The following is a 72089-nucleotide window of genomic DNA, read 5'->3' as shown; positions in this document are numbered from 1 at the left end:
CTTTACATTGACATCTTGATTGTGCAAAGGTGTAAAATCCAGCACTAGTTGACATTGATTTGAATCATCTTGCATGGATAAATTGGGAGCAACTTGTTGCATGGATGAGCCACTAAACAACTCATGGAGGACAGCTTTGGGATCTTGCGTGACACACAATTTCTCATCTTCCAACATATAAGGTAGCAAACAATTGAAGTCCACTTCATGAGGGTTACTCAAACTAGCACAAGTTGAAGTTGACAAATAGAGTACTTGGCCACCAGCTTTTGGCTGTGTGAATAAGCATGAAGGATCACCACCTTTAGTTGGAATAAGCACGAAATCAGGTTGTAAGTCCTTAATCAAAACAGGAAAATTTTGGACAGCTTTACAACCTACAAAAACAAAATAACTTTTAACTTGAAACAAATTAGAAATTGGGTAAAGAAGTAATGGTACATCATCAATTAAATGGTAAGAAGGTATAGAGCAAGTTTTAAGTGTGAATACTCCCTTTGCCACTTCATTATTCCTTCCACCAATTGATTCAACTTGAGAAGGCATTGCTAGCCTTTTACACTTTCCTTCAAAATCTGCATAAGAAATACAAGTGTTAGGATGGAAATTATACTCAAAAGAAGGTAACGATGATGAATGAACCATAGGTAGTAAATGAGAGTCAAAGTTTGGAATTCTCCCTTCATGATTGGTTTGAATTGATTCCCCTTTGGTATGGACAGATTTGAATTGAAATTGTTCCATGAGGTGATCCCAAATAGATTTAAATCCTAAAAGACAAATTCCATGGAAACTAGTGAATTGTACAAGTGACTTTGGAATGGAGCATGGCATGACTAACTTCACTTGACTTTGCTTAATCTGCACAAATGAAGAAACACTAAATAAAGCAAAGGTAAGTTCGTTAGAAAAACAATAAGCCCTCACATTTTTGCTCAAAATCAGCTCACTTTCTCTTTTTTCTTCCTTTTTACCACTCATCTCATCAGATTTTTTCATCTCTTTATCTAGCTTAACGCTTTCGATTGTTTTCTCATTATCAACCTCCTCAACAAATGGTTCAATAGGATGAGATACTACTTTGTTGGGAATAGGGTCAGCTACCTCATTCTTAGAAAACTCACTTTAATAGCATCCATTTGACTCCATTTGTTTTTTATGTAGAAGACGTTGATATGTCTCCCAAAATGACTCCTCATGAGGTGATTCAATTCTAGGTTTAGGCCTAGAAAATGTTGAATGAACTTTCTTATCACCTCTTGCATAAACCAACTTTAAAGAGATAGATTGCATGGAACCCCTCCTCTTGAAAGATTCGTTCTCTCGTTGGAGCCGATTGTACAAGTCCGTAGTATAATGGAAGGGTACAAATCGTTTCCTCATCACTTGCTTCATTTCAGTCCAAGTGTCAATCGGTTGTTCCCTATTTCTCCTCCTTATGGCACATACTTGCTCCCACCAAATAGATGCATAATCTTGAAACTCAATAGCTGCAAGTTTCACCTTTTTCTCTTCAGAGTAATTGTGGACTTCAAACACTTGCTCGACTCGCCTAACCCAATCCAAGTAAGTTTCAGGATCATTTTTCCCATGAAAGGTAGGCATCTTGGTCTTGATGGAACCAAGATTGTCATCGGTTCTCCTAGGTCGGTCTCAACCTTCCCTCGCTTCTCTTTGGCTTTTCCTTGATCGAAAGGAGGTGTTAGAATGATATCCCTCATCATCCGCATCATGATCAGCACTTTGAACACTCGAAATCCTATTGTGTGTATCTCCGGTACCTCGCATCTCAATGGCAGCTAATCTGTCTAATAATTGTGTCATTACAACTTCATGTCTCTACGCTTGTTTTTGAAGAGTTTGGAGCACCAATTTGAGTGACACGTCGGTCTCAGATGGCTTAGGCATGTTCCCCTCTTGAGACATATTGTCCAACCTGCAAAACAAGTGTATTCTAGTCTACCTTGCAAGCACTCGTGTATCACTCAAGGAAACACACTCACTCTCAATTTTCCTCCTCGAAGTTCTTAAAACAACTCAAACTCTAAAAAATTTCAGAATTAATTACCCTATAAGCAAGTAATAAGACACAAAGCAGAATTTTGTAAACCCTAGAAAAACTCTACCCAAAGCTGGAACTTTTCTTTTCTTTTTTTTTTTAGCAGCTGTTTTGCTGAGTTTCTAGTTAGTATTTTGGAGGGTAAGTGGTGCTTTTGGGATGTTCAAATAACGCAAGAACCAGTCCTCAAATTTCAGTCAAATCAGTTAGCAAAAACTAATTTAACCGATTTTAGAAATTCAAGAATTCAAAGGCGATTTGGCTAAGGTGTTTGTGGTAGTTTAGGTTTGGCTTTGAAAACTGATTTGGGGTGCTTGAGGTCTGGTTAGGTAGTTTGGGGTCGTTGAAATTCAATTAAGATTGAAAACTCAAGAATTGGAAACTAATCAAGATTTGGAGACTCAAGTTTTTTTTGGGAAACCAATCAAAATTTGGAGACTAATCAAGAATTGGAGACCAATCAAGAATTGGAAACTCAAGATTTGGAAAACTTGATTTCCTTTGTGTGAGAGCCGATTCCTTCTCTTCTTCCTTTTTTTTTTTGTTCTCCTTTTTTTTTTTTTTTTTTTGCTTCGGCTCTTCAAGGAACACAAATTCAGGTCACACCAACAAGTTCAAGAAAAACGGATGAAAGGTTATGCAAATTTCAAGAAGGCCCTAGTTCTTGATTTATTGTTCAAGAACTTTCAAAACAAGACTTGGTGGTTCAAGAACTTCAAGAATTTTGTTCAAGGAGCTCAAGAACTTCCCCAAATTATGTTGTGGTGTCAAGAACCTGATGCTCTGACTACCAACTAATGAGCAACCCTAGGGGAAGACCCTCCTAGACTCTCCCAACCTTGTAATTATCAGAGTTGGATCTTTTCTCCCAATGGAAATTGAACTCGATTGTTCTCATGAACTCAAGACCTCTGATACACAAAGGTAGTCAACAACCTTAAGCAAATAAAGATGGATGAAGAGACACCACGATTAGGGAACAAACTAATCGATAAAGTCTGATTTGAATGCTAAGCTATGAACTCAAGAATTCAAGAGTAAGTTCGATTAAGAACTTGAAGAAAAATTTCTCATGATTTCTGGTTGTAATAATCTCCCTTTCACTCATACAATAGGTGCCTTTTATAGGCTAAAAACTAGGGCAAATTCCGGCCCAAATAAACCTGGAATAGGATTTCGGTCCGCATAAAGAGCCAACTCTTTAAGGCTTCCCGATAAGGCCCAATAAGTAAAAAAATACTCAACGACTAACAACTACTAAACTAGGCAGTCTTAAAACAACTATCAACTAAGCTAACAAGTATGAGATCATTCTTTCACTTCAAACGTACAAGTGAACAAGGTAACTTCATGGTCCATCAAATCTTCAAACTTAGCTTGCTCCTTGCTTGTATGGTGAATGATCAAGGCTCGTAAAGCTTCTTTCACCTTCTTGGATCTTGATCTTGTCATCGGACCACCAATGTTGATCAAAGAATCCTTGACCCAAGGCTGAAGTTATTTATTACACACCGGTATCCGCATCAGGACGTCCGATATTCCAACGGCTAGTTGACTGTTCAGCTACTTTCTATCCGTTGAAAGCATTAATGAAGTACTTTCTTAGTCTCCTATAAATAGAACATGGTCAAAATTTTCAAATAACTTTTACACACTGAAGATACAAAAGATCTAGAGTGATTTTAATGAGAAAATACTCTCCAAGGAAGATTTGTAGTTTTAGTGGAATGAGATTCAATTGTAAGTTTTTCATTTGTGAATGAATACTTCTTGAGTGTAGTTCTGTGAGGGTTGTCTTGAGGGATAATAAAACTGAGTAGAGTTCGGGGCAAGGAGGAGGTGAACCTTCCTTTGTACACAAGAGTGATTGTAATTCATCAATTTGAAGAAGTTCGTTTAAATTAATCTACAAACTCAAGAGGAGTTGGGTAGTTAATTGATTTGCAATTCTTTCCTTTTTATTTGCTTATTGTTACGTTTGTGATCTTTATATTGTTTATCTCTTCCACTTGGTTGTTTTCGATCCTTACAGTCCTGGCGAGAGTTAGACATGCGTCCTGTGGATACCCTCTGGTTCGCCTTAGGTAGAAGTGGGGGCGTCACAACACCGAATGGCAACTGCTAGCATTTGTGTGAAATACCAATGTTAACATATTTGTAAAACCATTTACTTTTAAAGGACAAAAATACCATCCATAAGTGGCCCTAAATTTACAAAATTGTCCACCTGGTAATAGTGTGTATAGGGGACAATAGAACTACTGTTTCTTGAGGAATTCCCCTTTTTAGATGTTAAGATTTAGGCCCTGTTTAATAAATTTATTCAACATTTAAACTTAACGAATTTAAATTTTAATATGTTCAAATATGTTTAATAATTAATTAAATATTTGAATTAATTAAGTAATATTAAATTTTTTAGACAAAATTTGTTTCAAAAAATAAGTGATAAGATATTCACTTAACCCTTAATATGATATGTAGTCAAATATATTAAATTTAGTACTTAATAATTCAATAATTTAATGAATTCAGATTTCTGTTTTATCAATGCACCCTTAATTTGTATCATGTAAGCTGATTGTGGTTTCTTCTAACTACTATTTCCTCTTATCGTTTGGGAAAAAAAAACCAAAAAATTACTATACAACACAAGCGTTGTAGCTTCACTTTGAGCCACGTGGCAGACCAGGGTGAAATTTCATGCTGGGAAATGGGAATGCAGCTTCTGTTATTGAAGATTTTTTTCTCACGGCCCGAACAATTGCTCACTATTTAGGGTTATTTGTGTCCTATGACCTTTAATTACCAATTTGTCCCTCATGTTTTAACAATGCGTAACTATTGAGGCCTGTTTTTGTAATTAACAATTATATTTTTTAGTCCACGGTTAGTGGTCTTCCCTTCGTTCGCTTGTAGTCAGGAGAGAAGAAACAAAGTGGCAAACGTCCTCTCCTCTTCTTCGGCTGACAAGTCCGCCCAATTCCTTGAATTTCCACTGATACCTTTATGGTAGGAACTTCCTACCATAGGCAGTTCCTCAAAGCATGACACGTGTAGTTATAAAATGAGGTGCTCATGGACCATTATGTTGCAGTGGTAACACGCGTGGAGATAAACCAAACAAGACATGTCCGGATGCAGTCTTTTTTCCCCTCCAATTCCTTCGTTCACTGTGCATTGTTTCCCCACTACTTTATTACATTTAAAAAATTGTGAAACTATAATTTTCTGCAGCTAATATACCAAACAATTTAACAAAATTAATAACAACATATCAACAATATATACCTATGATATAAATATACTAAGCAATTATAAAAATTATTAGGATTATATAGTTACTTTAGAAGTTGTTTACAAACACCGTGCAACTAAATTTTTCATTCAAACAACGATAGTACGAAAAAAAAGACTAATTAATGAAAATACGATCTCGAAAAAATTTTAATTCACAGTCACAATATTTGAATTCGTGATAAATACAAAAAGTATGGTACTTTGATCATATAATGAAGGAAAATCATAAAGAGCAGGCTATTTACGGGAAAAGTTTTCATTAATAAAAATACCAACTCTTCACAGATTTCTTACCAGTCCTCCAACGTATAAGCAAAGTGACAATAATTAAATAAGTAATTTTTTCGATTTATACATTTTTTTTTTTTGCATTTCCCCAGAAAACAAATAGAAATTTTTTATTAGAAACCACAAAAGTCAAAATGATTAGTCTAAAATGGAAAGAAATAGTAGATATGTACAGTACTTGTATTTCACGTTCGAAATGTTACGTGCTGTTTTTGAGAAACACCCCAAAAAACATCTAATCCAATCGGAACCAATCTTCGTTATTTAAAGGGAAAATCGTTCAAAACGTCTCTCACATTTTACAAGATGACTTTTTTTGTCCCTCACTTTTAAAAGTGTAATTTTACATCCCTTACAAATTTATATTAACCAAATTTTGTCCCTACCTAAGTTTCTAACTAGGTTTTGTTGGAATCCACCACGTGACTTGTATGTGATCAATTTTTAAGGGATAAATTGTCAAATCAAATTTTTACATAATTTGATTCATAATCCCTCACATTTCACAAAATGAATTTTTTCGTCCCTAACATTTTACAAAATGAGTTGCTTCGTTTATCACATTTCAAAAAAATGAATTTTTTCATCTCCCATATTTTTTAAAATGAATTTTTTCATCCCTCATTAATCATATATACGAATAGCTTTTTTCCTATAAACCCACGTATACGTCCATTTGATTTTACCTAAATAGTATGAATAACATGTAATTTATCTCTATTGAATTTCATCTAAACATGCTAATTGTAGTTTATAAGGATCGAAAACAACCAAGTGAAATACATAAACAATGTAAAAATTACAAATGTAACAGCAAATAAATAAAAAGGAAAGGATTGCAAACCAATTAACTACCCAACTCCTCTTGAGCGTGTAGATTAATTGAAACAAGTTACTTCAAGTTGATGAATTACAATCACTCTTGTGTACAAAGGAAGGTTCACCTCCTCCTTGCCCCGAACTCCACTCGATCAACCCAGGACGTTTTACTATCCCTCAGGACAACCCTCATAGAGCTACACTCATGAAATATTCACTCACAAATGAAAAGTTTACAAAGAATCTCACACTACTAAGACTACAAATCTTCTTTGAAGAGTATTTTCTCACTAAAATCTCTCTAGATCTTTTGTATTTTCAGTGTGCCAAAGTTGTTTGAAGTGTCTGACCAACCACTATTTATATAGGACCAAGAAAGTGCCCCATTAATGCTTCCAACGGATAGAAAGTAGCTGAACAGTCAACTAGCCGTTGGTAGTGTCGGACGTCCGATAGCCCTATTTTATGCGTCCGACAGCAGGCAGTGAGTTTGAGAAATTTTCTTCAATTCTTTTGGATATCTGGTAGGTTGATTTTCTGCTTCCGAAGGTATGATGTAAAACTGGAAAATTTTCTTCAATTCTTTCGGACGTCCGGTAGGCTGGTTTTCTTCGTCCGAAGTGACGCAACGATTATTGGACGTCCAATCCTGACTTCTTGAGCGTCAGACAGCTTCCGCATACTTTGTCCCCTTTCAATTGCACTTGTTCATTGAATCAAACAATTTCAAAACTGAAAGTATATCATGAAGAAATATTAGTATCATCCATTTGTTTTGTAAATATCAAAAAATAGGAACCAAGATCAACATTCTCCCCCTTTTTGATGATGACAAAACAATTGATGGAAAGAAACAAAAATAAGTATAAACTCCCCCTCAATCATCGCATCTAAAACTTATAATTTCAGAAAAACTCCCTCTTACACATAGCATCCATCTCTCCCCCTTTTTGTCATCATAAGATGAGAGTAAAAAATCAAATATCATAATCCAACAATAATAACAGAGTATAAAATTAGAAAAATGACAGCAATCACCAACATATCACAGAGAATTTGATATCAAAAAAGTATCAACATATGACAGAGAGTTTTGACAAAGCAAACCATCTTTAGATCAAAATTGTTCTTTTCTTTCCCTTTTGATATCATACAGATTCAGTAAAATTCAAAAACTCAGATCAAAATATCAGAAATATCAAAAAAAAATATTTTGAACAAGAATCACTGCAATGATTAACAAAATCTCCTACTTGTTAGAGTTAATATCATGTCTAACTATCCACATGCATTTCATGCCTTTTTTTTATATTCTTTCTCACATAGCAATCACTTTTCATGTGACCTTTTTGACAACAGAAATTACACATAATCAAAACGTTATTCACATGAATGGGTTTAATAAATCTGACTTGCATTTTTCTATGGATAGCAAATTCGTTGGAATTAGAATTCAACATATTCTTTTGAAAACAGACTTATTTTTTGTGTTTAAGCAACTCATTTAGACCATTCATTTTTCTTTTCAAATCACCTTGTTCCTTTTTGAACAATTCACAAAGTTTTGTTTTTCTATCAAGTTTAAAATGTAAAGCAGTCTCACTCTTTTTGAAGTAATCATTTTCAGCTTCAACTTTTTGTTTTGTTGAAAAAGATTTGCATTTTCTCGAAACAAAAAACTAATTTTCTGTTTTAACTCCTTGTTTCTAGCATAGGATTCTTTCAAACTATCATCCAATTTTATAATGAAATATTCAAGATCATCATCACTTTCATCATCACTTTCAAATTGAGAGTTAGAAGATGTTACCTCATCATCTCCAATGGCCATGAAAGCCAATTGAGCAGATTCTTCTTCCCCTTCAATTTCACCATCGAAGTTGCACTCATTTCATGTGAATTGAAATTTGTTGAATCTTGATTTCTTCCTTTATTCTTCTTCATCATTGGACACTCGCTTGCGTAATGTCCAGGTTGGCCGCATTCAAAGCACTGATCAATTTGCTTTTTGTTGAACTCTAGCTTCCCTTTGTTTCTCGAGTTGTTGAACTGATTTGGGAATGAATTGTTAGGTTCACCTTTTCTGAATCTCCTTTTGTTGAGTATTCGTTTGAAGTTTCTTGTGATGAGTGCGATATCATTGTCATCACCTTCTGCATCTTCTTCATTTGGGGAGGCAGAATCATCTTCATCTTGAGATGCCTTTAGAGCAATGCTCCTTCTTACTTTGGCATCCTCATCCTCTTGCATTTTGGACTTAAGTTTCAGCTCATAAGATGTTAGAGAATTAATAAGAGATTCAATAGGCATAGTATTCAAATCTTTAGCCTCCTCAATAGCAATCACTTTATTTTCCCAATCATTGGATAAGGCATTCAGGATTTTTCTATTTTTCTCACCTAGAGAATATTTTTTTTCCAACACCTCTAAATCTTTAATGAGGTCGTTGAATCTACAGTACATCTCATCAATGTTTTCATGAGATTGCATCTTGAACGATTCATACTTGGTAACCAGAATAGACTTCTTTTGTTCTCTCACATTCTCACTACATTCATGAATTTCTTTCAATTTGTCCCAAATTTCTTTAGCTGACTTGCAACCCTTGACTCTAATAGATTCATTTGAGTCTAAAGCACAAAATAACACATTCGTGGCTTTTGCATTTAAGGTGAGATGAGTTCTATCTATAACAGTCAGTTCACTTCTTATTTTTGGTCTAGATCTATGAGTATTTTCATCTATAAGAGAGACATCATATGGACCTTCACTAATAATAAACCACAATTCAATATCAATAGATTGCAAAAAGATAATCATTCTTTCTTTCCAACTCACATAATTTGACCCATTAAACATAGGTGGTCTAATCACAGAATGTCCTTAAAAAATCATAGCATTATTGGTTGTCATTTTTACTCCCAAGCCGATTGAGCTTAATCTCTAGGAGACCAAGCTCTGATACCAATTGTAAGAATCGAAAACAACCAAGTGAAATACATAAACAATGCAAAGATTACAAATGTAATAGTAAATAAATAAAAAGGAAAGGATTGCAAACCAATTAACTACCCAACTCCTCTTGAGCTTGTAGATTAATTGAAACAAGCTACTTCAAGTTGATAAATTACAATCACTCTTGTGTACAAAGGAAGGTTCACCTCCTCTTTGCCCCGAACTCCATTCGGTCAAGCCAGGAATTTTTACTATCCCTCAGGACAACCCTCACAGAGCTACACTCATGAAGTATTCACTCACAAATGAAAAGCTTACAAAGAACCTCACACCACTAAGACTACAAATATTCTTTGAAGGGTATTTTCTCACTAAAATCTCTCTAGATCTTTTGTATCTTCAGTGTGCCAAAATTGTTTGAAGTGTCTGACCAACCACTATTTATATAGGACCAATAAAGTGCCTCATTAATGCTTCCAACGGATAGAAAATAGCTGAATAGTCAACTAGCCGTTGGTAGTGTCGGACGTCCGATAGCCCTGTTTTATGCGTCCGACAGCAGGCAGTGAGTTTGAGAAATTTTCTTCAATTCTTTCGGACGTTCGGTAGGTTGGTTTTCTGCGTCCGAAGGTATGATGTAAAACTGGAAAATTTTCTTCAATTCTTTCGGACGTCCGGTAGGCTGGTTTTCTGCGTCCGAAGTGACGCAATAATTATCGGACGTCCGATCCTGACTTCTTGAGCGTCCGACAGCTTCAGCATACTTTGTCCCCTTTCAATTGCACTTGTTCATGGAATCAAATAATTTCAAAACTGAAAGCATATCTTGAAAAAATATTAATATTATCCATTTGTTTTATAAACATCAAAAGATAGGGATCAAGATCAACATAGTTATACACATGTTATTCAATAGATATATATAGGGGTTTTAAACTAATAATTTTGTTTGAAACTCATATATATATTTACATGATTTCACCATTTGAACCTATTCAATATTTGTGACATTTCTCTTTTGATAATAATTTATTTATTGAGTTGTATAATAAGGTTATCTAATTAATAGATCCTAACTCGAATTCTATAATTGTGCTAACAAATTTTAGTTTAAATGTGAAATTTCTATTCGACACTTTCAAGACCAATAGTTGAATTACTTACCTTGTGATTGTGTTAAAATTTGAAAGTGCCAATCACTTATTTCTTTTTGTCATACTTTTCTTTTATTTACTTTTTCTATCCAAATTTAATTCGATATAAAAACTCGATAATATTTAGAATTAAATGTCTTCTTTATTTTTAAATTTCGAATAAAAGAAAATGAATACAAGTGAAAAACTAACAATTTTTTTAAACCAATGTATATATCTATTTGATTTCACTTGAGCAATACGAATAGTGTGTAATATATCTCTATTTGATTTCACATGCTATTCGTACTATTTAGGTGAAATCAAATAAATATATACATGGATTTAAAAAAAATTATTCATGCATATGATTAATAATAGATGAAAAAATTCATTTTGAAAAATGTGAAAGACGAAAAAATTTATTTTATGAAATGTGAGGGATTATGAATCGAATTATATAAAATTTGATTTGACAAATTTGCCCTTAAAATATGATTACGTGCAAGGTACGTGGTGAATTCCGATAAAAAACTAGTCGAAAATTTAAATAGAAACCAAATTTAACCAATGTGAATTTGTAAGGGACGTAAACTTACATTTTTAAAAGCGAGGGACAAAAAAAATATTTTGCAAAATGTGAGAGATGTTTTGAACGATTTTCCCTCATTTAAAATATCAAATCTGTGAATGTGTTTTAATTGTTATCCATTGGTATCATAAAGTATCATTTTTTCATCAAATACCAGTTCTTTAACACTCATTTTTTCATAAACAAATTTATTTATCGGATAAAATAAAAATATATCCGTTTTTCAATAAATAGCTATTTTCAATAAATAGCTGGTATTTTATTGAAAAACGGATTTATTTTTATTTTATCCGACAAATAAATTGTTTATGGGAAATAGGTATTCTGTTCTTATAATAGAGGAAAGTCATAAAGAGTTGGTGTTTTATGATACCAAGTTACTTCAAGTTGATAAATTACAATCACTCTTGTGTACAAAGGAAGGTTCACCTCCTCTTTGCCCCGAACTCCACTCGGTCAAGCCAGGACATTTTACTATCCCTCAGGACAACCCTCACAGAGCTACACTCTTAAATTTATGGCTTTCCATGGTGGACTGGTAAGAAAGCCGTGAAGAGTTGGTATTTTTATTAATGAAAATTTTTCCCATAAATGGTCTGCTCTTTATGGCTTTCCTTCATTATATGATCAAAGTACCATACTTTTTTATATCTATCACAAATTCACATATTGTGACTGTGAAATAAAAATTTTTCGAGATCGTATTTTCATTAATTAGTCTTTTTTTTCGTACTATCGGTAGTTTGAATGAAAAATTTAGTTGTATGGTATTTGGGAGCAACTTCTAAAGTAACTATATAATCCTAATAATTTTTATAATTGCTTAGTATATTTATGTCATGGGTATATATTATTGTTATATTGTTATTAATTTTATTAAATTGTTTGGTATATTAGGTGCAGAAAATTATAATTTCACAATTTTTTAAATGTAATAAAGCGGTGGGGAAACAATGCACAGTGAACGGAAGAATTGGAGGGGAAAAAAAGCTGCATCCGGACATGTCTTGTTTGGTTTATCTCCACACGTGTTACCACTGCAACATAATGGTTCGTGAATTCTTCATTTTATAAATACACGTGTCATTCTCTGGGAGCTGCCTATGATAGGAATTTCCTATCATAAAGGTATCCGAATTTCCACTCCATGATTGCCTTTCTTGTCTGCTTATTGTACTTGGAAAGGATGCAAACAAGTGAATTTACTGTTGATTAGGCAGTCCTTGTTACCCTAAAAATCAGGGATTTTTGCCCAAAAAAGTGCTCCATTCTTTGATTCACCTCACTCATTGGGTTGTACTATTTCCTTCAGTCACAAAATCCTGTTTAGATGAGATGTTTGCTTTTGTCCCTAAAAAGTCTTTGACTTATTTTTCTGCCTTTAGATGTATTTTAATTGTACCCTCCGAATTTTATCACCATCTGATTGAAGCAAAAGTTTTCCAAATTTTCAGACGGGAGTTGTTAGGATTTTGGTGCTGAAATTCAGTGAATATATTGACCATTTTAGTGAAAAAAAAAAAGACGAGAAATAGCCCATTTCCTTTCATTCTCCCTCTTTATTTCTCACGTATATACACAAGAAAAAGGAGACACAGAGAGGCCAAGATGCAGACAACAAGGAATTGTTTCTATTTTTCTCTACCGAGTTGCCAAGAAGCAGACAACAAGGAATTGTTTCTATTAATTTCTACCGAGTGGTATGAATCTTTTTTCTACTTTTCCTTTGGTTTTTTTCCTTTTTAGTCTTGAAGTCATAGGTATTTTAATGCTGATGTTCTGTATTGTTGTTCTTAGCTATTATGTACAAAATTTATAATCAAGAATTATAAGCGAAGTTAACAATTACTCCATTCGGGTATGTTACAGACTGATCTAATACTTGCTTTTTAATGGTTCGATTATTGGTTTCTGACAGTGATCTTATGGTTGGTTTTGCCTGGTTTTCTTTTGGACGATGCTATGATGCTTTGCTGCTATGTGATATAGCTTTTTGCTAGATAATGCTTAGTTTGGATTGTGGAATATAATAAAGGGCTACTTTCCTGAGTATATTGTTGTGTTTTCTTCACTGTGTGTAGTTGGTAATGTATAATCATCTTTTTAGTTATCTGCTTTCTTTGTGAGAATGAAAATAGAAAGAAAATCAACTACAAGGGCTGATATGTTTGATGGCATGTTTAATGAGGCATGTACTAAAAGTCAATTTATTCAAAGCAAAAGAGCATGCATTGCTATGCCTATATAGTTTATGGAGATGAATCTTCACTCTTTAATGTCTCTAAACCATGCATAGGAATATTGAGCTCTAAAATGGAAAAGAAACATGTTAGTTACTCGTTTATGGAACCACAAATAACAAGTAACTGTGTTGGTAGTAATCCTCAATAAGCAAGAAGAAATTGTATGGAGGTAAATGGTGTTGCGGCAGCAGATAGCAGATTGAACTCTTTTGTGGGATTTACTTTAACAAATTCTCACTTAGTAAATTCCTTTAGTTGTGATTTTAATGTAGAGAATGAGATTCAACGTCTGCACATTGCTTCTAATCATGATAAAGAAACCAGAGTTTCTTGTCATAAGCAAGCTTCCAAGTAACTCAATGTGATCAAAAGGATATCTGTCTAAATGCACTACACTCGTATATGATGAGTTCTTGCAAATTTGTCCCACTCCATAGGTGAAGAGTCTCTTGGAAATTACTGGTGTGGCTCACTTTAATTTTGTCCTTTTCCAAGGATACCATCCCATTGAAGTTACTTATAATCTGTTGAAATCCAGTAATCATTATTATGTTGCTTATTCTGAGTTATTGAAAATTGAGGCTTTGCATAGAAAACTTTATAGAAGGGCAGCATTTTTTTCCAATATTCAGAATTTTTGTGTTTGATTACTGCAGTTGCTACTGCTAGGCAGCTAGCCACCTATAACTTGAGTGATACTATCAAATTTTATTTTGTTCTTTACCAGTGTTTGAATTATGTAGTTTTATATTGTATGGTTAAATGCCTGTTAATTGGTTGATACTTTTAACATTTGTATGTGACTCTTCCAATTTGACTAACTGATTGTCTTAGTGATTTTTTTTTTTTTTTTGTCAAAATCATATTGGTTTTCATTAACTTGATATCACAAGATTTGATACATCACAATTACTTCCTTTGTAATCATTTTGTGCACTCTCATGGAGCTACATCACAATTTCCTTCCCATTCAATATTCCTAACTAACTTGACAGCAAACTTTGCTAGCATATGCACACTTGTTCCCTACTATATGGACAACAGAGAAAGTACATTTGTCAAACAAGCATCTCATGTTGGCGTTGCCCTCTAGAATGATATCAACTCTAGATTCCTTCCCATTTTCCTTGTTGATCAGGTCCAGCACCTCCTTTCAATCAGACTGGAATTCCAGTTCCTTCCATTGAGCTTCTCGAGCCACCACCATTCCCATTCTAATTGCTGCCACTTCCTCCACCGGTGGCTCACTTGTTTTTATCTCAGCTCTGGCCCAAGCTTTCATCAGCTGTCCTTCTCCATTTCTAGCAATGGCTCCTATTCCACTTTTGTTCATATTCTTTGAGAAGGCAGCATCAGAGTTGATCTTTATCATCTCTCCTATTGGTGGTTTCCAGTTTTCCAGTCTGCTTGAGTTGGTTGTTTGTTCAATGAACTCTGGCCCTGTGCTGTTCTGAGCTTCTATATACTCATTCCACTCTACTTGAGCTTTTGCACTGTTTTCCCTGGATCTGCTTTTTCTTCAGCAAAAACTTTCCTGTTCCTTGCTTTCCAGATTTGCCACAAAATATTTACAGTGTTACGTGATCCTGTCCTTTTGTCTCTCATCCTAGCTCCTAAATATCCCTTTCCACCATCTTACAAAGTTGCTTCTCATGTCATTCAACCCGTCCCATTGCAGAGGTGCTAATTTCGAAGTGGTTTCAGCATTTTTGCAGAAAAACAGCATGTGTTTGACTGTTTCCACTACTTCCCCACAACATTCACACATCGGACTTCTTCTTCCTATCCTCTTGTTTATCTGCTCATTCACTGGTATACTATGGTGCAGGCATCTCTAGATGAAATGTTTGAGTTGTGTTTCATCTGCTGGGATCACACTCCTTTCCAGATGTTCGATATCTTTTGAGCATTTCTAGTGCTTTCTTTATTCTCTTCCCTCCTTGTCATCTGCTGTTGTAGATGTTCTTCCATTGCTACAGCATAGGCTGACTTTACAGTAAAGAGCCCAGACTTTGTGCATCTCCAATACATTCTGTCTTTGCAGCCTGTTATACTTATAGGGATAGCCATGATTTTCTGGATATCTTCTGCTATGAACCATCTTTTGAGTATCTCCTGGTTCCATTCTCTTTCTCTCATCAGCTCTGCTGTTGTCCTGATTGTGCATTCTGGATTCCTTCTAGTTTTGATCTTACCATCTGCACTACCTGGAATCCACTTGTCATGCCAGATGTCAATGGTTTCTCGATCTCCCACTTTTTTCCATAGTCATTTGTTCAACAGCTTCCTAGTTCCCATTAGACTCTTCCATATCCAAGAAGATGCTTTTGGAGGGTCTTTATCCCAATCTTGTGCTCTTCCTAGATACTTTGACCTCATCACCCTACTTACAAGTAGGTTTGGTTGTGTGAGCATCCTCCAAAGCTGCTTGGCTAAGAAGGCATCATTGAATTTCTCTATATCTCTAACTCCCAGTCCCCCTCTTCCTTTCACATGAGACATCTTTTCCCAGCTAGTCCAGTGCATCCTCCTTTTGCTTTCTCCATTGCCCCACCAGAACTTTGCTACCATTTTACCTACATCTTTGCACAGTACTTTTGGGAGTTTGAAACAAGACATGGTATAGGTAGGAAGTGCCATTGCCACAGATTTTATAAGTACCGCTTTTCTTGCTGGGCTCAGCAAATGCCTCTTCCATCCTTGCAGCTTGTCTTGTACCTTTGCTTTGATGTATCCAAAAACTTGTTGCTTGGATCTCCCTATCAGCATAGGTACTTAGGTAGTCCCAGGTACTTCCCGCTTGTAGCTTCCTTCATATTCCCCAACTAAGAACGTATTTCCTTTATCAGATTCCTGCACGTGTTTGCACTAAAGAAAACAGCAGATTTCTCATAGTTTATTACTTGCCTTGAAGCCTCATAGATAGCAAACATCTGTTTCATTTGCTGACCTTCCTGAATACTGGCTTTACGATTGTCTTAGTGATTTGCTTCTTCTTTCGAATTTCATTTTATGTTTTTGAGATCAAAGAGTAGCTTTTGTTTTAAAAACTTGAAAATGAGAAAAAAAAAAAAAAGAAAAAGAAAAAGAGGGATTTTACACTAAATTCCAATGTGTATGATCAACTACTTGATGATGTTTTGGATGCTAGAGCTTTTACATACTGCAATGACAATTCAGACAAATTAAAGTGAACTTCATATATTTAACATGAGGCCAGCTAATCTCAGGCTTCAGAATTCACGATAATTGTCTGAATTTAATGAATAGTTACATAGGTGAAAATCATATTTAACATTTTGCTATAATTATTGAACCCAATAAGAGTGAATCTGTTAGTAGTATGGTGGTATCATGAAAGAGGCTGAAAATATTCATGTGGTTTTTGGAGAATAGTCATTGGCTTTCGATTCTAACAGAATGAGTCAATAATGGATATTCCATTCAATCAGATAAAATAATTTTCCAAGGACTTACTTCGGTTATGATAGATTGTGACATAGGATACATTAATCTAATAAGGCAATTTTCTTTATCAAATTCGAGGTAAAATGTCACGACATAAAGTATTAAGTGCTTGATGCCAATAAAGGATGGGACAGTGTTGGTCCAAATTATTGCAAGAGGACACACTTAGCTAAGCTGTGGTAGTTTTACATTGTATGACTAAATGCCTGTTAATCGGTTAGTACTCTTTAACATTGACTAACTGATTGTCTTAGTGATTGGCTTCTTTGGAATTTCATTTTATGTTTTTTAGATCAAAAGTAGTTTCTATTTTAAAATGAACATTTAATGGTTCTTCATTACCCCCAAAGATGTCCATTGGCCTAAAATGGTTTTTAACCATTTGCATTATACACTCAAAGCAATTCAACAACCAAATCATCCTTTTTTGGGTAAGGATTAAAGTTTAAGTTGGCTACAGGAAGTAAATCATGTTCTGAATATCAAGCATATTTTTATGTAGCGGGCAGTTTCAGGTCATTATCCTCAAAGATGTCCATTAGCCCGAACTGGTTTTATCCATTCGCAGTTCTTCATTACCCCCAAAGATGTCCATTGGCCTGAAATAGTTTTTATCCATTTGCATTATACACTCAAAGCAATTCAACAAACAAATCATCCTTTTTGGGCAAGGATTAAAGTTTCAGTTGGCTATAGTACGTTACCGCCAGAAATAATGAAACATTATGTCTGAAAACTAAGATAGAATAAAATACAAACACAAAAACAGATTAGCCTTTTATTTCTGTTTTTAGGACTAAGGTAACAATTTGCAATCATGATTTCGTTCCCCACCAATATCAGTAAACTTCTGCATCTCAATTTTCTTTTAAATACTCAAAACATGCAATATATGTTATCCCTGCAACCAACTAACAAACAAAAAGAACACTCAGGCTGCTATTAGCATTGACCAACTAATCTCCACGTGCAGGTAGGGAGGTATGGCTAAAGGGCGCTTCACCAGTCATCGTGATTGTATTGGTTATGGTTGTATCTGTTTACATCTCCAGCTGCAAGGACACAAGAAATTGAGCAACGTTCATGGAAACGGGTATTATGTTTATTGCAACCATGTCCAAGACAAGACCTGGAGCATATAAAAGGATAATAGATGTCATTGCATCAGTACCCATTCAGAGTCAATCCAGGTACTTCATTCATGTGGAGGTAGGTATATATGTAGAGATTGTGGAAGTGTGGGTACATAAAACGAATATAGTTTTGACTGAGTATGGTAAAAATGTAACCAAAATCACAATGAATTTCCAAAGCTCCAAACAAACGAAACTGCCACTGTTTGTAAGGACTTCTGACTGCAATTTATAATTAATGTATATGCTTTAGTAGGATCACAACATTTCAGTTTTAATGAATGGTTTGTAGTAAAAGACAAGGTATGAAAAACAGGGGACATCAAGTTTTCCTTTCTTCACTACACTATAGCACTTTGCCATATGTTGCAGTTCATTGAAGCTTTTTAAAAATTTTTAGTATTTGAAAAATTAGATTTTGAAAAACTAGTGGATCCAAACAGAGTCAATTTGAGAATCTCTGTACGGATATACAATCTTTGAATATTCTTTCTACTGATAGAGTTAATAGTATTATTGCCAAAGAAATAAGCTTTCTGCAAAGATGTTAGCACTTTTTATGATGGGAGAGTAATTCAATCATCCAGTATGTTGTTAAATTTAGATATTGTACTGAGTAGAATGTATGAATTAAATAATCTTAATAATGCAGGATGATGTGTTAAATTGTAGTAGTACTCCAAGGAGTATAGATTGCTGCACGAAGCAAATGAGCTTGAAGAATTGAGGTATTGAAATTCAAAAGCCACTGTAACTTTGTAGAGCTAGACATAGTAGAGATACAAAGTGTGCATGTTTGATATTGTTGAAATCTTGTGCTTCAAATGAATATAAGCAACTAGGCCTTTATGTAAAACTAAGATAAAGCCGTTCCATATCTGACTTTAGTACCATATTGCACACAAATTCAATAACATAGATAATAGAAATTTTCCGTAAACACAAAGCCTGATCAACTAAATAATTGGAATAGACTTGTTGCAATGTACTAGAAGGCTTCTTTGCTGCATTAAAAGGAAAGCTTCAATGAACTGCAACATACGGCAAAGTGCTATAAGGTAGTGAAGAAAGGAGAACTTGATGTCTCCTGTTTTTCATACCCTGCCTTTTACTACACACCTTTTCATTAAAACTAAAATGTTGTGATCCTACTAAAGCATATACGTTAATTATAAATTGCAGTCAGAAGTCCTTACAAACAGTGGCAGTTTTGTTTGTTTGAAATTCTGGGAATCTCCTGTTCATTGTGATTTTGGTTACATTTTCACTATCTCCAATCAAAGCTATATTTGTCTTATTTACCCACACTTTCACAATCTCCACATATATACCTGCCTCCACATGAATGAAGTACCTGGATTGACTCTGAATGGGTGCTGATGCAATGACATCCATTATCCTTCTATATGCTCCAGGTCTTATCTTGGACACGATTGCATTAAACATAATACCGTTTCCATGAACGTTGCTCAATTTCTTGTGTCCTTGCAGCTGGAAATGTATGGCAGATGAAGATTTAGAAGTTCATTTTGGTTCTGCAGTGGCACAAATATTGCATACAGGATTTAAATTTTCAGCAAGCTTTATTTACTATCTCTTTTCCTTTCTTTTTCTTTTTCATAAACTTTTTCTTTATCTATTTCATAGCATATGAAGCTTATTAAAATGCCATTACATTTCATTGTTTGCAGCTGTTAAAGGTAATCGTTTCATGGCCAAGTACATAACTTTGGAAAACTCAGCAGGAGAAGCCACTCAAGCTGTTGCCCTAATGTCCCAGTCTGACAGATCATCATTTTACAGATGTACATTTTTAGGGTTCCATGACACACTCTGTGCACACTTTGGCAGGCAATTCTATAAGGAGTGTGACATCTACGGCACTGTTGATTTTGTGTTTGGCAATGCTGCGGCAGTCTTTCAAAGCGGCAACCTATTTGCACGGTTGCCTAACCGTGTTATTACTTTCACTGCATAGGGAAAAAGGTCACGCGATGAGATTAGTGGATTTGTCATTCAAAATTCCACTTTGACAGCAGCCCCAGATTTGCAGTCCAACAAATCTCAGGTTCATGCTTTTCTTGGAAGACCATGGTTTGCATGGTCAACCGTGATTGTGATGCAATCTTTCTTGGAAAGCATCATAGATCCAGCTAGGTGGTATGAGTGGCCAGGCCATCACACAGATGAGCTAACCTACAGAGAATACGGTAATTGGGGTGCTGGTGCAGATACAGGGAGACGAATTTCATGGGTGGGATATAAAGCATTAAATCGGTCCAAGGAAGTCATTGCTTTCACAGTTTCTAAGTTTATTCAGGCGGATTCTTGGATTCCAGAGTCTGGAATCCTTTACACCAGCGGTTTATATTAGCATGAGCCTATAGGCCATATCTTTGAAATCCCTTATACCAGCAGTCTATTTTAGTATGAGGCCATTATATGGTGTTTCTGTAATGACTTGAAAGACTTTGCTAGACTGTGAATGGAGATATGTTCACTACTTTACTAGCCATTAAGTATGACATCGCTGGACTATGAATGGAGCAAAGTATTTCCGATATGTTCACTACTGTACTACAAATTGAGTATGACATTGCTAGATTGTGAATGGAGAAAAGTATTTGCGATATGTTCACTATACTAGAAATTGAGTATGCCGTCCAGCAACCGCCACAAGCCTATGGGACTGACCCACAAGCACTCCAAAAAGACCACTTTAAGTTCCTTGAATAAAATTTAAGAGGAGGACTTATGTAAGTTAAGAATCAAACTTTTTTTCTCTTTGTCAGCCATATTTTCTTCTTCTTTGACTAATATGGTTACAAACGCAGAACTCTTTTCAAACTTTGAGACTTTCTCGAAGGATTTTGAGAGTATGTCCAAAAGAAGTTGCTTTGCTAAAAGATAAAAGTGCATGAAATTGGAAAAAAAAATTAGAAGCATTGCAATCTTTTCTCTCTACATTAGATGGCATGGCCAATAGATTCAGTTGGATTGAAGCTTTATTTCTGGTTTAGCAGCAAATTGACACAGCTAACAACAAAATTTTGGAAGCTTCAAGTTCTAATCAGCTAAAAGTGATAATAACTGGTTTCCCTTCCCTACCCTTTTCTCTACCAATTTCTCCACTAATTTTCCAACCATAAGCTGGTTGAAAGGATATTTTCATCCTTGGAAGCTAAGAATAAAACTAAAGGATCATTTGACAAAAAAGAATAATTTTGGTCTAAAAGAGTCTATCCGCGGTGATTCCTAGAGTCTAACAATGGTCAAAGTTCTCTGCATGTTCAGTGGTTTCTCTTATTAGGCCTTAAACATTTTGGTCTTTCCTTTGTCACTTAAAATTTCCAGAATGTCAGTCATCATTTTGGGCCTCTTTTCATTATCTACAATATCAGGTAAGTTGTTCAAGCATTCTTATGGGGAAAGGGAAAGTTCCTATAAGTTCTAAAGTTCTACAACTAGTTACTTTTCCTATTTAGAATATGGAAATAGGAGTTTTAGGTACCTTCTTACTTTATGAATACTTGTGTTTCTATGTCATTCTTTGCAGAGAATTTGATGAATGAAGATTTAGTTTTGGTTTATTAGTTGTGTTGTTCTTCTTTCTCTTAGCTTCTCTACTTCTTTCCCTCATTTCTTACCACATCACTGTCCAGAATAATGTTCACAGCACCAAAACAATCTCAAGGCCCTTGTTCTTCTGCTCGCACAAGTAGGCTAGATCTCACCCATCTCATCCCACATCAATTTTAGAGATACACCATTTGACGGTGCTCTGAGCCAAGTTTTGTGATATTTTGTGCTATTAATGATTTACATTTAGATACATAACTACAAATTTGGCTTGCACACTCCAGTTTACATTTAGATGGTTGGCATTCCTCGAATTTGTAATTCTGGAGTTCACAATTAGTTTTGTTTGACACGTGTGTTAGTTTATATCATAAGCACTTAAATCACACTCCTCATCAACATCAAGCAGATATCAAAAGAAAACAATGTACACCAGAAACCCAGCATTACTGCTGATAGTCTTTCGGATGCGTGAACTCACAAAATAAAGAAAAGGAAAAGAAAGATCCTGGTTGCTGAACAGCGATACAAAGTAACCAAAGAAAACAACGTAACAAATCTTACTTACTGCTGTTCAGGAATGGATTAGTTAGTACTTCATTTCTTATGTAGTACTTCATGCATTAGTTGTTTTAGCTGAATATGATGGGCAATTTCAGTGGGATATGTTGAATAGAGCAAGAGTAATTAGAAAACAAGAAAATTCAGATTTTGTACACAGTTTCTCAAAGCAGGCCAAAAAGCAACTTTTCATAGATTAAAATTAACACCTATTGTCAAGTCTAGACTAAATTCCAGCCAGTGAAGAAGTTAAGCATCTTGGGGCAAGTTGCATGATCTAACTCAAGGAATGCACAAGGCACACTACATTGAATAAAAAATGATATGTATGTTCAAGTAATATGTATGTAAACCTATGTAAGACATGACGATAATTATTTAAACAAAAAGCTCTTGGAGAACAAGTTAATTAGATTTTCTCCAAGCATAATTTCACTCGTAAGGCGTAGCATATGAGTTTTTAATTTAAGTGGGCCAAATCGATTAATTCAACTGAATTTCCTGCTGTCAATGTATATAGTCATTGAACACTTAACATGAAAGATTTAAGATCTCATTGATACCTCAAGTCAAAAAGTTATCAAGCGAACAAGAAACAGAAAAGAAAGCATGACATAAACACATAACGCCAAGAACAATTACCCACAAAAGCATGAATTCAACATTTATCCCAATCATTAAACAGCAAACTTAAAATAGAGCCACTCAAGAAACATGACTACAAAGCAACTTTACAGGTTATGCAGGAAACATATTTGCATCCTTTGGAGCTACTACTTGCTCTAAAATCATGTCAAAAAGGATGTCCATAGTCCATGTGACATAAAGAAAACAATGTAAGAAAACCGTTAATATACAACAGGAGTCACTCTCAAACTGTAACCAGATTAAGCAAGCAATCTGTAGTAATCCGCATCTTTCATGAATTGTGACTGCAACAGTGGCTTAAGAAAAATCCCAACTTTTATTCCAATCATTTTGTAATAGTCACTCAGAAACCATGACCACGAGACACAGCTTTGCAGGTACACTTGCACATAACTAATTGATCACATTAATATCCAAAACTTGATCAAGCAAAACAACTGAAATAACAGGTATCTTTAATCCTTTAGTATACTAGGTGGCATTAGTTAGCCAAGATCAATATTTACACACCCAAATCACTACTTTGTAGCTAATGAAGAAACAGATTTGTTCACATTGACCTTTTGAGGCAATTGACATCCAAGAAAATTTGTCTAAGTATATATAAATTACAAATGTTCAAGAATCAAAATGCTCATTTTGAGGAAGAAAAGAGAGGATGAAAGCAATCGTTCAAAAAATTGCAATAATCCACTAGAACAGAGAAGAAAGAACAAAATATTTTGACAAGATTTCAGGATTTTGGTCAATCAGAGAAAGATATATCCCAATCTCAATACACCAATTTTGTCTAGAAAGTGATTAGGTCAACAAACATCAATGGACGCAAAATACAGTGTGGCACACGTCCAAGAGTTTGCTGAGAACAACAACAGCATGAAGAGGAGCAGGCATTCGTTCAGATCCCAATCATTAATCAAGCAGAGCAAGTGAAACCAACATTCAAGTTAATTTCCATTAGAAGAACATTTTGAGACAAATGACAAACAATTCTACTAGATATGATTTAAACCTCATAATGTAGTCAATATACAAATCGTGCATAGCTTAGATTAGATGCTTGTGCAAATTTCATGCTTAAAAAGGTCCAATTATACAAAATTTACCAAAGCTGAAAACCAACATCCTATTTATTATACAATTCAGCTCAAAATGCCTTTGTTTAGTTTCCATTGGAAATGATCTTTCATTTTGTACGAATTTTTTATCTTTGACAAATGCGCAAAGCTTGATGCAGAACAGCTTAGCATTAAAAAATGACTACGATAAGAAAAATAACTGCTACTTAAAGTTGATTAGGTATAGCTAGATCTCGTTATGGTTTCCAAAATCCCTCATTATGGTTTTTAACAAGGGAAGAGAAGAACAAGAAGAAGAAAAGGATCAAGTAGCTTACCTCATCCATCAACACTAAAAGCAGCATCTCATAGTAGTCCTGCACATGCCACAGCAGCAAAACTACTATAAGGGCCTCCTGCAATCCTTTCTGTTCATGGTTCAGCAACCAAAATATAAAGCTTGCAAGTGGACCAAGAATCAATCCTTTCACGGGTTTAGCAACCGTTTCATCATTTTGCATGTATATATGGACTGGCTATCTTCACAAGTTCAGCCTTGCAATCACTATATTTGCCTTTCCTTCTGGTCAGGTGGACACTCCAAGCCACACTGCAACAAAAAATGCCTTTAAGGTCATTTGAAAGTGTCAGGATAGATGATATAAGCTGACACTTTACCTTTCGTCACAGCTCGGATGAGTGTCATCCCTTCTAATGTGGGGATAGCTCAATGGCATTTAAAGGTATCAGGAAAACTCATTTATTAAGGCAGTACAGTTGCCAACAAAAAGCACCATTCTTGCGAATCTCTAATGTCAGGATAGCTCTAAAATGTTAAAAATTTGATTTCTGCAAAGGCACTTTAAAATGTCGTATCATATAACTTTATACACTGAATCTAGCTTACACTACAAATGGCATCCATACATTTTCACACCAATTTATGACCAGAATTACAAAAGCATGCAAACCTGACTGTTAGTTAGCAGATTAGTTTAGCTTTTGCAAGTGCCTTTAGCTTTTGCAAGTGCCTAGTGAAATTGATGTTATTCTTTATACATTTGTCAATACTATAAAATTTGTACCATCCTAAACTATACTCAGGGTACTACTATTTTTTAAAGTGCATCATTTTGTGATTTTAACTAAAATCCACCCTAAATTTGCATGCAAGTCAGGACATCTACAGTTCTCAGATCTACAGAGTTCAATTCTCAGTCCAATTTGCAGATTTACTGGCATTAATAGAAAAAGAATCACAGCATGATTCTTACACCATTTGAAAGGTTATTGAATCTGATTTCGTGTGCAAGAAACAGCATCCAATTTGAGCATTTCTACACCAATTTATGACCAGAATTATAAAGGAATGCATAGCAGACTGTTAGCTTACAGATTACTTTAGCACTTTCTTAAGCCTAATGAAATTGATGTTACTCACTATGCATTCGTTGAAAACATTTAAAATTTGTAGCATCTGAAACTGCACTCAGTGTACTGCTTTTTCTTAAAGTGTATCATTCTGTGATTTTAACTATAATCCACCTTAAATTCTCATGCAATTCAGGACATCTACATTTCTTAGACGTTCAGAGTTCAATTTTCAGTCCATTTTACAGATTTACTGGTATTAATAGAAAAAGAATCAAAGCATGATCTTATTTTGAACGGCCATTGCATCTGGTTTCATGTGCAACAAACGGCATCCAATTTGAACATTTTTACAACAATTTATGAGCAGAAATATAAAGGCATGCATAACTGATTGTTAGCTAACAGATTACTTTAGCTCTTGTTAGTGCCTAGTGAAATTGATGTTACTCGCTATGCATTTGTCAAAAAACTATAAAATTTGTACCCTCCTAAACTACATTCAGGGTACTGCATTTTCTTAAAGTGCATCATTTTATGATTTTAACTATAATCCATCTTAAATTCGCATGCAATTCAGGACATCTATGGTTCTCAGATGTGCAGAGTTCAAATTTTTAGTCCAATTTGCAGATTTACCGGTATTAATAGAAAAAGAATCAAAGTGTGACTCTTATACCATTTGAATGGTCATTGAATCTGGTTTCATGTGCAATAAGTGGCATCCAATTTGGACATTTCTACACCAATTTATGACCAGAATTATAATGGCTTGCATAGCTGACTGTTAGCTACAAGGTTAGTTCGGTTCCAAGTTTTCACAGGAAGCTCCCAATTAGTTTATGCCTATCTGGTATTGCAAGTTTTACCAACTAGATAACAACATCAACAAACAAAGAATGAAAAACCATAATGCAAACAAACTTTTGCAATTAATTTGTGTTCATTCTTCCCTATCCCATCATCACATAAACTGCCTTACTAGCGAACAACAACAGAATCAGATTTTCTGCTCTTTTTAAAATTGGCAAGACTTATCAATCAAAAGGAAAAACAAAGTGACAGAGGAAAGTCATACCTTTCAATTTGCAAGTGATTTGTATCTGATTCTTCAAATCTCCCTCAAAGTTTTGTCCAAAAAATAGTGACTACTTCGCTTACTACTTCCACCATAAGAACACTAGCCCAAATTGCTTACTCTTTACATGTCTAGATTAATACGAAAAAACATACCAATCAATAAAAAGAATGAAAGCCAACCAAAATTTCATATAAAGTCCAATAATTGAACAGGTATTGCAAACATGAAAGTGAATAAGTGGCACTCAATTGCTGAAGGGTTAAAATAGATTAACCACATTCTGTCTTATTTGTGTTAGCAGTATGCCCTAGAGCATTAATAATTATTGTCTTGATTAAAATAAAATGGCACTTCTTGATTCAATTATTCTTGGTTTAGATTTGATTGAATGTTGTCCATTATTACTTGTTAAGGTTCCATTCTCATGTGATGAGAATATGAGTGACGGAAAAGCTTGGTACAAATAATATTAAATTGTTCCTAATCATAGGATTATTAATTGGGCAAGTTTAATCCGGAAGATTAGTCTCATATTTATTTTCTATGATTAATATGAGATATTAATGATAATAGAATGGCGAGTCTCATACCATTAAGTATGTGCTACTAGAACAAATATGAGAGGCACTTGTGTGACAAGTTGGCTTGAACACTGTCTAATTTAAATAATGAATCATTAGCTTATTAATGTCAATGATTCATTATTGATTGCAATGGTGCATGTGATCCTCAGACCTGAGATGACACGGTTGGCTCATTCATGGGTGGTTAAAGTCTATCAATGCAGAAAATACTTGTTCTAATCACGGATGAGTATTGGCATATGGTACCTCTAATTAGTTATGCATGGAGCCAAGTGTTTATGCAAAATGGGATCTATTATTTCATCATGAATGGTTTGATATCTTATGAAATCCATCAATCTTGACTAAAGGAGTTCTTGGCCAAGACAAATTGATTCATGTAGATAATCAATTTAATAGTCAAGTAATTTGATAGATTAAGTCATACGATTGAGTTTTAGAGTTTGACATTATTACTAAACTGAACTCAATAGGGATATAGTAATAGAAGGATTTTTATGCAAAACAATTGCAGTCATGGTTCACATAAAAGGATTCCAATCTTTCATCACCGGTTGGGTGTCATGATATGCTGCTAGGCATCACTCATGAACTATGTTAACTTGAGGTATATTTGGAGAACTTCTCAAGTGTTAGAAATGTTCTAACTAACGTTAATAGGCTAACGTTTATTACATTGCCAACTGGGTAATGGACCTAGATAGTCACACACAAAAGGATTTGAACTAATAGGGAAGTTGATTAGAATGGGTTTAGACTTTGATAAGGATGCTAGCACATCTTGAAACCCAAGCTAGACGGAATTTGGAGTTGGTATTTGAGTATGACTCAAATATTATAAAGATGAAAATAATAGTTAATATAATTATATTAATTGTGTTTATATTTTGATGTGATCAAAACTAAAACATGAATTAAATAATTGTATTAATTGTATTCTATTTTTGATTTGATCAAGATAAGAATAAAATATAAATCGGTTGTTATGATTTGATCAAGATGATATAAGATATTGATCTAATCAAAACAACTGTATAAATAAGCCTTATTGACAAAGAGTTGTTAAGGGGGTCTACTAGGGTGAAAAACAATCACGATTGTTTTGGAAAGGGAAGAAAGCAATATCGTTGTTTCTTCACTACCGAAACAAAACTCCAAAACTCTGTTACCTATTAGTTTGAGTCTGTGTGGACGAACTAGAGGCCTGACGTGTGGAAGGCTTATTGCTGGAATTCAACCATCTACATCAGGCATCGCATATTTGTCTGAACAAGTAAGTACTTATTTGTTTTGAAATATCAAGGCCTGAATCAAATTGCAACTTAAAGCAAGAAGAACAAAACAAAACTGTTTGCTCATTCCGCTGCGCAAATAATTTTTCTTTCAATTTGAGGGCTAATTTTGAAGTTTAACCGTCTTTATTCAACATAATAGAGCAACTAAAAATCCAAAAATAGGAACCATTATTGACACAACTCATAAATGGCTTCAAAGATCGCTAAAATTATCCAATATAATCACAAAAAAATGGAAAAAAAATCAAGAGTGGTGGGTGTATTCAGTGGGTAAGTAGTGAATAATTTATATAACTCTAACATGAAATTACTCAAAAAAATTATGCAATTACAAACCTTAAATGGGCAAGCAAAGAGACCGATTGCTGCTGTGTGATTCAACCAAAAAACTCAAAAAAGAGGTTCGATTGAGAGATAGAGAGAGTTAGAGAGTGTGGTGATAGAGATGTCAAGAGAGGGATTGGTGAAATTCTCATGAGAGTAGAGAGAAGAGAGAAAAGGGAGAGACTGAGATAGTGGAGCAGCCAAAGAAATTGGCAAAGTTTCAGGCGAGAGACTGAGATAGTAGAGCAGCCAAAGAAATTGGCAAAGTTTTAGGCACCTGAAACTTGGGCCAATTGGAAACGACGTCGTTTTTTGTTTTTGTTTCGTCCTCCAGTATGCCTCACATAGAGTCCATTGTCAAAATAGGTATTCTAAAGTAGGCATGGCCATGGTTCCATTTGAAATCGGGAATCGGATCGGAACCGGATTGTTTGAAATCGGACTAGAATCGGAATCAAAACTGTGGCAAAACCTTGGATAAAGGTTTCGGTTCTGGTTCTCTTAAAAATAGAACCAGAATCAGAACTGCCGGTTCGAGAACCATTAAAAATAATTAATATAAGTAGTGAGATAATTCAAAAAAATTAGTTGTGTTTAATAGCTTTTAAGAAAGTTTAAATTTTATAGACTTTCTATATATTTTACTAATTATTTAATTATTTTTATTCGTCTAATATCTATCATTATAATTTGTAAGTGTTAAATTATTACTTACAAATTTTTTTTTTTGCTTATTTGCTATCAAAAAATGGCAAGTTTTGATGGTAGTAGCTCATCTTCAAAATCAAGCAAGCAAAAAAATATTTTTTGCAATATTTCTTCAAATAAAATCTTCAACATTGATGATTGTCCAACTCAAGAAAGTCAACACATGACAATCATTTGATAGTGTAATATATTTTTTAATTTGACAATGTAATGTACTTTTCATAAAATTTGTATTGTCTATTTATTACTTCTTACTTTGTAGAATAATAATAAAATTGAAATATGATCTTTATTTTGTATTTATTTTTGTACATTCTATTTGAAATTTTAAATATATTGTTATATTCGTATTAATATTGGTAAGGATAAAGAATTAAATAAAATTATAGGGTACCATACGGAACCGGAACCAGAACCAGAACCATAAGGAACCGAAATCAGAACTATGCGGTTCTGATTCTACCTCTTTAAAGAACCAGAACCGACGGTTCTGGAATCAGAACCAGAACCATCTTATATGGTGCAGTTCTGGTTCTACCTCTTTGAAGAACCAGAATCGTCGGTTCTGGAACCGTGGCCATACCTATTCTAAAGGACACACTATTTTTAAATAAAATAAAATAAAAAATAATTAGAGTATATATTGTTGAGTTGATACTAAGTGTCATGATTGAGATGTTTTAAGGACATATATGTAAGCAAGTGTCATTATAGGTATGTCAATAAAGGTCTTTTTTTTTTTAGCACCACCAACTCATATGCACATAATAAACAGACTAGGAGGGGATCACCGCGCGTTGCGCGGTGTTAATTTCATGTTGCCCAGAAAATGTCCAGATTTTCAAGTGGAGATATCATAAATCGCATGCATTGCAATTAAGTTATTTGGTTATAAAATGATTAAGCTTTTAAATAAGCAATGTTGTAAGAAAATGCGAGTAAATAAAGGTTTGCATCTAACATGGTGTCGAGAAAAAGATCGAAAAGAAAATAATTGAAGCGAATAAAATTGAAACTCATCAGTATGATTTTGCTTCATGTAGAGATGGGATGAAGTGTTGGGAAAAGTAAATGGGAGATTCAAAAATATTAAACAATGAGTAAACACTATTAATTTTTTCTATTATTCTGTGGAGGATTGATTATCGGTGGTGTTTTTAAATTTACAACGAGCATTAATTTTGATGTTGTTCAATCGTTTCTATGTTGTTTATCCAATTCTTTGCATGTAACATGAAAATCGGAACAACTAACGCAACAACTCTGGTCAGGAGAATGGAAGTGCAATACATGGTACAAAGTAGGTGTACACTGAGAATGAAGGGGGTTCATATTTCTGAAAAAGGATCCTCCGTGCAACAATCTATCTTCACAGTCAAAGGAAACGTTTCCTAACCGAAGTTTATTGTTGGGAGAATGAAATAACCAGTTGACAAATAGAAAGGTGGAATTCTTGGCGCACTTGAGTTTCATGCCATAACAGGCCATTTATATGAAATTAATTACTGATTATGCGGAAAAAGGTAGCAGGAAAACGGTGAAAGCATGCAAATTACCCAATCCTGGCCATCTAACTTGCAAATTGTTGGGATGACAAATGTTGTTGAATTATTTGAGGCCATACAATTAGGAGGCATATAATTAGTAAAAAGAATTATTGAATTAAAGAGGTAAGTAAAAATTGCAATTCAGTGTCATTAAGAATACAACCCATCGTAACTGGACAAAATTAGGAAGTACATAATAGGTCCAATATACACAATATGATGCAATGAAACAAAAGTTGGTCACTATCTTTACAAACAAAACCTCATATTTAAAATGTAAAAGGTACATAATGTCTACAATAATATGTATCCAAAAATGAGGCTAATAAATAATCACTGTAGATCCATGCAGGACAGACATAGAAATAATTCCAATCTTGATTCTATCAATCATGATAATGCAAGGGAAACGGTAAGAGTTCTTCCACTCTTCGGGCTTTGACTCATTGCTAAGCAAAACAAGCCAAACAAATCATTAAGCATTCTCTCAAATAATTTACTTAATTTGAACTCAAGCCACACAATCAAATAACAGTAAGTATAAAGATATCTGATTGGGCCTAGAACAACAAAGCCTAAAGAAGTGTCAGATGTTTTAAATAAGGTCCTTTAACCTCCATATCTTGACTAATAACCTGCACATAGAACAGCAGAAACATATTCCAAGGAAAATGAAGAAAATTCTCTTAACAAATTTTGCAAGTCAGCAAAATGTTGAACTCAAAGTCATAGCTCAGGAAATCCTCATCAATCCATTTTAGCTGCGAGGAGTAAAGACAAGTTACATTAAATAGCTATCAATGATACAGTCAACCAAACACAGTAGCTCTAGTATGGTAAAAGAATATTGAAATGGTCAAATAATAGTGAATTTCCCAAAGAATAGGAAACTTAAATGACCAATGCCTATCTTAGCGCCAAGTAACCCAAGGGTCTTTTCTTGAAACTCAATCTCTAGCTTTTTCTTAACATTTTAATCATTACAGTAATGACCATAATGATTTCAGTATCAGTATTTCAACTTGCACTTTTTCGCACACCTTTCTTCTTTTCTTTTACGTCCCTCCTCACACTGCCAATGCTTCTCATCCTTTTTTCAACAAGTTTATACCTATAAATATTGAAGTTCAAGAAATGAACCCAAAAGGTTAAAGATGAAATATACAAATTTATTACCAAGTAAAACTAATATACAAATTTATTACCAAGTAAAACTTACTCTAACAACAAAAGTGTAATCAATCTGTAAAATTAATCAATGAAAAGAAACTAATGATTCGTTATTCAAAAGCCCATCAAAAGAAGATGACATTTTCACACTACAAAATAGTCTATCTAGATAGCCAAATAAGGAAGCTGACATGCTATGGAGTTCCAAATATGGATGTGCACAATATCTGCTCAACCAAGTCACCTAGTTTAAGGTATTCTCACCTATCAATTAAACAGAACCTCAATTAATTAGAACTTATACTATCATTAAAATCCAAAAAAGGAAAAACAACAATAAAAGGTGAACAAACGTTTTGTTTCCTCTCTAAAACTTCTAGAGAAGACAAGGAAAGAAAAGAACCACAGTTTCCTTTTCTCCTCGGCTTGTAGTACAATGCCTTTGCATTAATAGCAAATCTCGTTCACTCTTTTCTGTTGATGCCTCCGAAAACTAAGAAGAATCCAGAAAAAACCCACCAAGAAAATATGGTTCTTTTGCCTTTTCACTTCAACTCATGGGTTCGTTCAGTTTCAGTTTTGCTTGTTTTCTTGATGATTTTTCACACGCCGTTAAAGATGTCTTCTGCTATTCGTTCTTTTCCCAATAATGGCGGTTGGCCTACTGAAACGGAGTTTGGGTTCACTGAAGCACCGGAGTACCGGAACGGCGTGGAGTGTCCTGTGACTAGTGACGAAACGCTGACGTTTTGCAATCCGTCTTTAGTTCATGTAGCGATGACTCTGGACTTGGAGTACCTTCGGGGCTCCATGGCCGCTGTTCATCCGGTTCTTCGCCACGCGTCTTGTCCGGAGCACATTTTCTTCCACTTCGTTGCAGCCGAGTTTGACCCGGCTAGTCCTCGGGTCCTGACCCGAATAGTCAGGTTTACCAACTGAGCTCCTTCGTCTCCTAGAAATAGTGCTGGTTTCTACTTGGATCTGTACGGGAAGATGGCAGAATCCCTTGCAAAGGCCTTCCAAAGGTTTGAACTGTCGGCCAAGGAAACAGAGGAGATAGATCTCAGCGGAGATGACATTGAAGAAGGAATGTTGGGCTGCAAAGGAAGTCTACTTGGAAAGCTTGTGGGTGATAAAGTGGCCAATTTCACTGGAGTCAAGAACTACATAAATCATGCGTGGGGCAATCCAAGGAGGTTGAAGATAACAGAGCTGGGTCCAAACTGTTTCCAGTTCCACTTTGAAGATGAGGTCGAAAAGAAAAAGGCGCTGACAGGGGGCCCTTGGATAATGGATAACCAGGTATTTGTGCTTAGAGAATGGGAGGTTGGTTGGGAAAGGGATAGTAATTTTTTCCGGTATGTATTCCTTTGGGTGCAGCTATGGAATCTACCTGTTCACTGGTTGAGTAGAGCGGTGGGCTTTAAACTAGGTCAGATTTTTAAGTCTATAAGAGAGGTGATAATTCCAGAGGTTGGGGGAAAGGTGGAAGGCACATGAAAATTATGGCAGAAGTAGATGTAACACAACCACTGATCAGAGGCACAAAAATAAAATGCAAAGAACAAGCTGAATGGGTGGAATTTAGGTATGAACGTTGACCGGATTTTTGCTACAACTGTGGAGTTATAGGTCACAATGACAGAGCTTGTTCTGTGTCAGGAGGGGACGGGTGTGGTCAGCGAGAGGTACAATATGGAGCTTGGATGAGGGCAGGAAATATTATGGCCTCACCTTTACGAGGAGTTAAGGAGGTTGTATCTGAGAAAGGAAAAGCACAAAGGGAAAGGGAAGAAAGTACTGAACTTTTAGAGGTAAGTGAAAGAAGGGAGGGGGAAAATGTGAGTTTGAACAAGGAAAATAACACTGAGGGTGTGGAAAAAGGAGGAAATTCTCAGATCCAAATGAGGAGGAAAATGCAGGAGGCAGAGTGGGATGCATTTTTAAAGGATCAGCAAGCACTGTCAGAAAAGGAAAACAAGGTGGTGTTACTGAATAAAAGGGTAGCAAATGATAACGCCAAGGGAAGCTTTGGTAAGGGTGAGGAACCTGGGGTAGGGTGTAGTGAAAGATTAGAGTTGGTGCATGTGGAAATGGAAGTGGACAATAAGGGTGATCTAGGGGGTAGTAGTCTGGACAGGGAAGAGACAGGGGACGAGTTAGAGATTTTGCTAGGAATTCAGGAGGTACCAAGGGGGATACCAGTATTAAGCAGGAAGGAAAAAAACATGGCACTAGGAAAGTCAGAAGAGGAAGGATTACTCTACCGGAGAGTAAAGTTCAGGATGTAGGCAAGGACCTACGAGGGAAAAGGAAAGCAGCAGCATTTCAACAAGAGTCTCAACAAATGGAAGAGGACGTAGTGGAAACACCAAAACCTAAGTTTCAAAAACTGGAGAGCAACATCTGCAAAGAAACTGGGGAATTGGAGGCTAACCCCTTATGCCTCCAAGGTGTCAATGAAAGTTGCGGTGTGGAATTGTCGAGGTGCAGGAGGCCCCTTGACAATTCCCCAACTAAAGGAAGTTTTAAACTTCCACTCTCCTAATGTGGTGTTTTTAAGTGAGACAAAAAACCAAGAAAAATTTATGAGATCTGTGCAAAGGAAAATAAGTTTTGAGAAGGGGTATGTTGTTAACTCAATTGGGAAGGCAGGAGGTATGGCTTTATATTGGAACAATGGGGTGACAATTGATGAATTAAGCCACACGGACTGGTACATCTTAGCATGCATCAAGGACAAGGAAGTAAATAGCCAGTGGTGGTTGATGTGTGTACATGCTAGTACGGATAGCAATATTCGAAAAGAGCAATGGAAACACATAGCTGAAAGGAAGAAGGATTGGGGTGAAGCATGGTTACTGGTTGGTGATTTTAATGATTTACAGTCAAATGGGGAGAAGTGGGGTGGGAGGGTGAGAGCTGAGAGTAGTTTCAAGGATTTCAATAGTTTCATAGGAGACAATGGATTATTAGATATAGGCTATAAAGGTTTACCTTGGACCTGGAGTAATTATTGGGAGGGGGAGGGAGTAATAAAAGAGAGATTGGATAGGGTTTATGTAGTGTTGAATGGTTGCAATGGTTTGATAGGGTGGTGTGTACTCATATTGAAAATGATGCTTCGGATCATGCCATCTTGCCGGTAGATACAAATCCTGAGCCAACCAGGAAGAAGAGAAGATTCTATTTCGATCAAAGATGGACTACAAATCCAGAAATGAAGGAGGTGATACAAGGGGCATGGAGGACAGTACAATCTGGATCTAGAATGTACAAAATGGTGAGGAAGATAAAGGCAGTTAGGGTAGCAATCCTGGAATGGAGGAGAAAGGTTCAAGGAAACTCAAAAGTAAAGATTAAGGAATTAAAGGAGAAACTCAAGCAAGTGAAGGAGGGACATGAATCTGGGATTAAAAGTCGGGTGACTGAGATTAAAAACCAGCTAAGCAAAGCATATGAGGAGGAAGAGCTGTATTGGAGCCAAAAATCACGGAGCAAATGGCTCAAGGAAGGAGATAGAAACACAGCTTATTTCCATACAACTGTAAAGGCAAAGAGGAGAAGAAACACTATCAGTACGTTGGAAAAACAAGATGGGACCTGGTGCAAAACTGAGGAGGAAATTGAAGTGGAGCTTAGTCAATATTACAAGGATCTTTTTACTACAACCAACCCAGCTGATTTTGAAGAGATCCTTAATGAAATCCCATGCACTATTTCTCGACAGATGAATGAGAAACTGATTAAACCTGTGGAGGAAAAGGACATCAGACAAGCCTTGTTTTCTATGCATCCAAACAAAGCACCAGGTCAGGATGGTATTTCCCCACTTTTTTTCCAACAATATTGGCATATTATAAAAGGGGATTTGGTGTCAGCCATAAATAGTTTTTTCCATTCTGGTTGCTTGCTTAAGACTGTGAATGAAACCATCATTTCCTTAATCCCAAAGATAGAATCTCCAACTTCTGTTTTACATTATAGGCCAATCAGTTTGTGTAATGTGCTTTATAAGATTATCTCTAAAATTATTGCAAACCGTTTGAAGCTTGTTCTCCAACTCTGCATTAGCAATTCTCAATCTGCATTTATACCAGGGAGACAAATTTTGGATAATGTAGTAGTAGCTCATGAAGTTATGCATTTCCTGAAGAATAAGAGAAAAGGAGCTACTGGCTACATGGCTATTAAGTTAGACATGTCAAAAGCGTATGATAGGGTAGAATGGATTTTTGTGGGGAGAATGATCTTGAAAATGGGTTTTTGTCCAATTTTTGTCAAATGGATTATGGCTTGTCTTTCCACTGTGATTTATTCCTTCAATTTAAATGGCCAGAAGGTTGGATATGTCAAACCTACTAGAGGCATTAGGCAAGGGGACCCTTTATCACCCTATATTTTCATCATATGTGCTGAAGGTCTTTCTAGTATTATTCATAAAGCTGTGCAAGAAAAGGAGCTAACGGGTGTGAAAATTTGTAGGGACAGTCCGGTTATTTCTCACTTATTTTTTGCAGATGACTCTCTTTTGTGCTGTAAAGCAACCAAACGAGAAGCTCTAAAGGTGAAAAGCATTTTGACAAAGTATGGCAATGCATCTGGTCAGGTTGTGAATTTCGAAAAATCAGCCTTGTTCTTCAGTAAAAACACCAAAGAAAGGATGAAGCAAGCAATTAGCGAAGGCCTGGATAATATGAAGGAAGCAGTAAATGGGACATATTTGGGTTTACCAATGGCCATTGGAAGATCAAAGGCACAAGTGTTTGGCTTTGTTAAGAACAAAATCAGTAGCAAGTTACAAGGATGGAAACAAAGGCTTTTAAGTGAAGGGGGAAAGGAAGTGCTGATAAAGGCGGTGACAATGGCCATGCCAACATATGTAATGGCATGCTTCAGGCTCCCAAAGGGATTATGTAGAGATATTACTAGGAAAATTGCAAAGTTTTGGTGGAGTAAAGGAGAAAGAGAGGCAAGTATTCATTGGGCAAGCTGGAAGAAACTTTCAGAAGTAAAGGGAAGAGGAGGTATTGGATTCAGGGACCTAGAAGCCTTTAACACTGCCTTGCTTGCAAAACAAATTTGGAGATTTCTAACTGCTCCAAATTTGTTAGTAAGCAAGGTGATGAAGGCGAAATACATGAAGGATCCCAATTGGATGAACAAAAGTCCTCCTGGCTCTGCTTCATGGAGCTGGAAAAGTATACATAGTGCAAAAAAATTGTTGTTTGATGGATTATGGAAAAGGATAGGTGATGGAAGAACAGTAAGTATCTGGAATGATAAATGGTTAATAGGGTCCGAAGATGGCAAGGTGGAAACTGCAAAACCTGAGGGGTGCAACCTCACTTGGGTGAGTGAGTTGATTGAAGATGGGAGATGGAAAACAGAAATTTTGCAGACATGGTTTGGAAACAAAGAGGTAGAGCTCATTGAACGTATTCCCACTAGCATAGGAAGGAGAAAGGACAAACTGATCTGGAAATTTTCAAAGATTGGAGCATATACGGTGAAAACAGGATATGCAATGGCAAGGCAGGAGGAAAATCAGATCAGTAGAAATCGAACACACAATGCTGAGACAAGTTGGGAAGTTAGAAAACGCACGGTGTGGAAGAATCTGTGGCATCAAAAGGTAAAGGCCAAGCTGAAACATTTCATGTGGAAATGCTTGCAAAATTGTTTACCAACAAATGAAGTAATTTTCAAAAGGATTGGACTAGGAGAGGGGAGATGTAGCTATTGTGGTGAAGGCATGGAAACCATAGAACATTTACTCTTTTTTTGTGTGAATGTGATGGATGTTTGGAAATTGGCACCGGTAAGGTGGGATGGATTAGTGGATAAACAACACAATCTGTGGTTATGGTGGGAGGAAGCCATTCAATCTGCGTCAGAGGACTGTGGACCTGAGCGAGTGAGTCTCACCATCAACCTGTTTTGGCAAATCTGGAAAACTCGCAACAGAAGAGTTTTTGACAATGATTTCCAGAACCCACCGAATATTGTCTCAAAGGCACAAGTGGAACGGTTGGAATATGAGCAAACAAAGATGGAAGAAATAGAGCAGAGTGCTACGAACAACATCAGGGAGCATCAAACGAGAAGACAAGCAGCAAGGGATGATGACGTTTGCCTGTTCACGGATGTTGCGATATCAGCAAGGATGATAAGGACGGGACAAGGAATTGTTGCAAGAAAGTGGAACGGAATGATCATGAAAGCAAAGGCAATAGTCAATCAATATAAGGGGGAACCAATGAAGGAAGAAGCTTTGGCAATTAGAAATGCAATGCTGATGGCTAAGCAGCAAGGATGGACTAAAATTAAAATCCATTCTGATAGCAAATCAGTTTTAGACCAGATACATAGAGGCAATGAGTATGTTGTTAACATTGCAACTATTCTGGAAGATGTGCAGGATTTGACAACACATTTTGAAAGGTGTAGTTTTGTGTTTATACCTAGAACAGAGAATGAAATCAGCCATGCTCTAGCTAAGTTTGCTGTACAGCTAGTGGATGATATTGAATGGGAACAAGACTTCCCAGTTTGGCTGATGGATTTAGTGAGGAAGCAAATGAGGGTAGTAGCCCCTTTTTGTAATTAATTCTTGTACTATCAAGGGTTTATCATATATATATAACGGTTAACGTTTGTGGAAAAAAAAAACAATAAAAGGTGAACAAACACCTACTTAAAGGCTATCTTCACCATTTGTTTATTCTTGGACCACAAATAAAGATTGCTTCTTCCTGTAGTGGATACCAGAAAAAGAAGAAAGAAAAGGTCAGAGATAAAAATCTGATGGGGAAAAATTTATCCCTGAGAAATTGCAATGGCAAAGTACCCTCGGTTGTGTAGACAATCATCTCTCTAGTCTTACTCTCAAACATATACTACTTTAGAAATATTGACTTGTCCTAAAAGATGCAGAGACAGAAATTGCATGAAGACCAGGTCCCATATTCAGTGAAAAAACAAGAAAAGAACAAAAGGATTCAACTTTTAACTGAGCAAAAAATGATTCCTGAACCATCTTAGAGGTTTCTTTAGAAAATCTTTAAACTTCTCTGTAAAAGTGAAAGTGAAAAGTCTTAACCTCAACCCTTTTGTTCCATATTAGTTAATGTTATTTATCATTTAGCTTCTGATTTAACAGATGCACTTGATATAATTTTGGTAGATTTCATTTTGACAGGTAAAAGGATTCACTCAAAGCTAGTATTTAAGAGAAGAATATTAAAATCTAAAAACAAAAGGCCCAAAGTACAGTGAAAAAAATAGGAGCAGGAGTTTTACCACAATTTTTTGCCATCCTCCACAAATTTCTGTCATAGAGGGAAAGAGGGAAGGTCACAAATTGAAAAGGGAAACAAACCAGAGCAAAAAACTTGTGGGCTAAAAAGTTTCCTACCACAGAGGTTGTTCTTCCTTTTCTTCCTCACTCTGTAAAAATGCAAATTGTAATATGAAAGTATAAACGAAGTAAAAAGACGGGAAAAATCACAGATGAATGTGCGCCAAGAAAAGAAGCAATCAGTGTTTCTACAACAGGGGCTCTAGAATGCATAGGTGTTTTAGGGATTAAATGCTTCTAGAATGCTTTAAGAAACCACTATAACTCATACTTTCTGTCAAACAGCACCAGAAAAAATGTTTACAGAGGAAAACATTGATGTTCATGCCTATTTTTTAGCTAAAACCTAATAAATTCATCTTCCTTTCTATAAAAATAATAGTATAATCCAATAAAATAAAAGACAAAATAAAAACTTCAAGTGATTTGAGAGTAGAGACCGAAATTAAAAGGACAAAGTTTTTATCGGCAAAAAATAAATAAACAAATAAATCAATAGATAAATAAAGCAGAATAGACCTTTGGAGGACAGAAAAGGATGGAATATATCCACAAGTACTTGCATTTGCATCCCATAAAAGTTTTCATCTTTTTCCTGCAAAGATAATACTATAAAAATTAGGAAATCGGATAAATAAAACATAAGAGACATAAAATAAAATAAAAAATCTTAAGATATAAAGATTAGAAGATCAAAGTTCTTATCGCTAAGAAAATAATTGACTAACAGAGATATTAAACCAAGCTTTATTAATTTTTAAGCAAATAAAGACTATTGGAAGAACAGAGAAAAGTTGAGTAAATCTACAAGTTATTTGTAGCTCATCTCATCTAAAAAGATCAGAAACAAAAGCTAGAAAATTGAAGGTCATCTGTGGCTGTTGTTGACCTTAATTTTTAGAGAAAACAATACAGAAAAAATCGGAGAGGCATGGAAGAATTGTTGGTCCGCCGTTGAGTTTGATAAGAGAAGAAAGCAAGTGACAGGTATGGAGAGTGTTTACCAAGCCCTATTCGCAATCATATAGAAATCAGAGGAGGAAGAAAATAAGAATTTGATGGTAGTAATCCTCGAGCCACTAACCAACCTTCAATTGATGTGATTTTCTCTGCTACTGCACGTCTTAGATTGGATCCAGTGGATAATAGGTTGAGCTCAGCAACAAACAACGGTGCATCTGTTTTTTAAAAAGAAGGGCAAAATCGTAAAACCATGGAAATCCACATTGAGCCCATCACTTTTGTCTCAGCAGGTCAGCACATTGAGCCACATTGAGCTCAGCAAGTCAGCTGGTCTTCATTTTCGTCTCTCGGACAAAAAACAGGAATTGCACTTCTCCTCCCAGCGGACAAAAGCAAGAATCTGAATTCTCCTCCCAGCGAAAGCACGCGAGCCCCACGTGATGGACGACGACCCCCCAGCGAATGAAATGCAGCCACATCAGCACAACCCCTGAATCCTTTCGTGCTTTTACTATATAGGTTGAAGAGTATGGCTTAATTAAATAATATTACAAGCCAAAGCATTAGGTTGCACTTTGTATGTTCTCAATCAAACCAACATAATGGAAACAAGAAAAAACAAAGAAAACATAAATTAGGGTATAGCAAAATTCCAAACTAAAAAGGACTTGACCAAATAAGTAGATCATCTACCAAAAATAAAAGAAAAACTGAATGTAGATTTATACATGCAACCAAATTGATCACAGCCCCACAGCCATTCTCGTGCCTTTTTGACCATAAAACATATGGCCAGCTCCTTCCACTTATGCTAAACTCCTTTCCCTCCCTTGTACCAAAGAAGTAACAAGAATATTCCAAAACCATGAAACCATTTTTAAGCACCCCAAATTTTATTTTATTTTATTTGGTATTTCCCATGTAAAAAATTGAAGAACAAAGAACTATCAGTGAAAGAAGTTGTGAACAGTCCTAATCCATTACTCAGTCCTTTCCAAATAGGTAACAAACACCATTTGCATCTAGGTTCTCAAGTTTATTTCTCCTGATACACAATGTTGTTGTAAAAGGAAAAAATAAAAAATAGGTGAGGGCCTGCGCAATAATTCTTTGGTAGATGACTTGGAGAACACAATATCACTTCCTATGTGCTTAGAAATTCTAGGATGAATGCTTTGATTAATAATTAAAAGTATGTTATCCACGTAAATAAGATAAAGATGATCTTAATGGAATATGACAAACTGTTATGAGGCTCTCTACTCTCTCGAGGCTTTAGGATGGTGTTTAGAAAAGGAACACCTTCTCAAATTGACTGGCCATAAAGAAACCAATCACATGGAATTTCACTCTGATTGTAAGAGGGTCTTGGCTATAGTGCTGAAAAGGATGGGATATCAATGCTCCAACTTTCCATTTTCAGCTCACAATCATCTTATGAGCACATTAAAGAAACCAATCAGATTGATTTTTGTTCTGGTTGTAAGGTAAAGGGCTGAAAAAGAAGGGATACTAAAGCTCAAAGTTTTGATTTTTCAGGTTAAATCATCTTGAGATCACCTTAAAACAGCTGTGACCAAATTCTCTTAGCTGCGTCAGTGGTGAAAGACTATTGTTCCTCGTCATCCAAAATTAGTCAGCATTTGGACCTTTATTAGATCGTAATGTATGCCTGGAGTGGGTTTAAGCAAAGAATAAGATAGTAAAGGCCAAAAGATAAATTTTTTTTTTTAAGGATTAGAACCTGTGACCACTTCTGCATAAGTTGCCGCCCAAGTGAAACTTTTGGGCTGTCCAGCTGTTTCTTCAAAAATTTGACTTGCTCTCTTTACACCATGAGGCTTCTTGATTCTGGGATGTGAGCCTCTTCTCAATATCTCTCAGTTCTTTTGTCCTTTTTTGGGAACTAAACTATTGATATTTGAGCTTCTCTCAATTCTCCTTGCTTTCCTTCTTTCTTTCCTTTTGTTTTCCTTCTTTCTTTTGTTTTTCTTTTTTGAGAAGTAAACATCTCAAACTCGAGCATTGGAACTCAACATTCTTGCAATCCTTGATTTCATAAAAAATCACAATTTAAGTACTCTAACTTCCATGAAATCACCCTAAAAAAATTAACTCCAGTGTGAGGTGTGATCAGCAGGAATTTTAACGTGAAATGAATTATCAAGTTTAAAGGCTCAAAGGGGACAACAGAGGTCAATGTGTTTAAGTAGGGAAACGAAGGCCAAAACATCATCCTATTTTTGTGGGAGTTGAGATCGCGAACATCGATAAATTCAGCTACAGAGCTACTAAAACTTAATTTAGTAGCAAAAACATCTTAATGCTTTGTGAAACATGAAAAACAGCACTTCCATGTTTCAAGTTTTTATTTTCTACCATGCTCCAAGGTGGGGACGATCATCAAGAGGCTTACGGAATGAACATAATTCATAGGCCCAAGGAGTTTGACAAGGTTTAAACTGTATATGGGTAGCAAAAACATGGCCATCATCACATTGGTTTCTATAAGTCAGCTCCTAAGATGATTGACTAGAGGCGGAGTTGCTAATTTCGTACGTAGATGGTTTGGAATGCATCATATGTGCTATAAAGTCATACAGGCAATGATGGAGCCAAAGGGGGCAGAGGGGGGCCATGGCCCCCCCTAAGTTTTGAAAATTTTAATTCACAATATGTAAATATGTGTGTAAAATAAAATTGAACCCCTCTAAATTTTTACAATTTTTAGTTTATATTATAAGAGTTAATATATATATATATATGAATTAGTCATCGAGTGGATATATTTCTTGCAACAATTGATTATCAATTGCAAGAGTTATATAGCAGGTTTAATGATCATACCGTGGAATTGCTTGTTTTGAGCACTGCTTTAGACCCTAGAAATGGATTTATGCTGATCAAGATTGATTATATTTGTAAACTTGCAGAGAAGTTCTATCCGAATGATTTTATGGAGCAAGAACTAGTACGTCTAAGAATAGAACTTCAACATTTTGAGCTTGGCATTCCAAATTTTCATGAATTGCAAGAATTATCTGGTATTCATGAGTTATGTCAAGGTTTGATGAAGATAAGAAAATCAGTGATATGTCCTCTTATTGACAGATTGATTAGACTTGTTCTTACTCTTCCTATATCAATTGCAACTACAGAGCGGGCATTTTCAATTATGAAAATAATCAAGACAAAGCTCCGAAACAAGATGGAAGATAATTTCTTGAATGATTGTCTAACTGTGTATATAGAAAAGGAAGTTGCTGAAAAATTTAGCAGTGATTCAATCATAGATGGATTTAGTTCTATGAAAGAGCGTAGAACGCAATTTACTTCTAAGAAAAGATGTTGAAATTTCAAAGTAACATAACTTTTATCTTTTTTCAATTGAAAATAGTTACATTTATATTACATGGTTATATATATATATATATATACATATATATATATTGCACATGTGACATATTGGAGAGTATCTTCTCATAATGTGCAAATTGGATGGTTTGTGATGTTATAAGATATTTAATCAAAAGTTATTTTTTTTGTTAGTTTACCGCATATTTATGAATAGACATACCTTTATAATTAAATTTCATATTTGATATTTTTAGATGTCATATATTTAAATAGAAGAAAATTATTTTGAACATAATATATTAAGATAATTTTATTAGGAAAAAATTTTGGCCCCAAAAAAAAAAATTCTAGCTCTGTCACTGCATACAGGCAAAAAGAACTTGAATATGAGAGCTAAGGATAGAGTATTCGGACATTTCTTTTTTCAAATTTTGCAACCAAATTTCAGTAGCTCAGTTTGCCGTGTTCAACCAAAATCATCTTTTCATTTCTTTAAAAGTATAGTTCAGCTTTGATCTCAATGTAAGTCCAAAGATGAATTTATACTTCAATTATTAACATAAGCATTCCTCCAGGTAGAGGTGGCAATTTGTCCCAAGTCCCAATAGATTACCCATGCTATTGAGACTTTGGGCGGGATGGGTATTGGAATTTGATATTGGGTTTAAAATGGGACAAATCCCAATTGTACCCATTAATTGATGGGAAATTTTGGAAAATGCTTGGGCACCCATTGGGCTCAAATAGCAAGGGCTCCGTTTGGATTAACTATTTTTGGGGGGTGTTTTTGAAATATTTTATTGTAGTAGTGTATATGAAAAATTTTTACTATAAATTTTTTTTTTAAATATTTGATATACTAATATGGATGGGATGTTTTTTGAGTTATTGTATATTACTGTAACATTGTATTTGAAAAACTTATTTTTTGAAAAAATAGCCAATCCAAACGGAGTCTTAGATTCAAAAATTATCTTTAACAATTTTTATAGTCATGATTGTATATCTATCTTTTCCTTTATTTGTTAATCCAATTTTTGGTGATAATCCTGAGTATAAAGCACTTGCATGTTTATTTAATAAAACTAAAAGAAATTTAATAAATCAAAAATATTAAAATTATATAAAAAATAAAAAATAAATTAAATGAACAAAATATGTAGAAAATAGATTTGGGTATTGGGCGGGATTAATCTAAACCCATCCCAAAGTGCTCCCGCCCAAGTTAGTCCCAAAACATATATGGGTAAGGTTGACCCCAAACCCATATAACTCGGTTCCATCTTAAACCCAAGCAAATTCTGCCCATCCCACTCATTTTGCCACCTCTACCTCCAGGAAACTCAAAAAAGTGTGCAATGAAGATGAAACATCCAAAAGTGTTTGAAAGCTATTTTCAAATTTCAACAAGACAGAAACTCATGGAATTGGCTAATGATGACTTTTGAGCACAGTAATGGATTTAGACAGGGCTTTTATATCATAAAAGAAGGAAGAAGTTGAGCACAACAGAAAAGGAGAGAGAGTAGGGAAAAGAAGAATGAGAAGACAGAATAAGGAGATGAGGGAGTTGAATATAAGGACACGTGCAGAGGCACAAACTATACGTTTCAAAAGCCATTTGATTTGCAAAGTTCAATAAAATCTAATGGAATAAATAAGTAAATCCTCAACCAGCAGCTTCAGCATAAACGTGTACTACTACACACGTGCACACATGTACAAATGACATTAGCCCATTGTTTACGATAATATCCATGATTCTGATCAAAATAATTTGACATTTGTTAGCCAAAATAAGGAAACTTGCTCAATGATTGCACAGAATTCAAAATTTTCTAATAAAGTACAGTAATCCAACAGTTTTCAAATTAATTCACTAACCAACTGTTCCTATCACAAAAGAAAGAGATTAGCATTTTAGAGAAAATACAGTGAGAGTGTTTGGATACCTAATTTTTCATTTTCCCAAATAAAATGTTGGATAGATGTTTGATATCTTGAATGAAATAACACGGATTAGGGGCAGGAGCGGTCATCAAACCGAACGCCCCTGAACAGTCTCCTCACAAGACCGAAATGTGAGGCGAGAGGTATTCCACGTCAGGAAGCCTTCAACAAGCCCAAAAAATGACGCCGTTCCAAAAAAAAAAATGTTTAGCCAAAACGGGAACATGACGGACCAAAGGGAAGAGTTTCAATTTTGAAAATCAAGTTGAGAATTTGAATCAGCCATGTCGAACAAAACTCAGAGAAGAAAGGAGGCGTCCTGCTGAAGGATGCAATTGACAAAAAAGTGGGTGGAGAGAGCTGGGGTATGGTGTTGAGTGAATAAGGAAGAAAGCAAACAGAAAAGTGGAGAGTCGCACAAAACAAAACTGAGGGAAGAGAGGAGGTGTCCTGTCGAAGATAGCAATTGACAGAAAAGTGGGTGGAGAGAGCTGGGGTATGGTGTTGAGTGAATAAGGAAGAAAGCAAACAGTGCAGTAAGAGTGTTATATGCATTTTGAAACTGGGTATGAGAGTGTTGTATCCATTTTGAATGGGTGCAAGGCAGGCAGCAAGGTAGAAGCAAATAGAGGAAATTCATCATCTCATGAAGCTAGATTTTGTCGTGCAACTTAATAGCAGAAGCAACTGCGTTTTCCGAGTTCGGTGAAACATAACGCGTATTAGCAGACCAAGGTAACGTGACTGAATGCAGTGTGTTAAATAAGTAACATGTAGTTGGTCCATGCTCATCACGTAATCTTAGTTTGCCCCTCTCCTAACCATGCAGTGTGTCTAAAATGGAGGCGTAGAGTTGAATGAGGTGAAACAGAGGAAAAGACATATATGTAAATAATAAATAGGTGTACCTTGTGTTGTAAGTAAATTACATGATGTAAGAAATATATTACAATGAGTAGAAAGTGCTTGTTTGGCCCTAAAAATGTAGAAATAGTAGAAGATGCGGAGTTGGTTTAGGCAGTTGTTTAGACAGTTGTCATTAATGAATGACATAAGTGTCGCGCCCCAGTTTTGAAAATAAAAAATTACAAGTTAGAAAAATGGATGTTTGAGTTATTTGAGTGAAAATGTGAGTTAAATGATTAGTGACAAATAAATAAAGAAAATGAAAGGGCCTAAAATGGGGTTTAAAGTGCAATGATTTTAGCCCAAATAATAGTTTAAGAAGGTTTTGAATAAAAAATCGGAGTCGCCACTTGGTATAGAGTTAAGGTGTACCAAGTCACCTAAAATGATTTTTTTTTTGATAAAATCATGGAAAACCCTTTTTAAACGACTCCTAAGTCTACGAAAATCAGAGAAAGTGTTCGGGAGTCACATTTGAAGAAAGGAAAGGCAATGATAAAAATCCAAGACACCCTTTCAACCTAACCAAGGCTAGTTGCGTGATTTAGTCAACGATTTTCTTATTTTAACCTAAAAATTTATCACATTTGGATGTACTATATGAATGTAAACTCTAGACCCAGGGAGTGTCGGGGGGTCGGAATTTTTCTTCAAAACTCAATTGGTGCAAATCACATTAATTGTGATGCCCAATAGGGACTCTTTGAAGAGGTCACCAATAATGCAAAAATATGAGATTCTAAAAAAAGAAAAGGAAAATAATATACAAATATATATGTCCTAAAAAGATGCATCATAACGGGTACGGGGAACTAATGTTTGTAACTCAATTTTCCTTTTCGTAGAGGGAATACGAGCATGCTAAGGTTAGAAAGCCAAACTCGTCCATATCCCATACTCAAGGGGTTGTTTTCCTAATCTAATCAAGCAAATGTACTAACCTATCTCTAATTTTTCTTATATGAAATGCAAGTTTAATGTCATGTTTCATACATAGAATTATATAAAGGAAAATATAAAAATAGAGGATATAGATATAGAGGGAATATGGGATAGGGGATACATGTATAAGGGGAATATGGAAAAAAAATACATATATATAAGGGGGAGTATGAGATAAGGGATGTGTGTATAAGGGGAATATGAGGGGAAAAAATACATATATATAAGGGGGAGTATGGGATAAGGGTTATATGTATAAGGGGAACATGCAAAAAATGATAAAAGACCCTAGAAAGTAAAATATGCATGAGATGAAGTGATTTTATCACACAATCATGATCTAATGCTCGAAGAGCTCCTAAGAGTCTAGCGTTGGACTAGCCCATGTCCATGAATTCTCACTAGCATTGGACTAGTGAGAAAAGTCGGAACAAGGGGCCACAACTAGCATTGGACTATTGTGGTGACGTCACACATTGATTATAACTAAACCAATAATATAAAACATAATAAAGCAAGTAAACACATAATATCACATAAACACATAACACATAATCACGATATCTAGATGCAATTTCCTAAGAAAGCGGATAACACATAACGCATAAGCATGCAAAACATACCAAGAAAATAAAGCAAACAAGCCCTAACTATTACATTAGGGGGGCCCTACTACAATCTAAGCAAAAAACGAAATAAATAAAATAAATATCTAACTATGACAATTTTGGCATTTAAATGCCTTTCAAATGACCAAAATTGAACTAAAATAAATATACAAAATTAAAGCAACTAAAACCTAAATAAATAAATAGATGAAATGAAAACATTTAAAAGGCATGTAATTAAGCACATAAAGTCACATAGGGGTATATATGGTCAAGTAAAAAATCAAAATAAAGAGTAGAGTGTACTTCCCTTGAATTGGTGCCCTAATGAAATGAATTTACTTATTTACCCTCCAAAAAAACAAAGAAAAGGTCAAGATATCACTTTAATTAATAAATAATCACATGAAAGGAAAAAAAAACACGAAATTGAATCACTCAAAGCATTCAAATAAACTAAACAACCCATATTCACCAAATTGAAATAAATAAGGACCCAATTGAAAGGATTAAAAAAGTTTGAGGGGTCAATTTGATTGATTTTTTCAATTATTTGGGCCATAGTAGAATTTAACAAAAAAAGGGGTTAGAATGCAATTTCTGAAAGTTGTGCATGCAAACTTACGAGGAAGCTTGTGCTTCTGCAACAAAAAAACTGCTGCACTTTTGTTTCGCTTTCAAACACCAATTTTAGATTCAATCGCATGCTCTAATCAAAGCTTTCTCGATCCAACATCCAAACTTTAAACTAAACAACACAAAACATAACTTTGACATCCAAACAAGCAAAAACATAGAAGGAAATCATGCAAATACTGGAGAACTTCATGCAAAATGGTTCGGCAGCCAGCTTGCGGCACAACTTTCATGGTTTCTGATGTAGTTTCTTTTCATCCGAATACAGCTAATGACTTAAACAACAAAGACTTAGACTATAGTAGCAAATTTTCCAAACATTTTCCACCTTTCGACCACAAAATCCTTATATGTAAACACAACAGTTCAGAGAAAAAGAACAGGCCCAAATCTGGAAAAATTATGAGATTTCGCTGGTTCGACACAATCAAGCAAAACTCACGAGTTTGTTAATCAAAAAATCAGTAAAAGTCTCAAACCATTTGGTTAGCAAAATCTGGACAAGGTTCTTAATATGCCAGAAGGAGAAAAACATGCAATAACAAAAGAAAACATGAAACCAGGATCATTGAGAGCTAACTTTGTTTCATCTAATGTAATCTTCCTTTTATTCAAACACTTCTAACATTTTGACCAAACAACTAGAAACAAAGCAAAGCTTTCTTTTCATTTCGATACCAAATTTCAATATTCAAAAATTCAAAAAGATTCATGCGAAACTGGAAAACAGAACATTTTGTTGCAACTTTTTTATACAACCGCAGCTTGCTTATGCGAAATAAAGCCTACCCAAGCCCAATGCTATGACTTCCACCCATGTTATCAAATGCAATTGTCTACGCCACAGAGATCCAATAAGGGAGTTAAACATAACAAACAGCAAAGAAACTGAACTTGGAGCAACGGAAGTTTCAATCATTCACAAAATAATCTCTACCTCTACTGCAACAAGCCAGAACTTCAAGCTTGTTGCAGCTAGTTGCTACGCCACATGCTGCCATCCTAAAGTGTAGCAACCACATTCAATAGCTGAACTACCCAACAACAAACAAACCCAAACAACAAAATCATGCCAAACCAAAGCCTCAGCCATCCCAAAAAATCAGTTTACCAACGTCGCTGTAACAAGTCGAAATTTTTCGAACTTGTTGCAGCAAATTCTTATGTACAAACTTCAACTAAAGCCACCTGATCCTAGGCAACAAAATACTCAAACATTCTCCCTGCTTTGCAAACGTAGATTTCAGCATAACAAAATCAGAATAAAAACACTAGCTGGGAACTTCTTGCAACTCATCCAGCACACGAACTCAGATACATTTTCAGAGGAATTGGCCATATAGATGTCCTTTCTTTTCAAAGCTAACATTTTGCTACTAAACCACTACCTAATAACAAATATAAACAGCACCGAATAGATTTCAAACCCTACCATACCTAACATGCAAAATAACAACAAAAGACAACAACTTTAAGCCATAAACAAACACGAGGAAACAGCCATCGCAAGTCTTTTGCATATTCACCGACTTAAACCAAATGACAACTCAAAAACATAACCATCAAAACATCAAACAAACACATGATTCTCGTAGAAAGTATCTATAGGAAAAGCTAAAAAAAGAAACCTTACAATGCTATTTCGATGGAATTTAGTAGCGATGGAAAAAAAAGAAAGACTCCAGTAGCTCCTCTCTTTCTCTTGGATCCCAGATTTCTTTTCTTTCTCCTGGTTTTCTCTTCACGTTGTTCCCGTAGCCCCTCTCACTTTTGCTTTTCTTTCTTTTCTCCTCAACCGAGAGCTCTCTCGGTTCTTTCTATCTCTCTCTACCTCCCTCTTTTCCTTCAGCCGTCACTCCCTTCTCTTCAAACCTTTCTTAGCCGTCACACTCCCTGTCCTCTTCTCCTCTCACTCAGTTCCCCTTTGCTAGCCTTTTAGAGCAAACCAAAATTCCCAAAACCCTCAATTCAATGGCTCCGATAGAAACTCCCTCTTGCCACTTATCACTCGGACCCTTGGATTAGTTCTTCCATCTAGATTCTTCTTAGTTCTTAGATGCAAGCCAGGTGGTTAGGGATTAACAGGATCCAATGGTGAGGAAAAAACAATGGAAAAAATGGTGGAAAAAGGAAATGGAACCGAGCTCCATTTGCTTCTGTACTTCGCGTATTTCACGCTTCTGATACGAAAGCATTTGAAATGTTTGTCTGCGTGAAGTTCACGCACGCGCGAGCTTGCTTTCTTTTTAATTTTTTTTATTTCTTTAAGAATTTAATGCAAAAATACCTTAAAATGAAAATGATAAATCCAACTTATAAATATGAACAAAATGAAGCATTAACTATAAAATAAAAATAAATAGCAAATAATAAATAATAAATAATAAAAATAAAAATTTGGTGTCTACAATAAGGTCCAGTGAACTAAAGAATCTAGAACCGAAATATAATCAGCAACGTGGATATACATACAGTTAAAATAGACTTACATCGTGTGACCAATACATTACAGTCCGTATAACTTAGTGTACATGTAGTTGTATTTGTACATAGATAATGCCATTGTCTTAGAGTAAAAGTAAGGTGATGTGAATCATTAATCATATTGATAAGCGTAATAATAGGATTTGGTATACAAATAATGTGTGATTCATAACACATTATGAATGGTAATATACATTTATATTGTCATTTATATACATACTATCCATGAAGTATTGCAAATTAGGGTGTTTGATGCATAATTGGCAGGAGCAGAAGTAATGGATTGCAGCAAATTGGTAGAAGATGGGACTCCTGAATTAGGAATGGAGTTCAACAGTGAAGAGGATGCGTACAAGTTTTACAACAAATATGCCTTAAAAATGGGTTTTAGTGTAAGAAAAAACTATCTGAATAAAGACAAAGATGACGTGACCACATCTAGAAGATATAGATGTTGACCTTGGTCCCTAACTTTTGATACTTACAAAACAATGGATAATTCTAATATTTTTTCAAGAAATACTTTCAACTACGAAACAAATCAGATTCAAAGTTCAAGTACATTGAAAGGGACAAAGGCTGCTGAAAGCTGTCGGACGCTTGGATCGGACGTCCGATACTCTTTGCTCAACTTTGGACACATGAAGAACTCCATCACCGGACGTCCGAAAGAATTAAGACATTCCACCTAACTCACTGACCTCTTTCGGACACAAGCATCGGACGTCCGATAGGATCCTTCAAAGTCGACGAAATTATCGGACGCTGAATATGTCTCCACCGGACGTCCGATAGAAATGAGATAATTTCTCAAATCTCTCTGTTTGCTTTCGGACGCACAAAGAGCTTGCACCGGACGTCCGATAGAATTGAAAAAGATTTTTCAAACTCATTGTCTGCTGTCGGACGCAAGCATCGGACGTCCGACAGTATCGGACGCAAGGCATCGGACGTCCGATACTCCAACGACTAGTTGACTGTTCAGCTACTTTCTATCCGTTGAAAACATTAATGAGGCACTTTCTTGGTCCTATATAAATAGTGGTTAGTCAGATACTTAAAATAACTTTTGCACACTGAAGAGACAAAAGATCTAGAGTGATTTTAGTGAGAAAATACTCTAAAAGGAAGATTTGTAGTCTTAGTGATGTGAGGTTCATTATAAGTTTTTCATTTGTGAGTGAATACTTCATGAGTGTAACTCTGCGAGGGTTGTCCTGAGAGATAGTAAAACGTCATAATTTGACCGAGTGGAGTTCAGGGCAAGGAGGAGATGAACCTTCTTTTGTACACAAAAGTGATGGTAATTCATCAATTTGAAGAAACTTGTTTGAATTAATCTACAAGCTCAAGAGGAGTTGGGTAGTTAATTGGTTTGCAATTCTTTCCTTTTTATTTACTTATTGTTACGTTTGTGATTTTTACATTATTTATTTCTTCCACTTGGTTGTCTTCGATCCTTACAGTTGCAGCAAGAAAGGTGTGAAGCGCAAGTACGAAGGTGATGTGATGCCAAAGAGGACACGAGTGCCAACGAAAACAGGGTATGGAGTTAAAATGGTTATCGTGTTGTTTAGAGGGACAATGAAGTACCGTGTGCATGATCTTGTCTTAGAGCATAACCATGAGTTGTACATTGCTCAATGTTCGCACATGATGCCATCACAAAGAAAAGTGAGTAAGACTCAAAGATTCCAAACTGAAATAAGCGAGGTTGCTGGGCTTTCATTGAAACAGAGCCATGAGCTTATGGGAAAGGAGACAGGTGGGATGGGTAATGTGGGATATACTCGGGATGATGTTAAATGATATCTTCGAATAAGATGGGAAAGGAGCTTGAAATATGGAAATATAGGTAGCATGTTGAATTATTTTCAAGAACAAACACTCGAGAATCCTTCTTTTTTTTTTCATGCCGTACAGCTGGACTGTGAAGAGCAGATAACGAATATCTTTTGGGCTGATGCAGGAATATTAATTGACTACAACTTTTTTGGAGACGTAATCACATTTGACACAATCTACAAAACAAATAAAAAATACTGACCACTTGGAGTATTTGTGGGTTTTAACCAATATAAGCAAATTGTGATATTCGGTGCTGTCCTTATGTATGATGAGACGATAGATTCTTTCAAATGGGTGTTTGGTACATTTCTAAAAGCAATGTGTGGAAAACATCCAAGTACCATACTAACCGACCAAAATCATATCATGGCAGCCGCTCTTTCACTTGTCATGTCCGAAACGTTTCACGGTCTATGTACGTTTCACATAAGACGTAATTTTATGAAATATCTTGGCAATCACTACAAGGAAAGTAGTGACCTTCCATACATGTTTGGTGTTTGCACGTATGAAATTGAAGAAGTGGAACAATTCAACAGGGTGTGGGAGGTGATGGTGAAGAAACACAATATTGAAAATAATGAATGGCTTTCCGGGATGTATCGAATTCGTGATAAATGGGCAAGGTACATGATGAAAGAAAGATAGACCACGGGAATGCGAAACACCCAATTTAGCGAAAGCCTAAATATAGTAATTAAAAATTATTTGAAACTGGATCACGACCTTGTGCAATTCTTTAGACATTTCAATCGGGTGGTTGATGATAAGAGACATAATGAACTCATCGTAAGAATATAAAATGAGGCAATAGCTCCCCATGATTGGGTTGAGGCAAACACCTATACTTGTGCATGCAGCAAAGACGTATTCATCAATCGTATTTAGTGCATTCCAAAATGAATATGACGAGTCAACAACTATAATTATATTGAGACAACAAGATGCAGGGATGTTTGTGGAGTTTGCGGTCATAAAGTATGATGGAGGACCTGAAATAAAAGTAGTATTCAATCGGAATGATCTAAGTGTACGTTGTAGTTGCAAAAAATATGAGAATGAAGGAATTTTGTATGGGCACGCGTTGAAGGTGTTTGATATCGTGGGTATAAAAATAATTCTTCCTGAATACGTTAAGAGGCGATGGACAAAAAGAGCTCGGGCTGGAGAATGTTTTGATCGGCGAGGACGAGAAATTGTGGCTGATCCAAAAGTAATCATTTCAACTCATTATCGAAAGCTCGCTCTAGCCATGATTAAGGTCGCAACTCGAGCAGCAATGTCGGAGGACACCAGCAAAGTAGTAATCAGCGTCGTATCCGATTTGGCAAAGAGAGTTTAGCTCCTCCTCTCAGAAAACGAAGAGCAACCTTCGTAAAATCATAAAAATCTGAATGTGGAGGAACGTGATAAAATTGAAATTGTAAATGAAATGGGAGAGGCAGTAGTCGCAAGAGGCATTAAAAAATGAGTTGGTGGGAAGAGAAGTAGAGTGATGCGATGTTCGGTCGATAAATTTGATAGAGTAAAAAGAAAATCTAAATTGTCAAGAGCTACATAGACTACGATATGGATCCATTTTTTATGATGGTAAACCTTTATGCTAAAACATTCTTATTATATTGCTGTTAACTCAAGTTTAGGTACCATTCACTATAAAGTAGTATTATTGTCGTGTCAATAATACAGATCTCAGAATCGGAGCCGACATCGGTTGACTTTGATGAACACATGTTTATGGGATGCGGTTCATCTACTGACTTAGTTTCAATTAGTATAAAATGGTCATGACTTTAGATTTTATTTAGATGTTTGTAATAGCATAATTAGTTACATTGATGTTACATTATGTGATAATTTTATTACGCCTGTCATCCCTCCTGATATATCTATTTTGTCTGTCTTATACAATTATTTGGCCCTTCAAAACTCATAGACGCATTCAAGGATCCAGTCAGTGAATGGCCCTCCAAATGCTGTTGCTCCCGAAATCGAGAAAATTGAAATGGTATGCATACATTTAGTAGGAAAAATAAAGACTTTATTGTTCGTATCATACAACTACTTTTCTGTTTATTGTAATGGTGGGCACTTGAACGGTTCAAAGCATGTATATTATGTAGTTAACGTATGCTCGCTTCTATAACCAATTGTTTTGTATTATCCGAAGGTCCACCGTTTGCCTAATCAGAGGCCTCCTGCAATAGTCCCTACAGAATGGATGCCTCCCAAATTTTCTATTTTTTTCAAGCATAACTCTGTCAGGGATATCTTAATGGTCTGATATATCATTTTTTTTTATAATGTCTAGTCCAATTTAGCTTTTGAAGTGAGCAATATAGGCACTGGTAATGATCTGTTGACAGTTGATAGTTATATTATGTAATGTAGGAGGAGTGTGCAGCAATTTCAACACACTGTGATATTGATGCATATCATGTATTTTCACCATCACTGTAGGTGACAAACTTTTACCGTTACATCACATATTTATGTAGTATTGTTATTTGGATACTTGGATATCGTATATTATTAACCGTCTGTTCCATTAGATGTATTAGCTGATTTGCCATTGTTACACATTTCAGGAAAGAAATAACACCCAAGGATTGCGACTAACTGTTGATGTCGCCTCCCTTCAGAGGCAGATTGATGAATGATGTGTATCTCTAATTTTTTAATAACACATTAAGTGGTTGACCAAACTATTGAGTTCCGATTATTCATTCACCAAGTTGACCTCATTTATTGATTTTAGTATTTCTCTGTTGAAGATATTGCTCAGTTTCAATCGCTTCCCTATTGTCAGTTTCTTTTAATCTACAATCTCGAAATGAATTAGTGCATGTTGACCGTAACTCACTAGATTTTTTTTTTTATTTTCATACATTAGTTGTCTTGAACGAGATTTGCAGTGTTTTTCAACGAACATTTGTTATTGGACCTCCATGTCGGCTTGGTTGGAAATGCTCCATATCTACGTTACAAGCAGTTAATAAGCTATTACAAGTTATTCACGTACCTGTACAGGCACCTTTAATGTTTCACTCTGTTCAAACTTAGATAAGTGGGATACAATTTTACTAATTTTCATTGTTAGTAGTCATCAATTGTTCTGTAATGGGTTGTATAAAGTTGTTAAGAAATTATAAAGTTGACTGAAAATTAGAGTAACATTTTTACAATACGATTGAACGCGTTTCTTTATGATTATGGTATTTTTCATAGGATACCATAACAAATAACTGTCGTGATATATATACCATTGTCCAACATTCAGCTACAATCATAAATAACATCTTTATTGGCATGGATGGCACTTAGAATGGCTAGATGTATCATATAGGAATTGGCCTTAACAAATTGTTATTATTTTGTTATGATGCCTGGCCGAATTATTATGTGCTATTTAGTCACCAAAAAATTTACATAATTCACTACATATGGGTTACATTTTCAGAACGAACGGTTTGCACCATTGACATGATGTATTATAGGCACTTCAATAGGTGTTACAAGAATCTTCCTAATTGAATTATGATCAAGTAACCACACGACCACAATAAGGTAATAGTTTCGCAGAAGAAAATGATAGTAGAAGGGGACAACTAATTCCGTTTGTTAAAACTAAGTTTTATAATACAACAAATATTCATAACGAAGCATACAGAATGAGTTACAACCAATTAGGTGTATGTTACAATATGTTACAACTAGTACAAGGATCCTGTTACAGGCATCATTAATATCCAAATAGGGGGCAAAATGTTAAAGTAGAGATTATAATGTTAAAACTTTTTCTTGCTACCTTCACGAACATCGGACTACATCCCTCGTCATCTGTCGTATCCCATACAACACCTGGAAACGCCGTCATGCATTAGACAATCGGGTATGTACCTTTGAAAGTCATCGTTACTTGATTCAGTAAAGTCAGATAGGTCCAGGTCTGATATAAGCATGGGATCTGCTAAAATATTTTCGACATCAAAATCTTTTGCAATAGCATGTCTTTTTGCGGCCTCAACCTCGTGAAACCTGTGTAGCCTACGCTCCATCTACATAACTTCTCACTGTAGCCTATGTAATATGCTTGCATCATTCACTTTTAGTCCTATAACAAGCTCCGCTGAGCATGTTCTCCAGACGCGGAGGCTATGCCAGCGACAAAATACCTGTAATTCCATTCTTCGCTCACGAATAGGCTCCCATATGGGTTTAGGTTCGAGAATGTAATTACCAGAGAGGGTAGGTGCTCGTGGATGTTATCTTTGAAAATGTGGTCAGCTAGTCCCAGAGAGTTGTTGGTGTTAAGTGGAGCGTTCCTGAAATCGCATTTGGTACCATATAAAATCCTCCCATCTGGTGTTTCGTACCTCCTTAGAGTATTGGTTGGACCCGACGATACTTTCCGTCTTTTTTGCTGAACCTTTGATTGTGAGCTTGTATGAGATTTTTCAAAAGTGGGTTGCATGACTATGCTAAGACCTACTACTTTTTGGTTGGATGAAAGGAACTATGGTCTGCCAAAGTATTGGGGAGGAGATAATAAAGAGGTATAAATTTTTTTGGCAGATCGTGGGTAGAAGGTTTATATGTGTATGTATATAAACATATTTAGTTATTGTGTGATATAAATAGCATCACATTTATATTTAGTGATTGTGTGATATCAAAGCGGATGTCCGTGCCATGCATAGTACGCATTTATTTTGAACACGTTTAACAACTGCATGCTGTGTCATTTCATCCTGTTCTCCACGTTGTGACGCCCCCATTTCTCCCAAGGGCAAACCCAAGGGTATCCGCGGGACGCTTACCCAACTCTCTCCAGGACTCGAGACAATTCCAATTTAAACTTAAATTCTAATACTAACAATGAAAGTCGGAATAAAGGTACGAAGTCATTTCCATACATAAATATTCAATCTCACATCACAATTTCAAATTTTTCATTACTTTCCCCAAAATATACAACATCCAAAAGTATTTAATCGATTACAATCAAAACACAAATACAAAAGTGCCTCAAGTCGGCATTTTCTTAACTTCTTCCATTCCAGTTCCTGTTAAGGAAAACAAACTAATGGGATGAGTCAATACTCAGTGAGGCCAAGAAAGTCATGCAAGCACGTAGTTCAAGTATCAATAACATTTATACTGTCGCACCCCATTTTTGGAAAAATGAAAAAAAAAGTCGTTTGAAATCATAATGTGTATTGTGCGTGTAATATGTGAAGCATGTGAATGTGAGAAATAAAGGGAAAGGTCATGGGACTTTTAAATGCGACGGTTTGGTCAAAACGATAATCTAAAAAGGTTTTTAAACAGAAAAGTATGAGTCGCCACTTGGTATTGAGTTGGGGTGTACCAAGTCACCAAAAAAGTAGTTTTTGAAAAATGGAGTAAAACCTTTTTAGATGACTCCTAGTCTACGAAAATCAAAGAGATGAGTTCGGGGGTCACGGTTGATAAAAGGGAAGGCAAAGACGAAGTCTAAGGCACCCTTTTATCCTAGCCTAAGCTAGTTACGTGATTTAGTGACAATTTTCCTAATTTTACCCAAGAGACGTATTGCATTTTGGATGTGTCTAACATGAATGCAAACCTAAATCTAATGTTTGGTTTGAATGGGATAGAATGTCTTTTTTGAGGCTCGATTGGTCCTAATCACATGAATTGTGATAGCCAATGGTGAACTCTCAAAGAGGTCACGAATAAATGCAAATGAATGCTTGGATAATCATGAGAAAAAAATGAGTGTGTGTGAAAATGTCTTTGAGTGTAAAAGCGAGTGCCAGGTGCAAAAAGTGCAAAGTGCAAGTGTGCAAGTGGGTGTGTAAAGTGCAGGGGTGCAAATGAGTATGAAAAAAGTGTACATGTACAAATGTGAGATAGTATAAAGTGATAGCGTGAAGAGTGAGAATGTATTAAGTGAGAATGTACAAATGTATTTGTGATTTTGAATGTTGTTTTAATGGACATACAGCAAGAAGCCTGTGGCAATTGCTCTATGTGAGGCGGTCTTGCTTGCTCATCTTAGAGAGGATCAATGGAAGACCATCTCTGTTAGCAGGAGGAGGAATGAAATTTACGTTTTGGTTAGGAATTTGAGGTCCACCGCATACAGACTTGCTCTTGCCACCATAGTTCTTGAAGCACTGGAAGAAGATATTGAATTCATGTGATCCCAAGTTTCAACTGTGAAACTATATTTTTGATGGTAGGATATACTTAACATTTTGTGGAGAGCCTTGATTTTCCTCTTGTTTGATGTATTAATGTAGTAAACTGGTAATGCCTGGTTACAGTAGTACTTCTTCCGTTTGGGTACTTGTGCGTGAAAATTTGGTGGAATTTTATTTCGAATCAACGCATCATAATACAAATGGGTCTTTAGTGTCCTAGTGGCTATAGACTTTAAATCAATTGTGGGAGTCTTGAAAGGAAGAATAGCTAACAAAAAGTTGCCCCTTCAAACAAGATGGTCGCCGGCCTTGGAGAGTGCTACAACCAGATAAACAACGGATTCGGATTGATTAGCAGAAAAGATGGTCACCGTCCTTTATGAGGTATAGCTTTCTGTTCACAAGTCTGGCCTTGTTTGGTTCCATGAAGCCACTGAGGAAAGGAAAGTAAAAGAATGAAAAGTAGGTTCCTTGTAAACCATACTCTTTTCTCTTGTTCGGTTGACAAAGGAAAGTACTAGGGAGAAAGGAAATGACTAGGCAAATGAGAAAAAATCCAAAGAAGGTAAATCCTTTGTTTGGATTATGGATTTGGTAGGAGGACATAAAGAGAAAATAAATTTAAAAAAGAAAAAACAATTGAATTAAACAATTACCAGTTATATTGAAAATTCATGAAAGGAATAGCAAACAAAAAGTTGCCCATTCAAACAAAATGGTCACCAGCCTTGGAGAGTGCCGCAACCAGATAAACAATGGATTCGGAATGATTACCAGAAAAGATGGTCACCATCCTCTAGCTTTCTGTTCATAAGTCTGACCTTGTTTGGTTCCATGAAACCACTGAGGAAAGGAAAGTAGGTTCCTTGTGAACCAGACTCTTTTCTCTTGTTAGGTTGACAAAGGAAAGTACTAGGGAAAAAGGAAAGTAATAGGGAATGAGAAAAAAATCTAAAGAAGGTAAATCCTTTGTTTGGATTATGGATTTGGTAGGAGGATATAAAGAGAAAACAAATTTAAAAAAGAAAATACAATTGAATTAAACAATTACCAGTTATATTGAAAATTCATGAAAGGAATAGCTAACAAAAAGTTGCCCCTTCAAACAAGATGGTCACCAGCCTTGGAGAGTGCTGCAACCAGATAAACAACGGATTTGGAATGATTACCAGAAAAGATGGTCACCATCCTCTAACTGTCTGTTCACAAGTCTGGCTTTGTTTGGATCAATGAAGCCACTGAGGAAAGGAAAGTAGGTTCCTTGTAAGCCATACTCTTTTCTCTTGTTAGGTTGACAAAGGAAAGTACTAGGGAAAAAGAAAAGTAATAGGGAAATGAGAAAAAAATCCAAAGAAGGTAAATCCTTTGTTTGGATTATGGATTTGGTAGGAGGACATAAAGAGAAAACAAATTTAAAAAAAAATACAATTGAATTAAACAATTACTAGTTATATTGAAAATTCATGAAAGGAATACAAACAAGATGGTCACCGGCCTTGGAGAGTGCTGCAACTACATAAACAACAGATTGGAATGATTACTAGAAAAGATGGTCACCGTCCTCTCTGAGGTATAACTTTCTGTTCACAAGTCTAGCCTTGTTTGGTTCCATGAAGCCACTGAGGAAAGGAAATTAGGTCCCTTGTAAACCATACTCTTTTCTTTTGTTAGGTTGATGAAGGAAAGTACTAGGGAAATGAGAAAAGATCCAAAGAAGGTAAATCCTTTGTTTGGATTATGGATTTGGTAGGAGGACGTAAAGAGAAAACATATTTAAAAAAGAAACTACAATTGAATTAAACAATTACCAATTATATTGAAAATTCATGAATTCACTATCTTAAATGTTTGATAATTTGAGTTGAAAAAAAGTTCGAAATTTGGGTCATTGAGTAATAACTTCGAGTCCCTTTGGGGACATCCGATAAGAAAGTAATAACTTCGAAACTTTTTACCATTTTTGATTGATTAACCACCCAAATGAACCTAGGAAAGAAAATTAGGGGGAAAAATAATAGGAGTGAAGACAACAAATATGTAAAGGAAAAGAAAGTTAAAAAATACCGTCTTGTAATTCAAGTGCCATGTGGTCTCTTTTATCATTTTCTTTTCATAATTGCTAAAAATAAAATTTCTTTATTTCCATTTGGTCATTTCACAAATTTTCATCAAAATTTTTGACCTTGAATTCATGAACTACAAAACACGCAAAATTGTTTGGTCAAATAAGGTAAACTCATTAAGTTGCAAGCAAATAGAACAATAGCAAAGTGCCAATTTGGGTGATTAGAACATTAAGCTGCAAGCAAATAAAACAATTGCGAAGTGGCAATTTAGGTAATGCGAACAAGTTCTGATAGAAATTTTACAATTAGTATACTTACATCAACTCATTTATATCAATGCGAATTGATAAGTTGGATCAACTCATTTATACTAGTACGAATAAATAATTCAAATATTATCTGAATAACCCAAACACCCATCAAGCCTAATAAAAAATTTTTTCTCCGCTCTACGATGTTGCAAAATCACTTACTATTGGATAAATTGGATGATAAAAATACATTAATTTGAACTAAATACTATGCCAAAAATTTCACAATTTTTGAATTTGTTTTGCAATTGCAAAGGATGATAATAATAGGACTTTGAGGTTGCTTTGATTAATCCAAACACATATTAGACACAAGAAGAAACAAATGATCATGAATCTGATCACGTAATTCATGCTGACAACCATATTTTCATAACAGCAAAATCTAACGATTTCTTTTCCTGGAAGAGAAATAGGTTAATATCATTTTTTCGGGCAAAATGTGAAAATTCATCGATTGATAAAAGTGGACAGTTTACCAGAAAAGAGCATAATATATCAATAGTTTGGCTCTGGACTAAAGGGTCATTTATCTTAAGTTTAATGAAGAAATTGATCAATAGTTTGCCACAGCTTTTTTTAGATGTCTCAGTAAAGAACAAAATATAATATATGTTGTCTCGATGAAAAGTAAACATTAATCAATGTTGTCATGCCCTGAATTCATTAAATTTTCAGAATTCAGGATTGATTATTTAAACCAATCATAATAGAACAGACAATACAATTATACAAGGAGTAAAAATATAGCCTAATAATTAAATGTCAAATGCCACTTGATAAATAGGGTCAAAGCTAAGATCCGTTACATCATTTTTTAGAATAACAAGAGGACACAGTCTTTGTTATTTTTCTTGAAACAAAGAAAGTAGCCCTCTATGTACTTCAAATTGATTTGATTGAAGGAGTCAAAGGCTTGTTCTTCAATTGGAAGGGTGTCTTCTTGTCTATATTCGTATAGAACAAACTATTTCAGGTGCAACCTATCTATGAATTTGACATTATGGACGAGTAAAATCTTGTGAATTGTTTCAGTGAATCGTTATTACCTGGATCATTCGTGCAATTTGGACATGTCAAGCTAGGTAGACAAAATGTTGTTCTCTTTGACACAAAAAAAGGACTCATCCAGCTTTTTGCTCATCCAATGAACTGTTGCCAATGTATTCTGTACCAATGTAACCTACTGGCTTGGTCAGCCCGTTATCGCACTTGGACTCTGGAATGTTTAGTAATAATAAAAAAATCAGAAACTTCAGCAGTTCAATTTGCATCAATCAGTATGTTGGAAGATTTAATCTCTGTAAATTATGGTGGAATTGCGTAGTTGTCATGGTTATGCATAAATGTACAGTTGCTTTTATATAATAATGACTGATAACTCACTCTTGCCAAAATGATGTACTTTTGCAATTTCGGTCCAGAAGACAAAGTCAATGCTAGTCTGAGTAAATTCTTAAATTATTATGAAAAAAATTGTTCTACAAGAGAGATTATTTCTGAAGCTAATTCCAAGATTAGGATCTTCACATTTGTGAAATGCGAGTTCAAGGACTTCATATTTGACAAATGCGAGGTTAGTGATTTCAGAAACATCTTTGGCCAAAAAAAAAAAAAAAAACCACAAAGCTCGCATTTGCAGAACCACGAGCTTTGTGAGATATCTTCCCAAATAACAGGTGAATGTTCAAAACAGAGCAACTCTAACATTCTAAATCCCTAACGCAATTTCGATATGGGAACACCAAAACGAAGACGAATTGACGCCAGTACCAGGAGTCAAACCGCTACAAACATAGCATTTTAGCATCAGCTTTCAAACATTTGAAGAAGTTCCAGATTTTTTTCCCAATTTTTCCTAATGGCTTCAAAAACTCACTCCATCTCCGGAAAAGTAGTAGCCGGTAAGCTTGAAAATGTCGACGTGCTTGAGATAGGTGTTGTTCATGATTTGCTGTCATAACTGTGTTTCTCTAATTTGTTATCTGCTGCATCACTAGGAATTGCATCTGCTGTTTCAACAGTAGAAAGCTAGAAAAATGAAAATGACCATCTAGAACCAGTGAAAGTTAGTGCAGCTAGCTAAGTAGTAGCTTTTTAAAAATATTGCTTCAGACACCGGGGAAAAACTAGTTCAAAAAATGAACTAATAGCGAGAAAAGTAAGCATAACAATGTTAGCATAACCGGTAGTGAAGAAATGTAAGCATAACTAGTAGTGCAGAAAAGTGACCTCGCATTTGGCTCTCTTTTTTATTTTATTTTTTGGATTTTGTGGGACAAAAATTTAAAGTGACTTTGCATTCAGCAAATGCGAGAGTTCGCAATTGCTGAATACAAAGATCCCTTGAATGGAATTCTATACTCAAAATCTTCCCTTTGTAGAAATTTTTTAAAATTCATCATCATTATCGAAATTTCTCGCTAGACTGATGCTGTTAAAGGATATCTCTGTAGATTAGTGATTTCTTTTTTCTTTTTTTTACTAGTAAAAAAAAATAAAGTGTAAATGACAATGAATCAGTCAAAGGTTGGTTACAGCTATTTAATCTCAACTTGGATTTGCTCATTATACTCGAGAAGTGGTTTTTTTGCGTTTAGGGGGTCATTGTCTTGGTTCCACTATAGAATAAATGCAATGGAGTGTATAATCAATTGAAACGACCACAATAGAAAGTTAATCACAAGAAGGAATAAATGCAGAATGCATTGAGCTGGTCTTGGTTATCTCACCAATCACTACACATAAATTATGAGTCTCTGACACAGTAATAGGAGTTGTTTCCGTTAAATTGATGATATAGAACAGCCGTTACATTGGCAGCATCACCGATGCCACAGGATAAGGGGTAGAAAATTCGACAATTCATGGATGAAAACATGTACAAATTCTAGTGTACAGAAACAACAATTTTGTGTACAATTAATTGATCCACCCATTATTACAAAACCTTTTAGTTTTTTTCTTTTTTATATATACACAAGATCGTTACTTATGCACACATTATTAGCGTACGTTACTCTTACTTTAAATGCAAGAAACTTGCATGTCCTGTACGTATGAACCTTTTCTACCAACTAATTGCTAGATATTTAGATTAACTTAGAACACTTGGATTTTTTTTTTTAGCAAATTAGCACACTTGGATTTGATAGGGGACAGAGAGGTTTTCCAATTCAGTCTTTCCATAATTTTCCATTTCTGTTGGATATTGCATCTCCTTCATCATAATGGAGTTTTACTAATTAAGCAAGGTAATTGGCTTTCTGATATATGGAAGGAGAAGGCCAGACCAAGAGTACAAGTATGGTTTTTTACCTTCATTCTTTGTTTTTTTTTTTTTTTAGCTTCTATGGATTGCTGCCCTCAACAATCCAATATCAGAATATAATGTGTATGTATCAACACTTGCAAAACATAGAAAAAGCATGAAATATTTGATAAATCACGCAATTAGTTGCTTACAATCATGTTAACTCTAGATATTCAAAGTTCAGCATGATAACAGAAAAAAACTTGCGTGTAAACAACCCTAAATGCTCCTTGATTGTCATACATTGAATACATTATTAACCACTACAAGTCATAGGTTACTTCACCAATGAAAATTCAGTTTCAATCACATGTCTAAAATTTCAATGGTTACAGCGATGAATAATATCTGTTGCAAAACAATGGAAACTTATTTAGTTTTTATACCTGTAAGTAAATTTCAATGCCAAGATTGTTAACATATCATTTTCAAACATCTTCAAGTGGAGCTTGCAGTTTCAAACATCCTGCTTCAATAGAAAATTTACTATACTAAAAAAGGTTCTCCAACTATGCAAAATTTACGTCTAGATTATATGACTGATGACAAAGGGCAGACGCCAATAGTTGATTAATTTAAGAGAACAAATTTCTGAACCATTTCTAAAATATTCGTTCTTACAAATTGAGGTCGAGTCCAGAAATGAACTTGTATGAGCCAAATTGGCAAGTTGAGAGCTGACGCTTGTGGGACAAAGTAGATTTTTGAACCTTAAATGGTGATGGGTAAGATATCTGCACAAGTCAACTCCATCAACAACATCTTTGCTGAAGAAGAAGTTCCGCCGAAAATGTTGTATCAAGATTCAAGAGGTCAGCTCAATTGAAAAATTCGCAGAGTTTAAAATTCATTATAAAAAAAAAAAAAAGCTTGAAAACAAATCCCAAAACTTGGTGTAAACATATATTTGATCAATTTAACTATTTTTTGGTTGCGTTTTTTAACTTAATTAATTATACTAGTTAGTGAAATGTTGTCATTAGAACTTTTTCATGCCTAATCTATAAAAGTTTGGGTTTTTATTTGTATATTTTTTTTCCAAAGAAACTACAAGCCTCTTATACCGAGAAAGGACAAGAGGATGTTTTGCGAGTCAATTAGGAGTCTCACAATTACCTGCATAATACACTTAGACAAGTGATAATGCCACTGCAAAATATTCATGAAATAACAATTTTATGCTTTTAAAAATGATTAATTTTTGAGTGGCAAAAGCTATAGTTGCCATTGCACACGAGGTTTGCTGTAGAACTAAAATGTGTGCTTTGACAATATCACTTGAAAATATCCCTTAATATATGTAAGATTAGTGATTGACACAAAAAAAAAAAAATTTATTCAGTGATGCACTGGCATTCTGAACTTCTGAATAAACAAGAAACACATCATTTCTGTTGTCTTCTGCGTATTTATTTGGAAGTAGGAGAAATTCTAAAACTATTATGAAAAGAAAAAGTTTTCTATTTGAGGGGTTGTTTGTGTTGGGGTTTCTAAGAATAAGTAGTTCGCAATTGCCGAATGCGAGCTCATTGAACTCGCATTCAACAAATGCGATATATTATTGAATTTCTGATTTTGCAAAAATCTAAAAAAAAAAAATGCTTCAAACCTCGCATTTAACATATGCGAGATTTGAAACCTTTTCGTTTTTTAATTTTAATAACTTCAATCTCATCATTTTTTTTTATAAATTCAAGTAAATTGTTTTGTTTTTCTTTTGAGTATGGGCTTTGCTTTTTATTTCATAAAATTATGGAGAATGAATTTTTAGATTATTATTCATTGATCTTGAATGTCACGTACTGACTTACTGAGTACTAATATGACCTAATCCCATAATAGTATGTGAAATTCAAGATCAATGGATAATAACCAAAAAATTCATTCTCCTGAAATAAAAAGCAAAACCCACACTCAAAAGAAAAACAAACACAATTTGCTTGAATTTATAAAAAAAAAGAGATGAGATTGAATTTATTAATATTAAAAAACTAAAAGGTTTCAAATCTCGCATATGTTAAATGCGAGGTGCTGAAGCAAATTTATTAATATTGATGAGATTGAATTTATTAATATTAAAAAACTAAAAGGTTTCAAATCTCGCATATGTTAAATGCAAGATCTGAAGCAAATTTTTTTTTATTTAGATTTTTGCAAAATCAGAAATTCAGTGTGCTCGCATTCAGCAAATGCAAACATCACTTAGACAGAATGCTACACTCAAAAGGCCCCATTTGTAGAAAAATTTTAAATTTCATCGTAAATTTAGAAATTTCTCATGCTTGTCTGCACTCTGCAGTATCCCTGACTATCTCTCAAGCTCATGTAAGCATAAATATATATCTGTTAACATCCATTAGTCAGGCCTTAGCAGCTGTCTTGGCCAAATACTACTATAACACAAGGGTATACGGAAAATTAAACAGCAGCTAAAGGATTCAATCATGATTGCTACTCCAAAAAGTATATAAATATCCTCTCACTCACTTTATAATCTAACTATATAAATTATTTCTTGCATTCATCTGCTGTTAGAATCTAGTAATGTGGAGTTATTGGCCATCAAATTACATCAAATTACTGCATTATAATGAATGCAGTTAAGTTTAAGATTCAAAATCTAAAAACAAAAAATATTCATTATTGTTTCTGTGCCTACTTACAGTTGTAATTTGTGATCACCGACCAAGGAGGAAAGCCGCAGGAAGTAAATCTTGTTCTGAATACCAAGCATAATTTTATGTAGCGGGCAGTTTCAGGTCATTATCCCCAAAGATGTCCATTAGCCCGAAGTGGTTTTATCCAATCGCAGTTCTTCATTACCCCCAAAGATGTCCATTGGCCTCAAATAGATTTTTATCCATTTGCATTACACACTCAAAGCAATTCAACAAACAAATCATCCTTTTTGGGTAAGGATTAAAGTTTCAGTTGGCTATAGTATGTTACAGCCAGAAATAATGAAACATTATGTCTGAAAACCAAAATAGAATAAAATACAAACACAAAAACAGATTAGCCTTTTACTTCTGTTTTTAGGACTAAGGTAAAAATTTTGAATCTATCTAATTCCTTGGCAATCATGATTTCGTTCCCCACCAATATCAGTAAACTTCTGCATCTCCATTTTCTTATAAATACTCAAAACATGCAATATGTTATCCCTGTAACCAACTAATAAACAAAAAGAACACTCAGGCTGCTATTAGCATTGACCAACTAATCTCCAGGCGTAGGTAGGGAGGTATGGCTAAGGGCGCTTCACCAGTCATCGTGATTGTATTGGTTGCGGTTGTATCTGTTTACATCTCCATACATTTCCAGCTGCAAGGACACAAGAAATTGAGCAACGTTCATGGAAACGGTATTATGTTTAATGCAACCGTCTCGAAGACAAGACCTAGAGCATATAGAAGGATAACGGATGCCATTGCATCAGCACCCATTCAGAGTCAATCCAGGTACTTCATTCATGTGGAGGCCGGTATATATGTGGAGATTGTGGAAGTGTGGGCAAATAAAACGAACATAGCTTTGATTGGAGATGGTGCAAATGTAACCAAAATCACAATGAACAGGAGAGTCCCAGAGTTCCAAACAAACGAAACTGCCACTGTTTGTAAGGACTTCTGACAGCAAGCTTTATTTACTATCTCTTTTCCTTTCTTCTTCTGTTGCATAAACTTTTTCCTTATCTATTTCATATTATATGAAGCTTATTAAAATGCTATTACATTTCATTGTTTGCAGCTGTCAAAGGTAATGGTTTCATGGCCAAGTACATAACTTTCGAAAACTCAGCAGGAGAAGGCACTCAAGCTGTTGCCCTAATGTCCCTGTCTGACAGATCATCATTTTACAGATGTACATTTTTAGGGTTCCATGACACACTCTGTGCACACTTTGGCACGCAATTCTACAAGGAGTGTGACATCTACGGCACTGTTGATTTTATGTTTGGCAATGCTGCGGCGGTCTTTCAAACCTGCAACTTATATGCACGGTTGCCTAACCGTGTCATTACTTTGACTGCACAGGGAAAAATGTCACGCTATGAGAGTAGTGGATTTGTCATTCAAAATTCCACTTTGACAGCAGCCCCAGATTTGCAGTCCAACAAATCTCAGGTTCACGCTTTTCTTGGAAGACCATGGTTTGAATGGTCGACCGTGATTGTGATGCAATCATTCTTGGATAGCATCATAGATCCAGCTGGGTGGTATGAGTGGCCAGGCCATCGCACAGATGAGCTAACCTACAGAGAATTCGGTAATTGGGGTCCTGGTGCAGGCACAGGGAGACGAATTTCATGGGTGGGATATAAAGCATTAAATCAGTCCAAGGAAGTCATTCCTTTCACGGTTTCTAAGTTTATTCAGGGGGATTCTTGGATTCCAGAGTCTGGAATCCCTTACACCAGCGGTTTATATTAGTATGAGCCTATGAGGCCATATCTTTGAAATCCCTTATACCAGCAGTTTATTTTAGTATGAGGCCATTATATGGTGTTCCTGTAGTAACTTGAAAGACGTTGCTAGACTGTGAATGGAGATATGTTCACTACTTTACTAGCCATTAAGTATGACATTGCCAGACTGTGAATGGAGCAAAGTATTTCCGATATGTTCACTACTTTACTACAAATTGAGTATGACATTGCTAGACTGTGAATGGAGAAAAATATTTGCGATATGTTCACTACTTTACTAGAAATTGAGTATGCCGTCCAGCAACCGCCACAAGCCTATGGGACTGACCCACAAGCACTCCAAAAAGACCACTTTAAGTTCCTTGAATAAAAGTTAAGAGAAGGTACTTATGTAAGTTGAGAATCAAACTTTCTTTCTCTTTATCAGCCATATTTTCTTCTTCTTCTTTGACTAATATGGTTACAAACGCAGAACTCTTTTCACACTTCGAGACTTCTCAAAAGATTTTGAGAGTATGTCCAAAAGAAGTTGCTTTGCTAAAAGATAAAAGCGCACGAAATTGGAAAACAAAAATTAGAAACATTGCAATCTTTTCTCTCCACATTAGATGGCATGGCCCATAGATTCAGTTGGATTGAAGCTTGCCATAGATTCAGTTGGATTGAAGCTTTATTTCTGGTTTAGCAGCAAATTGACACAGCTAACAACAAAATTTTGGAAGCTTCAAGTTCTAATCGGCTAAAAGTGATAATAACTGGTTTCCCTTCCCTACCCTTTTCTCTACCAATTTCTCCACTAATTTTCCAACCATAAGCTGGTTGAAAGGATATTTTCATCCTTGGAAGCTAAGAATAAAACTAAAGGATCATTTGACAAAAAAGAATAATTTTGGTCTAAAAGAGTCTATCCGCGGTGATTCCTAGAGTCTAACAATGGTCAAAGTTCTCTGCATGTTCAGTGGTTTCTCTTATTAGGCCTTAAACATTTTGGTCTTTCCTTTGTCACTTAAAATTTCCAGAATGTCAGTCATCATTTTGGGCCTCTTTTCATTATCTACAATATCAGGTAAGTTGTTCAAGCATTCTTATGGGGAAAGGGAAAGTTCCTATAAGTTCTAAAGTTCTACAACTAGTTACTTTTCGTATTTAGAATATGGAAATAGGAGTTTTAGGTACCTTCTTACTTTATGAATACTTGTGTTCCTATGTCATTCTTTGCAGAGAATTTGATGAATGAAGATTTAGTTTTGGTTTATTAGTTGTGTTGTTCTTCTTTCTCTTAGCTTCTCTACTTCTTTCCCTCGTTTCTTACCACATCACTGTCCAGAATAATGTTCACAGCACCAAAACAATCTCAAGGCCCTCGTTCTTCTGCTCGCACAAGTAGGCTAGATCTCACCCATCTTGTCCCACATCAATTTTAGAGATACACCATTTGGCGGTGCTGTGAGCCAAGTTTTGTGTTATTTTGTGCTATTAATGATTTACATTTAGATATATAACTACAAATTTGGCTTGCACACTCCAGTTTACATTTAGATGTTTGGCATTCCTCAAATTTGTAATTCTGGAGTTCACAATTAGTTTTGTTTGACATGTGTGTTAGTTTATATCATAAGCACTTAAATCACACTCCTCATCAACATCAAGTGAAAATTATAAAAGCAGCAGCAGATATCAAAAGAAAACAATGTACACCAGAAACCCAGCATTACTGCTGATAGTCTTTGGGATGCGTGAACTGACAAAATAAAGAAAAGGAAAAGAAAGATCCTGGTTGCTGAACAGCGATACAAAGTAACCAAAGAAAACAACGTAACAAATCTTACTTACTGCTGTTCAGGAATGCATTAGTTAGTACTTCATTTCTTATGTAGTACTTCATGCATTAGTTGTTTTAGCTGAATATGATGGGCAATTTCAGTGGGATATGTTCAATAGAGCAAGAGTAATTAGAAAACAAGAAAATTCAGATTTTGTACACAGTTTCTCAAAGCAGGCGAAAAAGCAACTTTTCATAGATTAAAATGAACACCTATTGTCAAGTCTAGACTAAATTCCAGCCAGTGAAGAAGTTAAGCATCTTGGGGCAAGTTGCATGATCTAACTCAAGGAATGCACAAGGCACACTACATTGAATGAAAAATGATATGTATGTTCAAGTAATATGTATGTAAACCTATGTAAGACATGACGATAATTATTTAAACAAAAAGCTCTTGGAGAACAAGTTAATTAGATTTTCTCCAAGCATAATTTCACTCGTAAGGCGTAGCATATGAGTTTTTAATTTAAGTGGGCCAAATCGATTAATTCAACTGAATTTCCTGCTGTCAATGTATATAGTCATTGAACACTTAACATGAAAGATTTAAGATCTCATTGATACCTCAAGTCAAAAAGTTATCAAGCGAACAAGAAACAGAAAAGAAAGCATGACATAAACACATAACGCCAAGAACAATTACCCACAAAAGCATGAATTCAACATTTATCCCAATCATTAAACGGCAAACTTAAAATAGAGCCACTCAAGAAACGTGACTACAAAGCAACTTTACAGGTTATGCAGGAAACATATTTGCATCCTTTGGAGCTACTACTTGCTCTAAAATCATGTCAAAAAGGATGTCCATAGTCCATGTGACATAAAGAAAACAATGTAAGAAAACCGTTAATATACAACAGGAGTCACTCTCAAACTGTAACCAGATCAAGCAAGCAATCTGAAGTAATCCGCATCTTTCATGAATTATGACTGCAACAGGGGCTTAAGAAAAATCCCAACTTTTATTCCAATCATTTTGTAATA

At 35.3% G+C, this 72089-nt stretch overlaps 3 protein-coding genes and 4 long non-coding RNA genes across 7 annotated transcripts; 4 read left to right on the top strand and 3 right to left on the bottom strand.

Annotated features, from left to right (window-relative positions):
* The first annotated feature begins 12280 nt into the window (after positions 1–12280).
* Positions 12281–20553, top strand: LOC113727275 (uncharacterized). The gene is made up of 2 exons (XR_003457764.2): positions 12281–12846; positions 17831–20553. It is a non-coding gene; the product is annotated as an uncharacterized lncRNA (long non-coding RNA).
* On the bottom strand, positions 14274–28854 carry LOC113727274 (uncharacterized). The gene is made up of 4 exons (XR_011839424.1): positions 28504–28854; positions 26286–26416; positions 24175–24446; positions 14274–17456 (listed from the first exon to the last, which is right to left on the bottom strand). It is a non-coding gene; the product is annotated as an uncharacterized lncRNA (long non-coding RNA).
* A 2288-nt stretch (positions 28855–31142) lies between these two features.
* Positions 31143–32590, bottom strand: LOC140035322 (uncharacterized). The gene is made up of 2 exons (XR_011839423.1): positions 32108–32590; positions 31143–31195 (listed from the first exon to the last, which is right to left on the bottom strand). It is a non-coding gene; the product is annotated as an uncharacterized lncRNA (long non-coding RNA).
* Positions 32591–34375: 1785 nt separating this feature from the next.
* On the top strand, positions 34376–38526 carry LOC140035647 (uncharacterized). Its single transcript, XM_072076956.1, has 2 exons — positions 34376–34907; positions 35066–38526. Exons 1-2 carry the CDS (start codon positions 34376–34378, stop codon positions 38524–38526), a joined length of 3993 nt encoding a protein of 1330 aa, XP_071933057.1.
* Positions 38527–39125: 599 nt separating this feature from the next.
* Positions 39126–40013, bottom strand: LOC113727273 (uncharacterized). Its single transcript, XR_003457760.2, has 3 exons — positions 39796–40013; positions 39334–39365; positions 39126–39247 (listed from the first exon to the last, which is right to left on the bottom strand). It is a non-coding gene; the product is annotated as an uncharacterized lncRNA (long non-coding RNA).
* An 11387-nt stretch (positions 40014–51400) lies between these two features.
* LOC113724330 (protein FAR1-RELATED SEQUENCE 5-like) lies at positions 51401–52931 on the top strand. Its single transcript, XM_027247238.1, has 2 exons — positions 51401–51471; positions 52589–52931. Exons 1-2 carry the CDS (start codon positions 51401–51403, stop codon positions 52929–52931), a joined length of 414 nt encoding a protein of 137 aa, XP_027103039.1.
* Positions 52932–68094: 15163 nt separating this feature from the next.
* Positions 68095–69281, top strand: LOC140035646 (pectinesterase-like). Its single transcript, XM_072076955.1, has 2 exons — positions 68095–68467; positions 68599–69281. Exons 1-2 carry the CDS (start codon positions 68095–68097, stop codon positions 69279–69281), a joined length of 1056 nt encoding a protein of 351 aa, XP_071933056.1.
* Positions 69282–72089: the final 2808 nt, after the last annotated feature.

This window comes from Coffea arabica, chromosome 2c (assembly GCF_036785885.1).
Source record: "Coffea arabica cultivar ET-39 chromosome 2c, Coffea Arabica ET-39 HiFi, whole genome shotgun sequence".
NCBI classification, from domain to species: Eukaryota; Viridiplantae; Streptophyta; class Magnoliopsida; order Gentianales; family Rubiaceae; genus Coffea; species Coffea arabica.
The sequence above is the reverse complement of the archived record's forward strand: the minus strand, read 5'-3'. Positions and strand labels throughout refer to the sequence as shown.

What these genes read in the sequence shown, in the direction of transcription:
- LOC140035647 (XM_072076956.1), top strand. Translation starts at nt 34,376, where the DNA reads ATGAAAGTTGCGGTGTGGAATTGTCGAGGTGCAGGAGGCCCCTTGACA. An exon ending in ATTAGATATAGGCTATAAAG is followed by an intron (nt 34,908 to 35,065) that starts GTTTACCTTGGA and finishes TCTTGCCGGTAG; the next exon opens with ATACAAATCCTGAGCCAACC.
- LOC113724330 (XM_027247238.1), top strand. Translation starts at nt 51,401, where the DNA reads ATGGATTGCAGCAAATTGGTAGAAGATGGGACTCCTGAATTAGGAATG. An exon ending in TTCAACAGTGAAGAGGATGC is followed by an intron (nt 51,472 to 52,588) that starts GTACAAGTTTTA and finishes CGATCCTTACAG; the next exon opens with TTGCAGCAAGAAAGGTGTGA.
- LOC140035646 (XM_072076955.1), top strand. Translation starts at nt 68,095, where the DNA reads ATGGCTAAGGGCGCTTCACCAGTCATCGTGATTGTATTGGTTGCGGTT. An exon ending in AAACGAAACTGCCACTGTTT is followed by an intron (nt 68,468 to 68,598) that starts GTAAGGACTTCT and finishes CATTGTTTGCAG; the next exon opens with CTGTCAAAGGTAATGGTTTC.